Source organism: Pagrus major, chromosome 22 (genome assembly GCF_040436345.1).
Source record: "Pagrus major chromosome 22, Pma_NU_1.0".
Lineage (NCBI taxonomy): Eukaryota > Metazoa > Chordata > Actinopteri > Spariformes > Sparidae > Pagrus > Pagrus major.
This window is the reverse complement of record NC_133236.1, coordinates 9983745-10044692: the sequence shown is the minus strand read 5'-3', so window position 1 is coordinate 10044692 and position 60948 is coordinate 9983745. Positions and strand designations below refer to the sequence as shown.

Genomic DNA, 60948 nt, shown 5'->3' with positions numbered 1-60948 from the left:
TGATGTAATCAGTTTTGTTTGTAGTTGGCACCTATCTGCCAAACTGTTACAGACCTGGGATTTGTATTTACAGTGGTGTTGCACTCAGAAACTGTAGGGGGCGCCAAATCACACAAAATGCCAATTTCTACACAATGTTGCTCTATGTGTGCCTTGGCACACTCCCCAGCTCTCTAAAAACATCCCCTGGTGTGACTTAACTGCTAACACTATATCCTGCCGACTGGGCTGAAGCTCCCATAGGTGTTTAATTTGGTTGAGAAGGTATATCAGGCTTTGGATTTGCAGATATATTCATTGTTGGTTTCATGTGATGTATTCATAATATATAGAATATCCCCGGATGAGTTTCTTTTGAGAGTGAGTGAGAATCTTGAACATAAAATTATTCCAGGAATTTGCAGAACAGATAAAGGTGCAGCAACAGAAGACTTTTAGGCAGAGATGAGACAGAAGCTGTTGCATTAGCAGGCCCTAGATGGCTCAAGACCAAGTGCACTATGTGGAAAAGAAATTCCACTGTCTCCATCTTTGCTTAATCTGTTATCTTGTTTAAAGATATAGCAGGCACCTGTCAGCCTCAGGAGTGTCTCCAGTCCATCTTCTTCTTCTTGTATCCTTCTAAGAAATCAAATTGAGGTGACCGTGGAGGGACTGTGCAAACAATTCAGAACTTCTTGCCACGAGGTGACAGTGGTGAATACTTTAGATGGGGCGACTTACAATTTTCAGGCAGGAACAGCCACTTCTGATTCATTTGACTTGAGGAAATAGATGTTGACAGTTTGGTACTCTATCAGAGTCCCAAAAAGTATTTCCCCTACCCTCTACTATTCAAGGGACAACTTTAGCTTCATTGGTTAGTGTTGTAATAATTATAAAGATTATAAAGAAAATCATTATTATTCTCTTAATAATCTAAATAACCTGAAAGTTTGAGGATTCAGAAAGTAAATGAAAGTGTCAGAAGTCATATACTTATTCTCTCAGCAGGTTTCTAAAGGGGCAGTGCATGAAACCTTTAAAACATGAAAAAGACTATGAAAAGCTCTCATTGGGCCACCCTGTTAACCTGATGCACCAGACAATAGTTGTCAGGTGACTGGATGGACAATCTGTCTTTAACTGTTTACCAAGGGCCAACTTCAACCAATCAGATCAACAATAGGAAAGGGCTGCCATCAGTGGAGCCCACTGGTAAATCAAACTCTCTTCTCCCAACAAGCAGCAGAAATATGACAAGAAATTCTAATTAGATTTATCTTCAAAAGAAGCCGCTTAGGCTGCAGCTATGAGACAGAAGTTGTTTGGGAGTCGACCCCAGACATCCAGTCACTGTTGATGTCAGCGCCAGAATAACATACATAGAGACACAATCTGGATGTGTTTATTTTAAGATTAGTGCATTCCCAGACCCTAGATGGCTCAAGACCAAGTGCACTAACTGTGGAAAAGAAATGCCACTGTTTCCATCTTTGCTAAATCTGTTTATGTGTGTTTATCTAAAAAAAAATACAGCATGCACTTGTCGGCCTGGAAGACTTAATAGAAAGGAAAGTTATTGCACAAGTCTGGCACGAATTCACTGCTCAACATCTCATTCACATACATCTGAGTCTTGTTCACATCACAATTTTTTCGAGTCACCAGCCCATCTGATTTTTTCTGGGTCAGTGAAATGAAACCTAAGGGAACATGGAGGAAATATGCAAATACGTCAAAACCTCTTGCTTCGAAGTGTCGGTGCTGAATACTTAGTGAGGGTAACTTGCAGTCTTTTAGCAGGAAAATCCACATGAATCGCACCTGATTCCTTTGACTGGAGAAAATAAATGTGAAAAGAGAATGGTTCTCAAACCGAGAAATACAAATTATTTCACCCACACTTTAAGGGACCAGAATTAAGCACATCATTGGTTGATTGATGACATTTGGAATCATTTTAAAGATTTCTGCTGAACACAATAGTACATACAAAGTGTATATTGACCTGAAATGGATAAGTTCACCCAAAAATTTGACTGAAAAGACATTTTTTTACACCCTTGACACACGGTCAAGCTCATGCACCCTCGTCAGACCTGATGAGCACCAACAGTCCCCAGGTCCCCTACTGCCAGCAGTTGGTTAGCTTACCTTAGCAAAACTACACGCAGCTTTTGCAGCAGAAACGGCCAGCCTGGCTGGTAAGAAAATTCAATAATTAGTATGTTTAATCTGTACAAAAGCCAAAGTGTAAAAATGATAAATCTTTTACAGACTGGTTCTTGGTCATTTCAGTGAAGTCTCAACTGGGATTTCTCAAAATGTTTTGCTTTAAATTTTTTATACTGCCCCATGTTTGGGAGATTTCCGATGAATCTGTTTCGTCTCATTGCAGCAGCTCAGCCAACCGCTTGAGTTACCAAGAGGCTTTCAAATAAAAAATTTTAGAAAAAATACAACAAGCTATATTTAAATTTTAATGTATTTTTCCACTCAAAAGGCCACCTTATGTCAGCTCCTCTGGTATGTCAGAGCCAAGAATGTACAGAGCAGCTCTCCTGGGAGCTGCAGAGCGTCACTTAACATTCCCAGTGAAGAGCTGTGCTGTCAGGCAGTGTAACCTAACAACCACACACAGGGGAAACAAACAGAGCAGAGGGGTGACGCTGATGAACGCAGCGGGTCGGCACAGCTAGGAATTAGGATTAAACACATTTCCAAAATACAGTAGAGGCATCTGCAACCATAACTACTGCATCTGTAGATATGGACACTCAGGAAGTCTGTATGATGATTAATGAAGGCCAACAGGAAGTCCCTCAATAAAAAGATGTTTTGTTTGTTTAGGCTTCATTCCAACCTGCCCACTAGACTTTCATTTAATTATATTCTGTCTGCTAACTGATTAATCAACTAATAATTTCAGCCACCTGTTATTATTGTTGGATAGTTTCATTTGTAAGAAAACATCATATTTTAGGGGTGGCTGTAGCTCAAGAGGCAGAGCGGGTCGTCTAGTAATCGGAGGGTCACTGGTTCGAATCCCGGCTCCTCTCAGCTACAAGTCGAAGTGTCCTTGAGCAAGATACTGAACCCCAAATGGCGCCTTGCATGGCAGCCTCCGCCATCAGTGTATGAATGAATGTGTGTGTGAATGGGTGAATGTGGCAAGTATTGTAAAGCGCTTTGAGCTGTCAGTAGACTGGAAAAGCGCTATAGAAATGCAAGACCATTTGACCATTTACAAGCTATCTATGTGTTTCATGTGCAAAAAACGTATTGTTAGGGGCAACATCTGAGGTCTTAAATACACTTTTTATATTTATTATTAGTAGTAGTAGTATTCATAGAAGAAGTGGTGGTAGTAGTTGTAGTATCTGATAGGGTACAAGCCATACAGTTCTCTTAAACCAAAATAATAAACTGAGTGGATTCATTTTAAAAGTAAAACGAATCTTGATTAAAAATAAAGACAACACAAAAACACAAATATAACAAGAATATATATATAACAATATTACATATATGTATATAGGGGTATCATGTATCACGCAATAATTACATTAAAGGGAAATTACCTGTAGTTATACACATTTCTCATGGTTTTACTATCCTTCAGTCCATGTAATGAAATGTTTGATTTCTATTTTGAATTGAATGTGTGGTTTCTTTTTAGTCCATTTGCATTTGTGAATACAGTATTTTCAATAAATCGCAAAATGGTCAAGTGCAATATTAAAATCACAGAAGTTGCAATTTTTTGATGAATGCGTGAACAAACAGCATAATAATGAATCAATCTCACAACATCATGATTTTAATATTTTTTTCAGTTAAAAAAAGGGAAATTGTGACACAAAAATGATCATTCCCACTAGAGGGTAGAGCGATTATCATTATATTGGTGCCGATATTCAACATTTTTCCCATGATCAGTATCTGTGTTTTATTTATTATTATTATCATTATGATTATTATTATTATCATTATGATTATCATTATGATTACTATATATAACTTTAAATTAGGGATGCATGATATATATTGGAGCGATGAATTATCGGCCCGATAATGAAAAATTTACATTTTTGGTTATTTGCAGATAATGACATTATAGCCGATAAAGCCAAATTGCTTTAGTTGACTTAACGAGTGCAGCTTTTACACACAGTATGCGGCGGTATGCACCTTTAAAGTTGGTTAGCCAGCCGCCAATAAACACAAAATCCATATTGTGCATCCCTACTTGAAAGCCATACAGTTCTCTTTAACCAGACGTATAAACTGAAAGGAGTGTCTGATTCTTTTAAGCCCATTTGCATTTGTGAATACAGCATTCTCCAAATAAATCAGACAATTAATGTCTCTTATGATAGAAAATATAAGAACTCTTTTTCTAACCTAATACCTGAAGCTGTCATTGTCTCAGAGAGATGTTCTATATCCGACCAGAACAATTTAATACACAGGCACTCAACAAATAAATGACAGACACCCTTCATCAATATCAACCCAGTTGCACCACGGACTGTATGAGGACAACTGCATGATGTCATCGTGTGGGCGGGGTTATGTAAATGAAGGAGGAGAAGCAAAGGGCAGGATGCGAGCGTCGGTCTCGCCCCTCATCTCCATCACCGTCTCCATCCTGTGAGGTGTGTCTGCAGCCAGACAGACAGACAGACAGAGGTGTCCGACTGGAAACGACTCCATCAGCTCTTTGTTCACCCGGAACATGGCGTCAAAATGTCCAAAATGCGACAAGACGGTGTATTTCGGTGAGTGCATGTTCGATTTCTGTGTATCCGCCCAACGTCGAGGTTATTTGTCACAGAACAGAAAGCTTTGAAAGGACTCTCTTTAATCCTTTATATTACTACAGGCGATGCGTTTGTTTGAACCAAACTGGATTTATTATAAACCATGCAGCTACAGAGCTCATGGAGGAAATGAGATGACGCGCACCCATTGACAAAAAAAAGGTTTTCATTTTGTAAAATCATTATATAGCCTTTTTCTATCATTTTATAAATATAATCACATCTAACAACTTTTTAAATTCGGAAATGTTGAAGAATAACATGTTGAAATAACTCCTCTTCTTTCTGAAAATGAATATGTGGTATTAAAGGTGGGGCTCGTTAATATGGAGAGCTTTAATATGGTGATGACAGACCTGTGTTATATACTGAAGCATTCAAAATCACATGGAGAGAAGTTTAAGTATTTTCATCCGGCTGAGTCTAACTGATACCAACTGATTTCACTGGGTCAAAATTGGGGATGAACGATTAATCGAAATGTTATCAAAATCACAAAATGGTCAACTGTAATATAAGTTGCAATCTTCTGATAAATGTATAACGTGTGAAGTTTCGTAGTGCTGTTTTTCAATGAAAATAAAAATTGTGTATCTGTGGACCGATTTTCAGCCTCGCTGATTAATCTGGCCAATATTCACCTTTTTCCTGACGATCAATCAGTGTTGGGTGACGTTACTTTTAAAAGTAACTCATTACGTTACAAGATTACTGTCATTAAAAAGTAACTTGTTACATTACTGCGTTATCTACTGAGAAAAGTAACGAGTTAGAGTACTTTAGAGTTACCAAAAATTACAGTAAAAGCCCTCTGTGTCTAGTTGTGCATGTGGGTTATATTGTCCAGACAGCATGTAGCCAACTGTACATGTACCTTTTAATGTATTGACTCTACGGTCATGACTTTACCTTCTTTATGGCCCACAATCGGTCACTCTGCAGCCTAATAATAGGAATGACAGACGCAATATAACATTTACAGCTTTTTATTTAGCGAACAATCTGACAGTGAACTGAGCAGAGGCATACAGTACGAGGCACAGCTGTTTCAATGAAAACAATACAACAAACACTTCCACAAATTTAATGTCGTCCTCTCTGCCATCTCACTACATTGAATTAGCTGGCTACGCATGCACACTGACACAACTGTAGGTTTACCACCCGCTGGTTCGCAGCCACCTGCTGAGCAGCAGGAGAGAAACAGAAGCGGTGCGAATGCTTCAGGGGTTTTATTTTATTTTTGCAGCGACAAAAGGAAAGGAAAAGACAGCATTTTTTTCCAGGCTCAACAGATTACTTTTATGAAAAAGTAACTAAATAACGGTTTACTTAAATTGCAGAACTTACACATAACTCGTTACATCAAAAAAGTAATCAGAGTACTCTAAGAGATTACTTTGTAGCAAGTTACCCCCAGCAACGCTTTCAAGTCATTGAAATTCATTAAAAATGCACCACTTTGGCTGTGATGCAGCATCCTGTAGTCACTGTGATCTCACTCAATGTCCCGCCCACTAGGGCTGGTACTTGAGTAAACTGTAGTTAGTTACATTCCATCACCGGTCATTCTAAATTTAGACGATGGTTTTAATCTTTATCGCAAATGTTGACTGGTTCCAAATATTGGTTCAACTGCGATACGTCATCAGATATGTCATATTAATATCGATATGGAATCATATCACAATCTTAATCCTAATATGCCGAAAAACAAACAGCCCGAGTCAAAGTCTAATAAAGGAATTTCCTTTTTCACTCAGCCCGGACTGGGCTATAACTGCTTCACTATCTCATACTATGAGATTACAGGGAGCCATTAACAGTCCTGTGTGCTTGTGGTCATCAGCCCAAACTGTGTTATCTGATAGCACCCTGACATTTATGTCCACTTTTAAATTAAGGTTGAATGAGTTGAGGTGGGAGACATCAGTTTCTTTCCGCTGACTGTGAGCTGTGTTGTCGAATCATGAAGGGAAATGGTGACATCATCTTTCTGAGGAGTGAATTTAGGGATTGTCTGAATTGTCTCTTTTCATTTCGCAGCCTCGCCACATGGCATTGTAAATAATTTATTGATTGCACAAGCGTCGCACGGATTGATTTTCTTTTTGTTCTTTCCCCTTCGTTTCTCCGGGGAACAGCAGCAAAACCCCGCCCTGCAGGTTCAACCAAACATGCTGCTCTCTATGTGCTACTGGAAACTCTGCAGTAAATTCGATGCTCCAAAAAAATATGCATTTCACAAGAAATATGTTCCCCCTGGGAGTGTGAGTTGGTGTTTTGCAGCTGCACAGGGAACTGGTTGTAATGGAAACGTATTTTATCAACATAAAGCTCAGAAAATGGATCCGTTTGGTGATTTTGAGCTTCAAAGTTGTCAGTATTCATTTTCTTTTTTGTGGAGATATTTTATATTTTATATTATGTGTAGAATAATATATAAGTGTAGATCCATCATCTTATAATCAATACAAAGAAGTAGGAAAGGACACAACAATTACAAAAAACCAAAACAAACAAAAGATACAAATAATCTAAATTCTATAAAAAGTAATTGTTGATTGCTCAGTAATTCAAAGGTTATGACGTGACAAGCACACTAACACACTACTGTACACTTGTTACACACACACACGTGTCCTCAAGCGTCACCATAAAGTGCTCGCTGTGTGCCAAGGTGACTTACTGTCGCATATCACAGTGACAGGCTGACCAGTGAGTCTAAACAGGAAGTGTCATGTTGTATCAGGGCCTCGGTGTATCTGCTGGGATATTCTGGGAGGAGGACAAACAGATAAATGACCCTCCATCCGTCCTTCTGTCCTCCCTACAGCAGACTCTGCTACTGAAACTGTAGAAGAAGTGGACAGATACTTTAGGAACGGCACAAATTATTGGGGCGGTGGTCGATGAAGGTGGAGATTTTATACTGAAGAAGGGTAGTCTGAAGAGCAGGAGAGACGTTACATTTCCTTAAATCCTATTTAGATTTTATTTCAGCTTTCCTTCATGATGTATTTACTAGTTTCATAAAAGGTTACATTAGAAACATGACTTCTGTTTGACTTCTTAGCTAATAGCTAACATTAGCTAGTAGCATCAGACATTCCCAACTTTGATCTGTGGGTTGTTGACTAAGGAAACAGTCACTATACTTTAAAACTTTGCTCTAACAGTACATGATTAAAAGAATAGAATGATTTAAAAACTGTTGATTATATTTACGAGCCACAGCAGGGTTGGTATTGTTTTTACCTTGTGAGTCTTTGTGTGGTGTTATCATGGCTAATTGTGGAACTGGAGACACTTATTGTGTTATTGTAGGGCTGTGCATGTCATGTGTGTCACTGTACCATACACACCGGTTTGGTGTCATGACTGGTGTGATCCCATCGCAAGATATGATTTAAAAATATGTTTGTTGCATAGGGTAAAGCTTGGGCGAGTAGCTGTGATAGTGAGGCTTAGAAGAGAAGTTAGGGTCCGTGTGAGAGCGATGGAGGAACATACAGTAGCTTTAAAAAACGTTTCAACTCTCCTTCCAGTGGAAAGAATGTGCTTTAGGTTGATGAACTCCCAAGTGTCTCTCAAGTGCCTTCTATCACTTTAACAGCCGTCTGTATCAGGGAACAAACTGCTCTGCTATAATTCACAGTAGATTTTTACTTACAGTACGTCTTTGTGCTGAACACACTGACACTAGATCTTTACCTCCCATCAGTTAAGTTAAGTTGATTCCATTTGACATGGAGATAGCAATAGTGTTAAAACTGCAGCATGCAATAATGCAGAAACACCAGCTGGACTGTCTCTTCCTCTGAAGCTGTTGCTGTCCAAGCTGCCGGCTACGTGGTGCTGAATCCAAACATGATGGTCTATTTGTGCGTGAATAAATATTCTTGACGAAAAACTGATGAATTTCATCTGAAAGGAATGGGAGTCGCTCAGTGCAATTCTGCAGAGCTTTGTGTATCTTTGTCTCCTCCTTCCTGCATTTGTGCATAATTAAATGAGTCTCTATATGAAAAAGCTGTTTTTATATTCTATCTAGATCTTATCCATGGACCATTTCTGTTTTGAAACTCCTATGACCAATTTTCAGTTGTATTAATTGTATGAAATTTCATTTAATTATCTAAATTCCTCATTATCATCTGCTCACCAAGGACTGAGTACCTGGTTCACCCGTCTTAGCTGGATCTTTTAAAGGGGTCATTTCCCAAGAGATTCCCAACAGATTGATATAAATCCCTCATTTTCTGTCTCTTCTTCTTCTGCAGCGGAGAAGGTGTCGTCTTTAGGGAAAGACTGGCACAAGTTCTGTCTGAAATGTGAGCGCTGCAACAAGACGTTGAATCCTGGAGGCCACGCTGAGGTACAGTGCTTTAATGAAATCTAACAATAGAATCTGGTTAAAGTTAACAAAATATTTCCTGGTTTTTATGTAAAAATACAAAAGGATTGATTTTATCTTCCCTTAAAATAAACTTTTTGCAACTTTGACTGATCACAAAGGACAGAGAGGTGCAAGAAAGATGAGAGAAATAATCTCTAATGTGTGTGAAACTATTTGCAGTACCAGACCGCTTCAAATATGGTGTGAAAACCAAGCAAACCAAGCAAACTGAGATACAACTTTTTTGGCTTTTGAATAAAGAGAACAAACCTCAGCAGGAAGTGTTGGGGTTTCCTTGTGGTCAAACTTGAAGAATCACTTCCCTCACTTTCTAACCGCCCAGGAAGTGTGAATAAAGGTCAGTGCAATGACTGTACAAGTTTGACCGCCAAGTAAGAGTGTTTACTTCCTGTTGAGGTTACATTCTCTGCTGTTAAAAGCCAAAAAAGTCTTTTATATGCCTGGATTGGAGGATCTGTTCACGAGTGTAGAACAGTTTATTCATCTTTAGAGCAGTAAAAGCAGACCTGAAGACATTCTTTACCATCCAAATGTACTTTAATATGTACAACAGCAAGTCAATGGATTACCGTTCATTAGACCGATGTTTGTGGTGATTCTGACTGTTTTCGGTTCAGTAGTACTTTCAGTGTATTTGTGGTCCAAGCTGTTACTTTCAGTTCAGTACAAAACTAGCAGACACAAACACTGAACATAACAGAGTAATCAGACAGTCTTTTAATCGGCTTTAAATGAGCCCTGCAATGATCAATTGATCAGTTGCCAGCTGTTGAAGGTGCAGTATGTAAGATTTTAGTTTAAAAAAAACAATCAAAAATTAACTAAAATTATCACCGAAATGTGAAGAAATAACAGTTTTGATGTTATTACATCTATATATTGTGTTGCAGAGATATCTACTTAAGTTAGCATGCTAACCAGCTAGCTCAGGTCTGTCCTGGTCCTAAGCTCCCCATCCAGATGGCTAGCCGCACAGCTAACTGAGCTAACTAGCTAAGTGCAGCTACAGTGAGCAGCAGTTAGCAGTTATCTGGTGATATGCTGCCCCCTTTTTGTTTTGAGTATGACTTCAACATGCAGCCGATTCTTGCAAACTGCACCTTTACATTAACTGTTTTGATAGTCGATTAATCAGTCTGAGTAATTTTTTAAGAAAAAAGGTCAAAGATCTCTGATTCTAGCTCTTTAAATGTAAATACTCTCTGGTGTCTTAACTCTTCAATTACAGTAAACTGAATATCTTTGGGTTGTGTAAAAGTGAGGATAAGACTTTGATTATACTTCCAAATGGAAGCATACACAGCAGAAAACACCATCTAGTTCTGTTTAAACTACTTTCTGGTGTCCACTTGGAGACATATAGTATATCTATAGCTTGTTGTAGCATCACAAGAAATTGGCAGTACGCAAATCTCTGCGCAGAGCCTACGTGCACCTACTTCAGACAGGTTGCGTGCTAATGCTTTTAGCTCAGCAGCTATAGAGAAGATTTTGGCTTAGAAAAGGTTGTGAATAACGTCTTCTGGAGACTTGGATTATGCTTAACAAATATTATAAACAAATCTCCAGCTACTTCAGTTGTCTAGGAGAATGCTGCAAAGCTGTTTTGCTGGGAAGCTCCAGAAATGGTTTGTGGACTATAAAACGTCACCTGACTTTCCATTGGCGAGAAGATAATGATTACATTTAAATTTTTGGGTGAACTGTTCTTTCAACCATTCCAGGACATTTACATAAAGGACATGTCTGAATAACAAAGGGCTTTGTTATTTTACATGATGCCTGCAGTGTTGCATATTTTATGTGTACGGTCAAGTTAAGGACATTCTGAAGAGACACATTAGTCTCTATTTACTTCAAACAACTGATAGTTGACAACAAGAGCGTCAGAAAGAATAATCAAGTGAAACAAGGCTAAAGACTGATGCTCATATTTAGCTCTTTTGTCATACATTATAAATGGTGTGAACGGAGGAAATAACAGAGAGCTGACAAGTGTTATAAACTTCTGTGTCCTGGTTCATTTGTTATTTGGCATTATGTGAATCCAAACAGACTCAAAAGAAAAATGTGTTTAACTAAACTTTCCAAATGTGGTTCAGAACTGTGAGAATCTGACCTTCAGTTCTCTCATTTGAGGGATGGATGCCTCTGCTAACTTTCCCTCCCTCTTGTATTTTGCAGCACGATGGGAAGCCTTTTTGCCACAAGCCGTGCTACGCCGCCCTCTTCGGACCAAAAGGTGCCGTTTCTGTTTCCTGTTTAAAAAGAAACAGCTACATGTGGTCATTTCCTGGTTTGTAAATGAAACGTTCGCTCGTGTTTCAGGCGTGAACATCGGCGGAGCTGGCTCCTACGTGTACGACAATCCTGTCAACGAAGCCCCTGCTGCCGTTTCCGTGGAAACAGATGGAAAACCAGAGGAGAAAAAAGCCCCCGCACGGGGACCAGTGAAGGGTGAGAAATATGTGGAGCGAAAATAGAAAAACTCTCATAATGTTTCCAGAGAAATACACTGGGATTAGGATGTGGTTCAGTTTAGCTCACTGTTGTTTCAAAGATGATTAACATGGCGAAGATATGAAGAGAAAAAACAGATGACAAGAGGAGAAAATCACAGAGGAAGAAAATATATTAAACTGAGGTGAAGAGTGATCATATGAAGTTTCAGGAGAAAAACAGGGAGATAAAAATAGAAGCAGGAGACGGATCATAAGAGAGATTGTAGTTAAAGTGCCAGAATAATAATGTCTAGTTATTGAGGTTTGAAGCTGCAATCACTGCACAGCAATATTATATCATCAGGCCTGTACCCGACTCGTGATTTCATCAGACGAATTATATTTCAATACAAAGATTTGATTCTTTTTTTGATATGGACTGTCTGACAATGTGAAAATCTATTTGCATGAGTTTCAGTGATGATTTTACCCACACATTTGCATTCAAAAGCCTCATTATGTTGCTCCTGCATTGCTTTTGTACAAAGACACAGCGAGAGAAAAAAAAAGAAGTGCATTGATTCAACTGACAAAATGCCGGTCGACTCGGGTCTTCTGATGACTCACGACTCATATCATGGGCTTGTGGGGGCAGCCCTAATTATTATAATTATAAGGGTGTCACTTGTGTTGAAAAGTGGAGTGTAATTACATATAATTTTGAAGTACTTGTACTTTGCTACTAATACCTTTAGTTACTAGTTACTTTGCAGATTGTACGCTGCATCAGAGCCAAAGCAGCTCAGTTTTTGTTTAATTTATTTTATCAGCAATCGGATAAAAAATACTTTATTCCGATAATCAGATAAATGCTGAGTGACTATCAGATCCAATACATGCAATGTATCTAAATATATGTATCATTAATTTTTTACTTTTGATACTCAAGTAAATTTATTCACAGAAAATTAATTATGGTACCTTTAAGTAGACTTAATATCAGACTTTTACTCAAGTGCTATTTCTATGGATGACTTTCACTTTTACTAAAGTAATATTTTAGCACAATATCTTTACTTTTACTCAAGTATGACTTTTGGGTACTTTATACAACACTGTTAGATATTTTAAGGTGGGGGAAAAATTGCATAATGGCAACCCTAACCCAAAACTTCATTTCATCATCAACATTTCTTAGTGCTAACCATTTTCATTATTACTTATCTGACTAATCATAATTTAAAAAAGAGGTGGGGTTATGTCCTTGGCATCCAGTGTAATTGACACCCATGATATATCACAGTATTCTAACTCAGGTGACTTTTCAGCTGCAAGCTTCTCATCTTTCTCCGGAGGACCCAACATCTGCCCCAGGTGCAACAAGACAGTATATTTTGGTAAGCAGATTGATGTTTTCATATGTTTATGTGTACAACCCCAATTCCAAAATGTGAATGTGACAATTTTCTCATCCTTTTTGACATATAATCAAATGTTTGACCTCATCAGCTTCATTGTTTTTTGTAAATATACGTGAATGATTCTGTTTTAAATCTTGTTTTATACAGCGTCCCCACTTTTTGGCATCAGGGTTGCGCAATAATGAGTGTTGGAATGTTTCTAAGTGACTAAGGCGGCTGGTTGCCATGGTGACTGTCTCCACGGTGGTGTGTTTGTGTGTGTGTGCAGCTGAGAAGGTGTCGTCTCTCGGGAAGAACTGGCACCGGCCCTGTCTGCGCTGTGAGCGATGCAGTAAGACTCTGGCTCCAGGCAGCCACGCAGAGGTGAGATAGACAACCACACTCATAATGGAGACGGATGGTACGAGTTCACATCAGGAGGAATTACGAGGAAATCTTCTCTTTTTTTGTTGCAGCATGATGGACAGCCGTACTGCCACAAACCGTGCTACGCCGTGCTGTTCGGGCCCAAAGGTATGAAGTCAGATGCTCTTTGAGTGCAGTGGAGGGGAGCAGCAGGGTGGGCTGGTTCAAAAACAACCATGTCCCCAAACAACAAGTCCACAAAAGGTCATTTTGGAGCTTTAAGTATTTATCAGAGGCAGAGTCGGGTCGGTTGACTCAGACCTCAGTGGGCGAAGGCAAATAACCGCTGCTTCTGCACTCCATGTGTCAGATTGAAGCTCGGATAAAAAGGAAAGAGGAACATGAGAGAGGAGGGAACTTTTGTTATGACCTTAGCACTGTCACTGACACCATAAGTGAAAAAATATAATCCTATATAGTCTTTTTAAGGTCATTAGCCTTGGTGACCCGAGTTAACTTTACAATTTTGTATCTTTAATGGGCAATTTGTAAGATATGGACAGAATTTTAGTTTCAAACATTCAAAAAATGAGCTGACATTATCGACAGAATGTCTGAATGTTATGTCAAAGACGTCTATGTACTGTCACAGAGATACCAACTGAAGTTAGCATGCTAACCAGCTAGCACCCGCCCGCCCTGTGTCATAATACTGCTTTGTAAAGCAAGAAGGGACAGTCTGATAGCCTCCATAGTTTCAGCTTGAAGATGTGTGCAAGCGCCGACTTTCACAAGTTCTCATGCTAGCCTAACAACTGAACAGAAAGAAAGAAAAATATTCCAACGTCTGCTTTCCTTACCAAACATTCAAATTACGGCTGTCCATGTTAACGCGATAATAATGCCTGGACAACTCTCCACGCGACAAACTTCCAACATCGATAGCTAAATGGGTGGCTACAGCTTGCAGGCTGATTAACATTGCTTAGTCAACCTTTACAAGTATAAAGTTGGACACTACTTTGTGTTAGTATTACTGAGGAATGTTACATTCAGGTCAATATGCCCATCTGTTGTTGCTTGTTGGGTGTGAGTTTGCCATGTTATGATTCCAGCATATTTTTTTGAGCATGCAGTATCTTTGAGGTATCTGGAGAATATTCTGGACAGTGTTTGTCATTGTCTTTTATTGTTGCAATAATAATGAACATATATTTGCATAAAAAAAGCATATTTGTCCACTCCCATGTTGATAAGAGTATTAAAAACTTGAAAAATATCCCTTTAAGATACATTTAGAACAGATAAAAAGTGAGCGATTATCGATTGACAGCCCTAATTAAAATATAACCGTACATCTTCTGAATTCAAGTTTTTCTCTTTTCCTGAACTAAGACGAACTTAACTGCCTCGTCAACTCATCATAAAACACACTTCATTCAAACTCGACATAAATGAAATAAAACTTACCAACACAGTCTCGGTTTGTCTTTCCACAATCACCTCTGGTTTTAGAGTAAGATGTGAAGATGTTCTCCTCTGCTGCTTCGCGCCTCTCCTGTCCCCACCTTTTGAATCTTCTCGTCCTGGGAGTCATAGTCCTGATCGGAGCTGTGGGAATCGCCTCCATACTGTATCCCCTGTCATCAAACTGCTCTCAGTCAATCTTTGAGGCTGTGTTCAGTCTGCCAAACCCAGTTGGGCTGGGCCTCATTGCCTACATTAACTCCACCTGTGATCCGAGGTCTTGGTCCAGGCAAACACTAGGGCCTAGCTACAGCCAAGCATAGCTAGCAAAGAGCAGCAGTTGTCGGTTACTCTGGTGATTTGCTGCCCCATGTGTATTTGGAGCTACCTTCAAATTCTGGCCATATTTTACAAATTCCACCTTTAATTAGCTATAATAATGATTTAAATTTCCTGTTTTTAACTGCATAAAACCGTGGCTTTGCTAAAGAAGAACCAATGATGCCTCGAACTTCTGCTCGCAGTATGGTTGCTGCGGCAATTTTACAGTTTAAAATGTTTTGCATTATTAAATCTTACCTATCATGTTCACGTCATCAAATAATCTGTTTATTATTTATAATTAAATGCCTGTATCCATGATGAGGGGCTTGAACACTGTAATACACCTGACCGAGGAGCTGAAATTTGAAACATGGCAGACTATGATGTTTGATTTAAACTAATTTTTCAGAATTTGACCTTCTAGTTTCTCTCCACATCTGATTGGTCCTGTCAAACAACACTGTCAAGCTTTCATTGGGACCATAACTGGGAACTTGTTTCTCAAAAAACACATTGCTGATGAGTTTTATCAAATGTATGGAGGTCATGGCAAAAGTTTCAGAAGAAGCTTACAAAAGAGAATCAAAAAATACCTGCATGGTGTTAGTTTCCTGTTGAGATCTTGTTATTTGTGTGAACTGACCCTTTAAAGCTAACGGCTGTGGTCTGTGTCCCTCTCAGGCGTAAACACCGGAGGTGTCGGCAGCTACATCTACGACGACCCCGAGGCTGAGGCTCAGCCCTGAGCCTCCAGACAAAGTTCCACCTCCAGGACCCTCAATGTCTCTTTGATTTGCCTTCGACAGTCACGGTGACAAACGATATGTACTGCACTCGCTGGGACGGATTTTTAGGTGTTCATGTTGTATTTGTATATGGTTTATAGTATATCTATTTTTTGTACTGAAACAAACCTTTAACATGTCCTCCCACGTGAGCTACTGATTTGCCTTTAAGTTTCTTGGTTCTCTTTGCCAAATTATGATGTAGTAGATTAAAGCAACTGTGTTTTTTCACTCCTTATGAAGGTTTTACAGACTTTTGTGCACTAAGAAGATGTATGAAAAAAGAAAAGTACCCCAGTCCATTAATTTACTGTCAGTGTTTCTTGAATGGGTTCACCCCGGTTCTATAATATAGGGATGAGATGTAGACTGTACACACAGAGACGTGCATTTTACTGAATGTTTTGGAGGTGAGTTTGGGGTCAGTTGTGAACGGAAAATCACATTTTCTACAATAAAACTGTGTGATACCAAACCTGTGTTCAGTGTCTGTGGATATGTATTATCTGTGTCTCTTGTGACGTATTTGAACCTTTCATTTTACCTCCACTTGGTATCTTGCCATCACAGTCCGACTTTAGCTTACATCTAATTACGAATTATTAATGCGTGGCAACGTGTGAATGTGAGTTTACGTTCCAGGCTGAAACAAAAATGTTACAGGAAAGACAAAACTTCATTTGAATTACATTTCAGTTTAAGTATTTTAATTTGAAATCCTGCTGTATGTTCATTTCATTTCATTTTTTTAAGGAAAACATTTGTGGGAAGCTTCGTACCAACAGTGGTATGAGTAAGCCTACCTTTTTTTTCTCCATTCTTTCTTTATTACAAAAAGTGTCAAACAGTGTCCAGGTATGAGTATCACAGTTTAAGATAGATCGAACAAGTAATTGGTATTTTCTTTGCTTGGTAAATGATTTCTCAATTATCAGACATTAAGAAGCGCAACTAAAACCATCCAACATACAAAGGGATCAACGCATAAAAAATCTATAGTAGTTTCACCAGATTAATTAACCTCCAGTGACTCAAAACAGAACATTTCCTTAATTCACACACACATTATACTGTGTGCTATTTAACTGCTTATTATGGTAAGTGAGAGAGCATTAAACTGAGTTCATGTGCAGACTGAGGGCTGATGCAGTGGTCTGAAGGAAAGCTTGATTTCATTTGTTTCATTATTATAAGTAGTTGTATTACAGTTGAACTGTTTTTATTGTATTTATTCACGTTACAATTGTGCCCCAAGAGGTACAACCAAGTAAAAGGCAGAACGTCCCTGACAAGAGAGCAGTCGCACCGCCCCTTACTGGAAACACTTTCCCGGAAGAAGAAATGTATCAAGCTAAACAGAGTCCTACCGGAAGTTAAGATGGTTTGTCTACAAAATAATAGCGTGACAAAGATACAACAATGTCAACCAGTGATAGAGGTACTGCTGCTTTATGCATCCTCTACAATATTAACTTTATGCTTTTTACTCCACTACATTTATCTGATTAATATTATTACTTTGTAAATTCATATTTACATACAAAACATTTAAACACTTTATTGAGCGTGATGATTTTTAACAGATAACTTATTATTACCCCTCAGGACATGTCATCTGTTTTTTTTTCCTGGCAAGTTTGTAGTTTAAGCAACCTAGACTTTACTATAAAATAAAATTACAATTAAAATGATTCATTATAATTTTTTTTTAAACATCATAGGTGTTTTATGTGCTGATTCCAGTATTTTTAGAATCAATATTTTTAAATTTGACAGTTTTTCCTTGAATTTTACATGTGGTAGTGTGGAGAAGGTTTAACGAGTTAATTTCATTTGTTTTCTCGAGATCTCGAGTTATTATCTCGAAATAACAACTGCCGTTTTCCCAAGATCTCGAGATAACGAAACTTTGTTTTCCCGAGATATATATATTATCTGTAATAGCAAGGCATAATGCTATTTCAGCCTGTGTCAGGCCTTAAATAGTAATTAATAGAGGAGCAGGAGCATATCGATCACCGCGTCACATATCTTTTCAATCAAGGCCTGACACAGGCTGAAATAGCATTATGCCTTGCTATTACAGATAATATACACATTAGTGTGCGTAATCTAAAAAGACGGTTAGCAAGGCTTCAGCTATATCGGCGGCGCAATCGAAGTGAGCCTGATGTCGTCGTTAACTACATAGCTGACCAGCTACGAGGTCCCGGGCGTCTCCATAATCTCAGGCCTATCATATCACAGTCATTATCTCGAGATCTCGAATGAGTTATATCGTTATCTCGGGAAAACAAAGTTTCGTTATCTCGAGATCTCGAGATAACAAAACTTTGTTTCCTGCAATGATTTAATATACTACACTATCGTTTTGTTTTTTCAAGATCTCAAATGAATTATATCGTTATCTCGGGAAAACAAAGTTTCGTTATCTCGAGATCTCGGGAAAACGGCAGTTGTTATTTCGAGATAATAACTCGATGACTCGATATATATATACATATATGTATATATATATATATATATATATATATATATATATATACATATATGTATATATATATATACATATGTGTATATGTATATGTATATATATAGATATATATATATATATATATATATATATATATATATACATATATATATATATATATATATATATATATATACGGAAGGCCTAAAGGGCCATGCATTCATACATTTTATTTCCTCCGTTTTCCTGTGATAACGAGTTAATTTAATTTGTTTTCTCGAGATCTCGAGTTATTATCTCGAAATAACAACTGCCGTTTTCCTGAGATCTCGAGATAACGAAACTTTGTTTTCCCGATATATATGTATATATATACATATATATATTTAATAAAATATAAAAATGAAGTCTAATTTTCAAAACCTTCTCCACATTACCACATGTAAAATTCAAGGATAAACTGTCAAATTTAAAAATACTAATTCTAAAAATACTGGAATCAGCACATAAAACACCTATGAAAATTATAATGAATCATTTTAATTGTAATTTTATTTTATATATATATATACTTACATATATACAGTATATACATATATATACACACACATCCAAGTACTTTTATTAATAAGAAGGTATTTTAACATCGTGGTAGACATACTTTCCTTAAGTTAGTGATGAATACTTCTTCTATGACTAAGAGCACACAGATAGATACTGAAAAGTGGCACCAGTGATGTTAACTGTACCCCGGTCAGCTAACATCAGCCACTATTATCGGCCGATACCGGCCTATCAAAGATTATCAGTATGTTGTCTGATATGTGCTGGTATAAAAAAATGTGTTTTACAAAATATAATGCAGAAAAAAGACACTGGGGGTCATTTATAATTATTAAATCCCCAGTGAAGTTTACTGTGACAGTGCACTGATGTCATTTTGGACAATGAATAATTCTAAACTTTATTTATATAGCACCTTTTAAAAACAGAGTTTACAAAGTGTTTTGCCAATCAAACAAAAGCAGGAAACTCAAGGAGACAACATTATAGAATGAACACTCAACAGTCAAACACAAGAAAGCCGGGTCTAAAGTGAGTTGAAACAAGAAGGAGGAACAGAAAATGTTAGAACACAAAAAGTCAATATGAGTCATTACAAGAAAAAGGCATGAAAGAATAAAATCAATATAGGACGATAAGAAGATGAGATCACATCAGTGGAATTAAGAATAGATTTTAAAAAATGTGGGCAGTAAAATGAATAATGGACAATATATAGATTAAAGATAACAAATAAAAGCAGTAAAGGATGGTAAGATTGGGTTTTAAGAAGTGATTTAAAAGAAGTTACTGATTCTGCGAGCCATTTCTCCTCAGGTTGTTATATTAAGGTTGTTGTTCAACTATTAAATATCCTCTATTATGTACGTATCTATGTCCAATATGTTTGATAACCACATTTGAGGGATCATGCAATAATGTGTATTTATAAAATGAGATAAGATAATCCTTTATTAGTCCCACAACGGGGAAATTTGCATCATTAGAGCAGCAAAGGGGATAGCAAAAATAGAGAGCATCAATTAGAACAGTAATAATAATCATAATAATAATAATAATAATAATAATAATAATAATAATAATAATAAAGAAACAATTATTTACAACATTGTACATTGATTATGTATATGTTCTTTGTATTAAAGAATAACAGTCAATACATAATTATTGGGATTTTTTTTTTAAATCCCTAATGTCTGTATCAGCATTGAACAATCCAGTATGGGTTGGGCTCCACTTTAAACATGCAGTGAGTCTAAAAATCAAAAATGAAAAATAAGAATTATTCTTGCTTGCAAAATGACTTTCCTACCAAGGTAGGAGACAAACCCCTTGTCCTTATTGCTTCACAACACAAACGTGAATTATCTAGATCTGTTCATTCCCCTGTTTTTAATATGGATTTCGCACTGACCCCACAGTAAACAGTGTCCTGTGCATGAGCAGGGATGCTGATGTGCTGCATCTTCCGCAGTCCGTAATGCGTCGCTGCACGTATCTTATTTTGAAATACATCACCGGAAATAATTATCTTTATTCTGGCTTATTTAGCATTTGTGCTACTTCTGCTTTAACAAGCTCACTGGCATCGACGCCATCTCGCTGAAAGGGACGTCCATCTATCTTTTAGCAGCAGAAATAATTCAAATCCCTCAAGTTTACTCTCAGGAACCTTTGAGACGACAATTCAACGTTATATTCGTTAAGTAATATTTTCTGCGTGAGAGCGACTTGGATAAAAGACGTTTTATCCACTCGCGAAGAAGGAGCGCATTTAGCTAACTGCTAGCTTGTGACGTTGTTAGCTAAAGCAACTTCGCTGCGGAGGAATTTCACAGTTTGTTTATGTTTTCGCCAGTTCAGAGAAATGTTGGACGGATCTCCGGCTCACAGCGATGAAGCCAACATCGGCAACGTCGAAAACAACAACCCGATATCGCTGATTTCGAGCAGCGATGGGGTGAACAAGACGAGGCAGGCGCTGCTGAAGAAAGGAGGCAGGAAGCTGCGGTCGACGGCGCCGCTGCATCACCAGAAACCCCCGAGAAGCAGCCCCAACATCCGCCTGGCCGACCACAACAACAACAACACTCTGACAGCTGCGTCTGCTAACAAACCCTCGGCTCAGCCCGGTACCGAGCTCCCAGCCGGTACACAGACTGTACTGACCCTCCATCATCTCAAACAGGGAGCCAAGAAAGAGGTAACTTCCTGCTTTTATCTGCTGATCTGTTAAGTGAATAGCCACAGAAAGCGGCTGGTTAAACCTGATATGACGTCCGGTTTTTGTTTTTGACGAGTTGAATCGCCTAAATTATCGCCAGAAATAAGTTATAATTCCAGAATATGTCTTAAATACAGAGATCTATTAAAGGGACATTATGTAGTTTTGGAGGAAATATTTAAACTCAGAATTTTAATGTTAATGAGGTAATAATACAAACTCAGAAATATTTATCTTTTCATAAGTGAATAAACAAGCTGTTCTCAGAGGAAAATAAGGTCCCACAACACTGTTTGAAGCTAGATAGGTGGCAGGGTCCGCCACATGTGAACAAAGTAAAACAGAATAAAACTGTGATGTTCTTTAAGGTCAGTTTGTTTAGTTTTTAGTTTGTTTAGACATTAAAAATCAGTCAATGAAGATCTTTCTCTTCTAATTAAAATGTCTTCCCCAAACTACACAAGTGTAATTCTTTAAGAAAAAGTGACACAGTTTCACCTCTCAGATATGGAGCTGCAATGACTAATCACTTAGTTGTCAACTGTTCAACTAGTAGTACATTAAGCAGCTTGTGAGATGTGTTATTGTTTAGTGTGAATATTTCCTGGTTTATTTACTCCTCTATGACAGAAAGCTGATTACCTCTGGGTTGTAGACATTTGAGTACATCATCTTGGGCTTTGGGAAACATTGATCAACTTTTTTCACTATTTTCTGTCATTTTATAGACCAAACATTTTTTCTGTAAATTCAGAAAATAATCAGCGGTGTGAAATAAGTTAGTTGCAGGCCCATTTACATTAGTATTACCATATTTTTTTTAAAGCTATGTAGTTATGAAGTCTCATCAAAAGATACAAAATGTTCATGTTTCTTGAAACAAAGTGGATTTAAATGGCCTGTACTGCCTGAGGCAATTTGAAATGACGCAGTTACTAATCCTTGTTTTGAAGAATCGAAAGTAGAGTTGTGGTGAAGGAGCCCGTCTTGCTCTTTCTGCTGACAGGTTGCACTCTGCTGACAGGCGTGTCTGTATAAAAGGACAGGAAGCTGATGTAAACCGTGCAGGGTTCACAGCAATCAAAACATGTTTTATGATGTTGTAATTGTATTCAACTTTATTACATAATTATTGATTTTTGTCTTTTCTAGCCTTGTTTATGTAACAATTTTTGTGAGACATGCACTGACAACCCTGCTGCAGAACATGTGTGACAATAACAAAAAGACTTTGGAATTCAGTGTGAAAATATATTAATTATGAACCACGTGAAGGAAATTTTTAAGTGATATCTATATCATTAGCGTTCTGTGCTAACTGATTGGAGCAGGGCAGAAAACAATGCATTTTTAAGTTAACTGTAGAATAATGGCATCATTTTTTAAGAAGCTTATTGAACTGTTGATATTAATGACTAAAAGATACAAAAAAAAAACATATCCTTCCTGAATCAAGGCTGTTTAATTTGAATTTCCATTTCATTTAAAAATAATGAGTTTTGTGGGTGGTGTTATAGTTAGTTGCCTGTCTTTTTGTTTGTTTTTGATGCAAAATTCCTAACTCACCAACTAGTATCTGCATTCAACTAAACCTCATAACTTGATCAGTGGATTTAGTTTACTCAGTTGTCATGGAGCAGGTTGTCCGCAGGTCCTTAAAAGGACCTAAATTCAATTTTATAAATATTAGGTTTTATTTAAATAGTCTTTGATTTGAATTTGTGGTGACTTAATTGCCACAAACATTTTATCTAATTTCATTTATTCATTATTTAACTTCTTTTTGTTGTTGTATGTTACAAACCTTTAAACCTACTGAACCTAATAGTGTCCGTTTACGTTAAACTTACACTCACCTGTTGGCAAATTGGCAAAGTAACTATATTCATACATAAAACCTACCCCTGAACCGGACCTCATACCACCACATACCTGCAATGTTAAAGAATCCGTCCTGTATTTGGTTAAAAATTATCTTGAAAAGAATTTAAGTGACACCATCTCCATGACAACTGAGCAAACTCCACCCACTGATGAAGGTCATGAGATTAAGTTGAGTACTCTGACTAAAGCGAGTTGACCTTGAGTCAAACATAAATTTCCAAGGCCAAGAATGTTGTTGATTTGTCCAGTAATAGACCAAATATAACTATCATTTAGTTGTATTTTGTAACCAACTCGGCCTCTTCCACCCCACACTCCCTCACACATATGGGATGCTTGAAAGTAAAATAACATTAAAACACTACAGCGACATTGAAGTAAATATGTAAGAAGAAATGTTGAATATGTAGGTAAAAAAAAAAAAAGCCCCCGATTTCCATTATGAAAGCAGTAGTCTTTTCGAGATGGCTGAATTAATCAGGGTTTGTTTCTGTTTCTTAGCTGCTGAAATCCAAAGGTGGAAGATTGGAGCGAGGGACAATGCAGGCAGGGGGCCAACCTGCCCGCAACCTGCCCAGACATGATCCAGTCACCCAGAACGGGATCACACGGAGCCACAAACCTAAGCAGAGCCAAACCCCCGGTGCTTCTCCCTCCACAAAGAAGAAAGACAACAGCAGCCCCACTAGGCCCACCTCGATCCGAGAGCAGAAAAGACCCCTCCACGCCTCCAACAACATGAAGATCGTGAACACACTGTCTGCTGAAGCCATGCCCGAATACCTCAAAGATGGCGACAAGGCTTACGCCGGAGCTAAGTTCAGTGAGCCGCCCTCACCCAGTGTCTTACCCAAACCACCCAGTCACTGGGTTGGAGAAGACGAGCCTCATCAGGGCAACCAAAGCCGAGAGCAAATGACTGTTCACTTAAAGTCGCTGCTGAAGGTTCAGGATAAATCCTGACCGCATCATGAAGCTGACCTATCAGATATCTGATTCACAATGAATGCCAACAATTGGATAATTTAAATTAAGTCTTAAAATGGCCTTTAACACACTGCAATACAATTTAGGGAGTTTTTATTAACTGTAGTACAATTTCCCATGATTCAACATGCTGCCTGCGTTTGTGAGCATTTTGGAGACGTCGTGTTGTTGCTGGAGATCTGACCGACGTGCTGTGTATTAGATATTTCCTGCCTTCCTGTTGGCAGAAGAAAGATGAAATACAACTACTGTGATTGAATTTGTGAGCAGACTAATGTGAGGAGTTTGAGGTCGTTTCCAGCAGCAGCACGATCAGCGTCTCATGTTTACATTATGTAAAGTGACGACGGCACTTTCTTAGTGAACGGGCAGCCTCGTGTTGAGTGACTTTTTAAAGAGCTTGTGTAAATGTACATAATATATTGTGAACATATATTTGTGTATATTTTTCTTTGTTATTTTAACTGAGATTCTAGTTTTGTTACTGAAGTTTTTCCAAGAAAAAACAAAGAAAAAAAAAAAGTCCCCTGCGAACTGAGGCACTTTGTGACAGCTCCTTCAGTGTGAGACGCAGTGGACGAAAGAAAGACTTTTCTTACTGATTTGCACTGAAAAGCAAAAATGGGGAAGGGCAGGAAATCTAATTTTGTTCCAAACCTTGACCGGCCACTTTGATGAATTCACCAGCCAGCTCAGAGCACAGGAGAGGACTTCCAGATCCTGGCTGGTTACCTTTCAAAATGGCTCAGGTAGCGGACAAATCAAAAAGCCACGGTCAGAATTTACCAGCTGGTGGCATAAGTCCTAACCCTTCCCTGAACACGGGTCCAGCCGGTGGAATGCCAAATGCTGTGAGGCTGCTGAAGCCTCAGCGAACTGAAGAGAAGATGACAGTGTGAAAAGTCTTATAACCAGCTGCTGCAGAAAGCCAGTATCCAGCATCCAGGCTGAGTGCTTTTTCTTTTTTAACTCTATTGCACTGACTAAGAGTACGTTCACAATAAGCCAGGTACATTGATAATGATGTTTTTCTCGCCTTCTGTCCACACTGAGCCGGCGTTCTTCACACTAAAAAACAAACATTTCCAGAGAGTTTCAGTGTAAACAGGGAAAACTGGAATTGTTGTATGCCTGGCCAGCCATGGTTGGGAAATGTGTGGCAGTAAAGTTAGGAAGATTTCTACGGCCTCATTTAGACCAAATCAGGTGAGGCGGCGATTAACCACAGGGTTGTGCATATGTAATTCCATGGCCCGTTTGCTACTTTCATGCCGGTTTGTCAGAATCGATAAACAACCAGGGTGCAAAGCATATTGTCGCTGTGGGTGCACCCATGAATGACCTGTCGTACTGTGGGTCATGTCTCGCCAAAGTAGGACTCGTAGTTTAGCATGTCAGTCCTGGTGGTTGTCCACGAAATAGACCTGATTTTTTTCATCATGATCCATGCATATTTCCCTGAGAAATTAACGAAAATGTCGAGAAACATCCTATCACGTCCTGTCCCTTTTTTCTGGATCCACACCAAAAGTAGTGGGGTCTATTCTGGGCTGAGACCCATCCTCTGTCCAAGTTTCATGGAAATGCATTTATTTTTTGTGTAACCCTGCTGACAAATCTACCTACAAACAGACACAGGAAAAAATAACCTCCCTGGTGGAGGTAATAGCCAGGATGCGAGGCCTATCATGTATTTTGAACTGGTGCACACGACCAAACTCAGTGACTAAATGTAAAAGATAAACACTCTTTGTGTTTTTAGTCATTCATGCTGCTAGTCTGATCGCCAGGTTCCGTGATTGGCCATCGCCCCATGACTTCAGATTATCTTTCTTCAAAGTTGATTTTGTTTCAACCTTTTTGCTTCAGCCCGCTGTATTTTTTGTTTTTTGTTTTTTTGGGACATCCTGAGTTCCATACTGCCGTAGCTTAAACATGCCACCCTCATTCTACTGAATGGGAGGACTGGTGTTTTGTTGTCTGATTTGGTTTGATTGAGGCCTACATTTTTCTGTAAGCAGTCATTTTAAAGTTCAGTGTAGGCGATCACACACACAGCTGCTGTAATTTACCTGTTTCTGTCAGAAGAGGTCACGATTAGAGTTGTCGATCAAGTAATTAGTAGAGCTCGACCGATATATTGGCCTATCATAGTTATATCGGCATCGGCGTATATGTTGTCCGATACGTGCCGATATGAAAGCTTTTCTTCTTCTTTTTTACACAACATAATGCAGAAAAAGATTCAGTACATACATATCTTTGTGACAAGATTATTTTAAAAAAGTGTGTATTTCTGTATATATTTCAAGAATAGAACAATGTTGGCTGATTTATCGATAGCAGAGAGTTTTTTTTACTCCCTAATATCAGCCTCAAAAGTCCACTATCGGTCAAGCTCTAGTAATAAGTCGATTTCCAGGATGATAATCTGCAACTATTTTCATGAGTCCAAGCAAAAAATGCCAAACATTTGCTGGTTCTAGCTTTTAAAGTGTGAGGATTTGCTGCTTTTGTCCTTTTTACATCATTGTAAACACAACATGTTTGGATTTTGGACTGTTTGTAGGACAAAACGAGGCGTTTCAACTCAACCAGAGCGCATTAAGATGTCTATTTATGAGCTGTGATCCAGTTAATATTATAGGCTGAGTCTATTGTCTGGCAGTAGAAACAGATAAAGCACATGCAGTCAGTAAATGTCAGTGAAACATCTGTATATAAACAATATAGGTGATCACAAGAGCGCAGGAAGGGACAGAAAAGAGGTTTAAAGACTTGGATGTGTTGGCAGTTTCTTTTGCTAAATAAAAACAGTACAAAGATGAAGAGATTAAGCTGTTTTCATCCAGATGTTTCAGTGTGGACAGAGATTTTTACCAAAACGGGAAAACATTTGTGGTTTTACACATAAACTGTGTTTTAAAAGTTGTACAGCTTCATGTGGACGTAGTCTTACTTTCTGTATTCTGTGTTTTTTTAAAGGGGACTTATTTCCACACATAACTTTCACATACCTCTTCTTGACCTTTTCATTTCTACTTTTAAAGCACGTTGATGTATACCAAGAGTGCAGTTTGTGTTGAAATTTGGCAAAGATGATCTTGTGATGACAGTATGTACCACGTGTTTATGTTTTTTTTATTTGAATAGTTTCTATGGATGCAAGCAGCTGCTGGATCTTGCTTCCTGACCTCTGTGACGTCACGTTAATGGAAAATTGTATTACTGTAACAAAAACTGCCCATTTTATTGCAGTGTTTTAAAATGATTTCATTCCTGTTATGAGAATATGTTTAATGACACATGTCCATGCCACAATTTGGGAAAAAAATGTTTATTTTATGAAGAATTTCATATCTAAATTAAAAAAATATTAAACTATTGGTTACCCCTATTATGTGTTGTTTCTGTTTTTATTACATGCAATGACTTTGCCCCGTTATAGACAAAAAACAAAAGATGTAGCTGTAAAACATCTTGAAAAGTGTAGTTTAGTTAATTAAAGGGAATGTGAATGAATAAAACGACTGTTCTTTATAAAACTACTCCTCTGATTACATAAATGCAAAAATAGTTTTCTGTCACTAAATTTGCATTTTGGTGTCTCACTATAGAGCTACTGTCATGTAGTCTGTGACTGGGAACTCTCTGAAAACACATTAGCACCTCCTTGACCTCCACCACAGCTTCCTCTTCTGCTGCTGTATTTTTGCAAAGTCACACCACATCATTTTATGAGTCTTACACCTTCGTAAGAACTTCCTTAGAATAACTGATGGCTATGTAAGCCCTGAGGGGCAAGAGGGAATTTTCTCTTTTTTTCTGGTGATCCATTTTTTTAAGTCTGATCTAAATTGTTTTCTCTCCTGTGCATATGACTTGCAATCTTGGGGGGGGGGAATGATACACCAGGACCAAGTCCCTCAATTTTTTGAACATAAAAAAAAAAAATTACTGAAAAGAATAATTTTTTACTCTGTTTCACACATGAAAATGTTTTTCACGTTTTCACAGACAGCAAAAAAAATTAAGAATTTTTTTTCCCCACCAGATCGCAAGTCATAAACACAGGAGAGAAAATAATTAAGATTAGACTCAGAAAAAATCTAACTTGCCCTTCAGGGCTTCTGTAGGTGGTTGTAAGTTCTGAAGAAGACTGCCAGTCGAATGACACAACATTGCATTTGGCAATCGCCTTGGGTCGATGATGTCATACACCACATTAAAATACCAATTATTAAATTTCTTTAGAAGTTGCACGTTAGGCCTCATTTCCACATAGGTGTACTCAATGAGATCAAAGCCTCAGGTAACATGACCTGCATCAGGTAATGTATCAGGTAAGATCAACCATGTGGTAAATAGTCTGTGACTGGGAACTCGTCTGAAACTCGACACTCAACCACAGCTTCCTCCTCTGCTGCTGTATTTTTGCAAAATCAAACCACTTCATTTTATGGGTCTTACAACGTCACAATAACTTCCAAAGAAGGCATATGGCTGTAAGTTCTTAAGAAGATTGCGGACCAAATGACACAACACTGCATTAGGCAACAGAACATCTCTCTACCCGTCCAATCATTGTCAGAAGCGTTCATGGTAAATGCATTTCGAATTAAAAGTAAGCTCTTTTAGCATCTGGTGCACCCCATGTACAAACACTGTGTCCTCACAGCAGCCTGGATTCAATTCCAACCTGTGGCCCTTTGCTGTATGTATGTCATCACGTCTCTCTCCCCGTTACCTGTTGCCATTAAAGGCCCTATACAACCTCAAAACATCTGTAGTATTCCTGACTGCCAATAAAAAGGCGTCCCTGTGCATCAGCTCGGGAAACATGGACACCCATGATCTTTTAAACTGACGTGTGTGATTAATGGCACTATTCAAGTGAGATCAAAGAATCATTCACTCCGTTCACTACGATACACAGTTTTTCACGGGGGCTTGTGTGCTTTGATTACCCGTTGATGTTGGGTTTTAGTGTGTTTCTCCATACATCTCCCATAGACTTCAATACAGCTGTCAGCACAGTCTGGCCCCAAAGCAAGAATTGATGACGTACTGACCCTTCTTTTTTAGTTTTCTTGGGCAAAATGAGGAAGTGGCGCACCTCTTATCACAGGAAGTCGATTCTTTATCACTTCATTTAAGACACATCAGCTCAGAGACTCTGACAGCTGATATCTGAGAAGAGACAGTGCGCCATGGTTACATTCAGATGGGTTCAATTGTTTCTGATCCTGCTGCCTCATTTCACAGGTAAGGATTCGTTGAACTTACACAGAATAGATACCAGAAACATTACAAAACAAACTTCTGTTGGATCCAGAATCATCCTCACACTAAATCTTGATGTGAAAGCTACTTCCTCTTACTTTTGTCTCATTGTTTTAACAGCAGCGACGGTACAATTGTCCGAACTTGATGTCAAAATTGGAAACGATGCCACGATGCTTTGTGGAAATGTGATGGGCAATCAGGGCAAATGTGACGGTATCTTGTGGCTCTTCAGTCCTCACTTTATTACCCATGAATATAAGTTGCTCAGTAGTGGGCGGAATATCAGTGACCCTGAGGATAAATCGTACAGACTGAGTGTTACGGTGGACTGTTCTCTGGTCATAAAGAAGGTCACATTTGACGATGCTGGTTACTACACCTGTGCACAACTCAATTCAGGACATCATCCAGAATCTATGGTTCAACTGATTGTTTTCACTCGTGAGTATTTACATCATAATGTTTTCTCTTCAAACTGAAGCAATACCATATTTGTGATTACAGCGATAAAGTTAATTTTACTAGGGTAAGAATATGCAGCACTGTCTCAGTAAAACTCTGTTTATGTACAACTAATTTGCAACAACTTAAAGGAAAAACATAATGCTGACCGAAGTAAAAAGCAGTGACCACAGCATTATTCAACATTTTTATGGTCATGTTTTGGCGCTGGAAGCACTAAGTGGTAGATTGTGTTCTGTTTAATACAGAAAATGTCAGCAGTACCTTGAGACAAGTCCAAGCCAATAGGCAGAATAAATGTTAGCAGAGTACGTTTCTGCAAAACCACAGATAAATTAAACTGAATGTTTCTTCATGTTGCAACTTAAATGTGCAGCTCAGATTCAATTTTCCACTTTTTTCGTGTCACAGTGGTGTGTTTATGTCTGTTTAGGTTTGGTTAGGGTTAGGAAAACATCGTGGTTTGGTTTTCTGTCGATTTAACTTCCTGTTTTGTCGGCACTCAGTCGTTTTGTACTGAACGGTCTGTTGAGTTGTGTTCATCTGTTCGACTGTGCACACTGAAAACTGAATATGTCTTAAAAGGAGGAACCATCAAGTCGGTGCCTGGAACTGATGCTCCATCAAATATACAAGGTAGTGACTCAACATCCTATATATCCATTTCTACAAAATCCCTCTCTCTCTCTCTTCAAAGACATTATTATTTCTCAAGTTGTTTCTTTCGAAGGTTAACACAAGGTATCTCATCACCATTTGTTTTGTTTTATTATTTCATGTCGCATTCAACAAAACTCAAACGGAGACATGGCAGGGAGAAACGGGATAGCGACGGTACAAGGTAGTCTCTCTCTCTTTCTGACCGCTGAATTCTCAGTAAAGACACTTTGTTTCTCTGTTTTCTGGTTTGTTGTTGTTTCAACAGTAAATGGTTGAATGTTTTGAAATGCTCGACACAGTGGCTGTTGACAAATCAGCATTTTGAAATGTTCCTCACATTCATATGGACTGGATGACGGAAGCAACCCACGGTCACGTAGCCCTGCGTTAAAACTATCAATGAATGTTTTAACACTTTTAAAGATCAGATGTGATTCTCTTCTCTTTTCACAAAATGATTTGGAACAGAACAGGAAGCTGCAGCTTAAATGCTGTTTCTAACATGAGAAACAACTTTGACTTTTTATTTTACTTGAATTAGATTTTAACACCACTAACCACTAACATGTTTCTTTAATTTTTAACAAGTATCCAATTTATCTCAAATGCAATCTTGCCTGACATTTCCATCCCCGGAGCCACGTCACTAACATGAGTAAACACATGTGTTGTGCTCCTGATGTTTGATGATAACTTTGTTCTCTGACATGATGTTTCTGCTCCACAGCTCGTACAGATTGTTCTGTTGTCGACTACATCATGTTGGTTCTGCGTGTGGCCGAACTCGTCCTAATTACTGTGATTACTGTTCTTCTCATCAGAGCTCGAGGTGAGAAAATTCACACCAACATTTGTTTGGACTGATGAACACAAACTGTCAGTTTAGAGCTGAACTGTTACTCTGTGCTTTATTTTCCAGGGAACCAGAGACCGCCTGATGACAACACTGTGAGCATTTTCATTATTATCATCATTATAGTTTATATTTTTCTTTTGATGTTTCATTATTTCTCACCATTTGCTTTCAATGCAGTTTAGTCTCAGGCAGTCTCCAGAGTGGATATCCTGTTTTCAGTTTAGTTTTTGTCTTTTAAAGGTCCAATCTGACACTTTGGGATTGTAGGACGGGTCGGCCGCAATCCCAAAGCGTCACTTTTTGACAAGATGGGAATGATGAGATGGAAAACTAAAATCTTTTAGTTTTAAAGGTTTTTTAGTTTTAGTTTTCTTTTTTTATTTATTATATCAGGGATAGGAATTAAGAAGTTCAAAATAGGTATTTTGTTATGATACAATATCATTTCAGTTGGTAGTGGTCCCATTGTTTGAGACTTGCTGTCTTTCTTTGTTTTGGGCTGATTTTCCAAAATCCCTCATGACTAATTGCAGGGGATTCAGATCACCTGTGCACAGGTGGGGAGACTGACTCCTGATTGAGGAGTGGAAGCAGCTTGGGGCATTTCCCTCCCAGCCAATCATGGTACGATGACACCCTTTTTGTGAAGGCTTAAAAGAGGTGGTGAATGACACACAGATGGCTCTCACCGTCATTCTGAATCTGTCACTGACCCATCATTCCCCTTAGATTGTCAGCCAGAAACTCTGGTCTGTTTAGGCCCTGTTGGGTTTTCTTCTTATACACCTTCAGATTGACATTTTATTTCCCTGTGGCTTGTAGGAGGCATTTGTTTGTTATACCCAGAAGAGGCATTTGTTCATTATACCCGGAAGAGGCATCTGTTCATTATACCCGGAAGAGGCATCTGTTCATTATACCCGGAAGAGGCATTTGTTCATTATACCCGGAAGAGGCATTTATTTATTAATTTATTGTCCAAGTAGTGGATATTGGGCATTCCCCTAGATTTACATGTTTTTTGTTTATACCTTTATGTAGGTTGGGCTGGCCTGTAAGCAATTTGCTGCCAGTACCGCCACAAGTTATTAGTTACTTTTAGCATTTAGCTGAGTTTTGTGAACTGTGAAGGTCTCACCATTTGTAAGAAGCGGAACAGTGAGGTGTTCAGGTCCAGCTGACAGTCAGGTAAAGATCAGATCTGACAGTAACTGTAGCTAGGAGGAAAATGTGGCCAGGATTTTAACACATTTGATGAAGTTTTTAACATTTTGTGTGTTTCACAGGTGCATCCTGATGGAGACACAGTGGACTATGAAAATGTTGGAGGACCTTCTGCTTCTGTCAGTATCAACGCCAACATCAACTAACACAGAAATCCACTGCTTCTGACAGAAGTCCACTGCTGTTAAACATTTCTTCACACCATCATTTTATGTTGAAAAAATAAAATCATCTTTTGGAGGTTTTAGAAAAAACTTGATGTGTTAAACAGATTCTCACTTGTAGCCATTTCACTAACAAGACCACGCCACAGTTTAACGTTTAAGGTAGTTTATTGAATTGGTAGAAGATTAGGAAAGGATAAGAAGGGGTTAGGGGTTGTTGGGCGAGGGAAAAGGGGTCAAGGTTGGTGGATGAAGGAAAAAGGGGGGAGGGGTTTGAGTAGGTTTGCCGATTGGCCCGACCGTCTGGGAACCAGGGAGGTCAAGACTCAGAATGGGGGTACGTCTCGATGGGCGCACGTCTTAGTTGGCGTGGCTTCATCATCCCCCCATGGTTCCTGTGCTGGAATGGCCTGGGTGTCTGGTCTGGAGGATCTTCTTGCCATGGGATGGCGATGTCAAAGGCTGGGCTGCCAGCGATCCTGTGAGAGAGGATAGTGAAAAGGAGAGGGTCTGGGGGGGAGGGTTATCAGAACTTGAGACGAACGGGAGAACACTGGTTAGGCATGCTTCTATGAGTTTGCAGGTGATTGAATCAGGTTGACGTAGATGGTTGTGTTAATGAAACAAAGGTGGTTAGGTTGATGAGACTCAGGCAATTGGTTGAGATGCAGGCGGTTGGATTGGCTGGGCCTGGGTGGCAGATCAGCGAGAAGGGGCGGCGTGGTCCAGTTCCTGAACCTCAGTTATAATAACTCCATATAGTCTTTGATTTGATCTCATTTAAAGAAGCTTGATGTACATTGAAGAGCGTTCAGTCTTGTCCTGCATCACTTTTGAAGTCTTTCTATTCTGCACGATTCAACCCTGATGCTTCAAACACGGTAGTTTTTTTATTTTTTATATTATACATTAGATTTAAACATTGAATATAATAAATCATATGTTGATGCTTTTAATTTGGTTGTTTCATTTAGATTTTTAGTTTTGATTTGTCAGCTGTATGTTTCATCCTGTTAAGCCTTTTGGGACCATGCTGCAGGCTGATTCTGCACTTTAAATAAAGTTGATTGATTGATTGATTGATTGATTGATGTGTCTACATTTCAGCAGAGTCGACTCAAATCTCTTTGGAGGCTTCAGGGTCAATCTAATTCTCTTTGGATTTTCTTGCTCAGGGTCTGACATTTCTCTAAAGATAAACACCTCTTTGTCATCTACTCATTGAAAATAGTCTTTTCAGAGAAGGAACAAAAAAGGGAAATAACATGTCTTAACTCATCACACAGACAGACAGTAGCCTTCTGTTTAACAGTCAGCTGAATAAGGAACTAGCGGCTCATTAACCACTGACACACCAGCACGTCATCATGGGAAAGATTTATACCAGATGTGGTTTCAACGTGATGATTTTCTGTATCTTGGTTGTTTTTGTGTTTGATTTTCTGCATGTTTTTGTTTATCAAGTCTTTAAGACAAACAATTTCACTCTCACTGACAGAAATGTAAAATTAGGCAACAAGAGGGAAGTGACGCCAATATTTTACACAACAAAAGAAAACGTTAAATCTGATGAAACATTAGTTCATTAGACCGACTGAAAGAGAGCAGAATGTCTGGTTTCAGATGGATTTCACTGTGTCTGATGCTGATTCATTTTCCAGGTGAGATAATCATTAACGATGTGTTGGTTGTTATTTACAGAAGCCCTGAGGGGTGAGTTAGAAAATAAATTCTGATAATCCGTTTCTAGTCAGGTCGAATCTGCATTGTTTTCTTACCTGTTTATGACTTAAGAACAAGTAAAAAAAAAAAAAAGGTCTCATCAGGTGAAAAAGATCTGTGAAAATTTACTGTGTATTTATATACACCGACTGTCAGAATGCATCAGCATTTACAACAAAGAAAATACGATTAGCATTAAATAGCAAATGAATGTAATCTTGATCGGAAGGCCGTTACTAAGTTCAATTACAGTAACATGTCCCTGTGAGGGAGGTGAGAAAAAATTATGATCTGTTTTGTAAGTATCTGCTTTCTCACCTGTATTTATGTCTTCAAAACAGCTGAAATCAGGGTTTTACCAGAAAAACCTTTTTAAATTCCTTACCTTTTTTGTTTAATCTGTAAAACAGGCAGAAACAAAAGTTTTGCCAGGTGAAAAAATAAATTGCCAGAATCAAAAGTAAATTTTTGACAGAATATTTTTTTTGTTCTTAAAAAGGACCAAAATTCTTCTTTCTTTCTTCACAGTGAGCTTTAATTTCACTGTCACAACTATACTTTAAAGGATAATAAAATCAGCAATTAATAACTTTATTTTGGTGAGAGGAAGTCATGATTTACAGTCACTTCTGGCTTTCAGACAATATTTACATCAAATTTAATTTGCATTAAATTCACCTCAGAGCACCACCCTTCAAAAGGGGAAACAGATAACCAGTTGATTCATTTAGTCTTGATCTAAAGGTTGCTGCTAAATTCTTGATGTCCTTTTTGTAATCTGATTACGTAATCCCAATTTCATGTAATCTGTTACCCAACCCTGGCTTCTGTAAGAAGCTCTGGTTTAGCAGTCCCTCCGGGAAGCTCTGATGTTTTGATTCCCAGTCCCAGCCTGAATTCAGCACGACCCTGAAATATTTGACCGATGATCGTGATGATGCGGTGTCTGGAAAAAATTGCCAGGTTGTGCAGGATTCACTGGGATTGGAAACTGCAAGAATTCAGCAAGCAGAAGCAGGCAGATTCACAACAAAAAGCGAGTTTTAGTGAAAGCTGAAAACCAGTCAAGATCCAAAATCTGAAATGAGATAATGGGAAAGGTGAGGTAACAAAAAACTGGCAATAAAGTGAATCCAGACACCTTAACCGTACAACAAAAACATTGAACAAACCGTAAATCCAAGGGGAACAAATGCAGAACAAGGAGAGCACAAGAGGAACAGACACAAGAATGTACGATGAAGGCAAGATGACAACTGAACAGACAAACCAACAAAGAAGGTGGGAAAAACACAGGCTCAGATATGAACTAAACTGATGAGGGGATGAGGTGCAGGTGGAGAGACACTGGAAACCAGGCACTGCTAACAAGACTGATGTTAGACAGATGTGGGGAATCAGTCAGTGTGGGGAGGAGTAAAGTAACATAGGTGAGAAGGAAGTAGAAACTAACAACAACACACAAGAGGATAAAACTACAAAATAAAACAGGAAGTCAACAAACCAAAAAACCCAAACGATGACAAATTCCCCAGACTCCCATATAAAATCACTCAATTTTGTGAGTTGTCGAGTTAGTAGAAATTTTAGAAACTTTGTACAGCACTGTTTCTGACAAATTCTTAATTATGTGGTCCTTCTTGTAAATTCGGCATATGTTATAGCCTCTTTTTAGAGGATGCTGCAGCCCGCTCCGCAGCCCTAGCTCCTGCATCCATGGCATATAACATGTAAAATGACTAAAGAAACCATTAACCAACTAATTTATTTATTTCATAAATGCAAGTTTGATCTTAATGTCTGTGAATAGTGACTTTAATGAACTCTTGGAAACTAAGGATGAGACATTACATGCAAAAAGTTTATATTTAAAATGATCCTCAAACTGACTTTAATACTAATTTTTTTATTTCTCTTTATTCTTTATATTTCTCTCTCGTCTCCTCAGCAGCAGACACCAAACGGTCTGTCCTCTCCTTCACTGCCGGAGCTGGAGATGACGTCACTTTGTCTTGTGAAAATGTGATAAAAAATCAGAATGACTGTGTCAGCACAAGATGGGTCTTCAGTGAGCAAATATACAGACCAAAAGTAATGCTGGTTAAAGATGGACAGGTTGTTAAAAATACCAAATCAGACAGACTGAGTGTTACAAAAAACTGTTCTCTGGTTATAAAGAAGGTCACAGTCGAGGATGTTGGTCTTTACAGCTGTATACAGCTGAAATCAGAACAAAAACAAGCTTCGTATTTTGAGGTTTATCTGTCTGTTGTCTCCAGTGAGTATTTACATCATAATGTTTTCAGATCAAACTGTGAAACATTACAATAATTATGATCACAGTGATGAAGTTAATTTTACTCTTGTTGTCTTTCTCTCACAATATCTCCATCTTCACCAGTGACTGAACTTCGGGACGATGATAATGTGACATTAATCTGCTCTGTGTGGACATATGAACGATGTACACACACAGTGAAGTGGCTGTTTATGCGTTCTGTCATGGAAATCGGTGTGACGACATCGCAGTCTCTCTGCTTTACCTCTCTGACCTATCCAACTTCTTCTTTCATGTATACATTAAACAATGGGTTTTTTCAATGTGAAGTGACTGATGGTAACAAAGAGCTGCTGGTGTTTCCCTTCAGACTTCAGTCAGCAGGTGAGAATATGTTGAGCTTCAAACTGATGTGAATAATTAGAGGAAATATTTGTATTTTATGGATTTGAAAATTTCATGTCACAGCAGAAGTTTTGTACTGAACAGTTTGATGAGTTGTGTTCATCTGTTCAGGTGAGGAGACAACAACAACAACAATAACAACAACAACAACATCAGCAATAACAACAACAACATCGAAACCACCAACAACAACTGATGATGCTTCAACAGAACTACGAGGTAGTGGCTCAACATTGTTGTTTGTTTGTATAATCTCTCTCTCACATTAATAACTTTGTTCTCTGACATGATGTTTCTGCTCCACAGCTCGTACAGATTGTTCTGTTGTCGACTACATCATGTTGGTTCTGCGTGTGGCTGAACTCGTCCTAATTACTGTGATTACTGTTCTTCTCATCAGAGCTCGAGGTGAGAAAATTCACACCAACATTTGTCTGGACTGATGAACACAAACTGTCAGTTTAGAGCTGAAATGTTGCTCTGTGCTTTATTTTCCAGGGAACCAGAGACCGCCTGATGACAACACTGTGAGCATTTTTATTATTGTTATAGTTTTGTAATTGTCTGTGCTTTTTATTTTATTTATTAATTTTTTTTAAAATTCAGTTCAGTTTAGTTTCAGTTAATTTCAAGAGTCAGTTTCCTTGTTTCAGTTTAGTTTTGATAATTTAAAAATGTTTAGTTTTTGTTTCTTTTAGTTGTTGTTTCTTTGTTTCTTTGTTTTTGTTTTGTTTTGTCAGGGGCAATATTTAAGAAGTTTAGAATTGGTATTACAATATAACCACAACATTTTGGGAAGACAACCGACGCACAGTCATGTCAATAAACATAAGCACCAATGCCTCCTCATGTCTGCTGTGTAGACAAATTTGACCAAAGACATGAACTGAAGACATTACCTGCAGATGTTTATTCCACCTAAGTCAGTTTTGTAAAAACACAATAATCCTTAAGTCAGAAGTTTTAATCTGTTTAAGATGACTAAAATATTTTTCACACCATGTTCTAGTTTTAAATTTTGTTTTAGTTTATAACCTTGGCGGTACCATGCAGGACTGTTAACATTTGTCAGAACAGTGAGGCGTTTAGGTCCAGCGGTCATTCACACCAACATTTGTTCGGACTGATGAACACAGACTGTCAGTTCAGAGCTGAGACGTTACTTTGTGCTTTATTTTCCAGGGAAAATTTTATTTAAATTATTATTATTATTATTATTATTATTATTATTATTATTATTATTATTATTATCATTATTATTATTATTATTATTATTATCATTATTATTATTATTATCATTATTATTATTATTATTATTATTATTATTATTATCATTATTATTATTATTATCATTATTATTATTATTATTATTATCATTATTATTATTATTATCATTATTATTTTTGTTGTTTTTTTGTCGTTATTGTTGTTGATGTTGTTATAGTTTTATAGTTTTATATTTAATTCGTTATTACTTTTTGCTTTCAGCGCAGTTTAGTTTCCGTTCAGATCAGACAGTAACTGTAGCTCAGAGGAAAATGTGGCAATTTGGGGAATTTTAACAAATCTGATTAACTTTTAAACATTTGAACTCAGGTGTGTTGTTGTTTTTCACAGGTGCATCATGATGGAGGCAGACATGATGGCACAGTGAACTATGAAAACATTGGAGGACCGTCTGCTTCTGTCAGAATCAACACCAACACCAACTAACCAGAGAATTGACTCCGCTGCATGAATCTTTTCTTATGAAGGTTTTAGATCAGGTCTTTGTTTATGTATTGATGTGGAGAAATGTGTTGCGTTATAGCCAGCTATTCAAGTCTTGATTTTATATATCTTCGCAAAAGACTGAAGACTGTCCTCAATGTAATACAAATGTAATGTAAATATAATTTAAGAAGCTTGTTGCACAAGTAGAGCATTTTATCTTTTCCGGCAAAAAATTTTTTGCTTTATGCAGTCACAAAACACAACCTCTAAAAACTGTCCCAGGATGGCATGCACTTCACAGATTTTTCTGAATGCTAAGCATTATTGCTTTTATCACTCTGTGTGCAGAGGAAATTATTTTGGTTTCAGTATCGTATCGTATCGTATCGTAATTATATCTGATAACATGATGTGCTGAAAAAAGTGTTAAATGCTCACTTATAAATGTGTTATAATAAGATGTCTCTCTTCAGTTTCCTCTCTCATATAAATAAATAAAAATTTGGGTTGATTTTTCTTTTCTTCCTTTTTTTAAATACTTTATTTAAGATTCAGACAGATGAACTGAAATTGATTGCATGTATATGACTTTAATCAGTGCTACGGAAGCAAACGATGGCCATAATGATGTGTATCTTGTGAGATCTTGTGTTTACTATGGAAATTTCAGTACTGCAAAATTTATAGCACTATTTATTTTATGTAATGTGGAAAGAGACAACTCTTCAACTCTCCCCCCTCTCAGTGTTTCCCTGTGGTATTACTGCTGGCGCCCATGTCACAAACAGTGTTGGGTAAAGTTACTTATAAAAGTAACTCATTACGTTACAAGATTACTGCCATTAAAAAGTAACTTGTTACGTAACTGTCTCATCAACTGAGTCTGTGACTTGTTGTGCATGTGGGTTATATAGTCCACACGGTGTGTAGCCAGTTGTACATGTACCTTTGAATGGATTAACTCTACGGTCATGTTGTAGCCTTCTTTATGGTCCTCAATCGGTAACTCCACAGCCTAATAATAGGAATGACAGACGCAATATAACATTTACAGCTCTTTACTTTGCTAACAATCTGACAGTGAACTGGGCAGAGGCATACAGTATTAGGCACAGCTGTTTCTATGAAAACAATACAACACGGGCTCTTAAAGTCGAGTATATGATGTTTAAACATGCAACCAATGAACCCATAAACTATGGGTGCTTAAACTGTAAGAGCGCAAATATGATAAAAGTGAATGGGCTTTTTTTCCCCCTTTTTTCTTCAAAACACATTCCTACACACAAACTATAAGTTCATTTATGCTTTTCAAACACACAGACTCACCCAGCCAATGTTCTGTTCTCTCTAGTTTACTTTACTCTAAAGTAGTGATTATAACGCAGGAGAAGAATTTTTCAAAACGTTTGTCTGACAGGCGGTTCTTCATGGGGGTAAGGACAAGACTTCCAAGGCTAAAAAGCCTCTCCACGGGTGCACTGGAAGACTGCAACAGGCAATTTTGTCCAGTAACAGATTGCTTTTATAAAAAACTAACTAAATAATGGATTACTTGAATTGCAGAACTAATGCGTTACGTTACTCTTTACAACAAAAAAGTAATTTGAATATTCTAACGGATTATGTTTTAACAAGTCAACACTGGTCGAAAACACAGCGTTAGCAACATGGCTACTGCTAGAAGCCTGGCCACCGTCCAAAAGCAGCAACCTAACCTCCCAATTTCACCTAGAAACCCTGATCTCAGTGCTGTGAAAAGGCAGAATGAAAAATTGGATAAGTAGGCAGGTTTTGTTGCTTACTGATCCAACAGAATTCCGGTTTTAGACCGTCTCAAGTCCCGGTGGTAAGAGGAAACATATCAACGGGGGAACAGACTTTGACACAACCGGTGCTCTCCATCCAGTGAATGCCTGTCTGTTCACTCTTGTTTTACCTCGGTTTCTATCACTCTCCCTCTTCACCTTCTCTGCCTCATCCATCAGCAGGGTTGTTTAGAGTTTCCACAGTTATTCCAGTTGTTCCACCGTTACCTGAGGATAGCAACCAGGGAACACAATGCCTCTTCCTGTTTTGGTTGCAGCGACCTTCAATTATTTTTGCTGAAAAAAGTAAGGCAGGCGGAAGAGCACAGTGAAAGACATAGATGATGTCACTTTTCTACAACTGTCACATTATGCAATCAATTTATATTTCATAACGATAACCAACCAACCAACATTTTTTAATTTCCTAATGAGATTCAAATTGTAATGGTCATTATTTGCTTCCACCCATTTCTGCCAAACTTATAATTTGTTGTTCAGGTGTCCTTCGAACTAACAGACACAAAACTCCAAAACCTATAATATCATTGTTGTGCTTCTTGACTTGAGTGCAGCTTTCCATGGGCCACAGCAGCTTCTAAGCCGCTTGAGGAAGCATGTTGTTATGAAGGGACTTTCATGGTTTTATTCATTTTTAACAATAGAGCTCATCGTGAAACATTTTTTTCAATATTCAACATAAGTTTTGATTTATTTACACAAGAGAATATACTAAATAAAAGTCAGGCTACAGAACAGGAAACAGGCTACAGAACAGGAAACAAAAACAGGTTGTTCGACTGAACATGTGATACGCCTGTATTAATTCTGAATAGCTGCGTCTGTCATGATATCTCTAGCCAAACTACATTCACCAAAATGCTAATTTATGTTATCAGATGGGAATCATGAAACAGAGAGGCTGAATTTTATGAAAAAAAAAGTGTTTTTATCTTTTTTTATATTCACTGGCACTTTGGTATCTAATTGTGATAAAGGCCTTAACTTATGTAAGTCGAGCAGCACAGGAGTTGAGCTCAGGCTGCATCAGCAGGTCGCAGAGAACTCTTAAAAGGAGCAGTCTAAGGGCTCTGTCACTGACAGACGTGATGGCAAAAACATTTCACAAGTAATTTTGTTTTCAGCAAGAAATAATGCAAAAATAAAGGAGGGTGGGTTCACTAATTTAATTTTTTACCCCAAAATTGGCGTTGTAAAAGATATGACATTTTATTGCAGTGAGGATTTAACATTTATTATCAGCAGATCACATTATCACATAGTATCAAAACAACCTGGTTACTCCATAAAGAACTAAAGCTCCCTCACACCTTCTTTTTGCAAAGCTAACGAACAATCACATTGGACAATAAACTTCTTAAAAGGAGAAAAAAACAAGAATATTTGGATACAAGTCAGAATCGGTTCAACAAAACATCGCCATCATTTTCACATCAGTACAGTCACCAAGACCTGATCTAAAACCTCCAATAAAATTAGATTAACCTTTTTTTATGTACATTAATGCTGTGAAGAAATGTTTAAAAGCAGCGGAGTCAATTCTCTGGTTAGTTGGTTTTGGTGTTGATTCTGACAGAAGCAGAAGGTCCTCCAACGTTTTCATAGTTCACCGTGCTGTCATCATGATGCACCTGTGAAAAACAACAACACACTGAGTTCAGAGAGAACAAATGACTGCTGATGCTTTAAAATTGAATAGTTCACAGCAGATCCTGAAAGCACCATCAGTTACTGCCTGATTGAACTAAATTTAAAACTAGAACATTGCATGGAAAAACAACAACATTTTAGTCAACTTAAACGTGATTAAAACTTCTGACTTAAGCGTTATTGTGTTTTTACAAAACTGACTAAGGTGGAATAAAAATCTGCAGGAAATGTCTTCAGTTTTTGTCTTTGGTCAAATTTGTCTACACAGCAGACATGAGGAGGCATTGGTGCTTATGTTTGTTGACATGACTGTGCGTCAGCTGTCTTCCCAAAATGTTGTGGTTATATTGTAATACCAATTCTAAACTTCTTAAATGTTGCCCAAACAAAAACAAAACAAAACAAAAAGAAACGAAAACTAAACATTTTTAAATGATGAAAACTAAACTGAAACAAGGAAACTGACTCTGGAAATCAACTGAAACTAAACTGAATTGAAAAAAAAAATAAATAAAAAACACAGACAAATACAAAACTATAACAACAACAATAATAAAAATGCTCACAGTGCTGTCATCAGGCGGTCTCTGGTTCCCTGGAAAATAAAGCACAGAGTAACAGTTCAGCTCTAAACTGACAGTTTGTGTTCATCAGTCCAAACAAATGTTGGTGTGAATTTTCTCACCTCGAGTTCTGATGAGAAGAACAGTAATCACAGTAATTAGGACGAGTTCAGCCACACGCAGAACCAACATGATGTAGTCAACAACAGAACAATCTGTACGAGCTGTGGAGCAGAAACATCATGTCAGAGAACAAAGTCATCATCAAACATCAGGAGCACAACACATGTGTTTAGTCATGTCAGTGACGTGGCTCTGGGGATGGAAATGTCAGGCGGTCAGTCCACCACTTCGGTCGAGACTGAAATATCTCAACAAATATTTGATCCACAGTAGTTTGTGTGGGAGTGGTGGATGATGGGAAAATAAAAACATTGATACCTCCTTTGTAAATTTACATTTTTACTAAAATCTGCACCAATGTATAAATGTGTATGAACTACTCTTGGAATTGTTTCATGCTGGAAACACGACTAATCTTCTCACTCACCTTCTTGTGTTGTTGTTGATGACGTTGTTGGTTCTGCTGTTAATGTCGATCTCATTGTTGCATCTTCACCTGACAAATTAAAAGACAAAAACCAACACAGCCCCGTCACCAGGATATAATGTTAGCAGTTAAGGTTTCTGCAAACCAAAGATACTTCCAAGGTTGACATGTGCAAAATGTATCATATCACGTTCACATTATATGCTAATTAGTTACCTTTCACATCCTACAAGGCTGCTGACTGCAGTTACTTCTCTGTGTAATATTAAGGACACCCAAACTAAACTGAACTGAATTTTTTAAAAAATTAATAAATAAAATAAAAAGCACAGACAATTACAAAACTATAACAATAATAAAAATGCTCACAGTGTTGTCATCAGGCGGTCTCTGGTTCCCTGGAAAATAAAGCACAGAGCAACATTTCAGCTCTAAACTGACAGTTTGTGTTCATCAGTCCAAACAAATGTTGGTGTGAATTTTCTCACCTCGAGCTCTGATGAGAAGAACAGTAATCACAGTAATTAGGACGAGTTCAGCCACACGCAGAACCAACATGATGTAGTCAACAACAGAACAATCTGTACGAGCTGTGGAGCAGAAACATCATGTCAGAGAACAAAGTTATCATCAAACATCAGGAGCACAACACATGTGTTTAGTCATGTCAGTGACGTGGCTCTGGGGATGGAAATGTCAGGCGGTCGGTCCACCACTTCGGTCGAGACTGAAATATCTCAACAAATAATTGATCCACAGTAGTTTGTGTGGGAGTGGTGGATGATGGGAAAATAAAAACATTGATACCTCCTTTGTAAATTTACATTTTTACTAAAATCTGCACCAATGTATAAATGTGTAGGAACTACTCTTGGAATTGTTTCATGCTGGAAACACGACTAATCTTCTCACTCACCTTCTTGTGTTGTTGTTGATGACGTTGTTGGTTCTGCTGTTGATGTCGATCTCATTGTTGCATCTTCACCTGACAAATTAAAAGACAAAAACCAACACAGCCCCGTCACCAGGATATAATGTTAGCAGTTAAGGTTCCTGCAAACCAAAGATACTTCCAAGGTTGACATGTGCAAAATGTATCATATCACGTTCACATTATATGCTAATTAGTTACCTTTCACATCCTACAAGGCTGCTGACTGCAGTTACTTCTCTGTGTAATATTAAGGACACCCAAACTAAACTGAACTGAATTTTTTAAAAAATTAATAAATAAAATAAAAAGCACAGACAATTACAAAACTATAACAATAATAAAAATGCTCACAGTGTTGTCATCAGGCGGTCTCTGGTTCCCTGGAAAATAAAGCACAGAGCAACATTTCAGCTCTAAACTGACAGTTTGTGTTCATCAGTCCAAACAAATGTTGGTGTGAATTTTCTCACCTCGAGCTCTGATGAGAAGAACAGTAATCACAGTAGGACGAGTTCAGCCACACGCAGAACCAACATGATGTAGTCGACAACAGAACAATCTGTACGAGCTGTGGAGCAGAAACATCATGTCAGAGAACAAAGTTATGAATGTGCATTTAAATTATTTTGGATACATTTTTGTGCCGTGAAAATCTAATTCAAGTAAAATCGTACGAATAAATGTTGCCTCTCATTCTGGCTGCAGCTTCCTGTTCTGTTCCAAATCATTTAACAGAAAGAGAAGAGAATTACATGTGACTTTCAGAAGTGTTTAAATATTCATTTGATAGTTTGTTTTATGTGGGTTGATAAAGTTCTTCAGCCTTTGTTCTCTTCTCAAAATGTTTGTTTGCTTCTGTCATTGGGTCTGTACGAACTTGAGGAACATTTTAAAAGTAATGATTTGTCAGCAGCCACTGTGTCAAGCAGTTCAAAACATTCAACCATTTACTGATGAACAACACAAACAGACACAAAGTTCTTCTTGCACGACTTTACTAAAAAAGAGAAGGAAAGTGAGGGAGAGAGGAAGAGAGATTATAGAAATAGCCAAAAAAAAAAGTTGAGTCACCTCCTTGTTGTTCTGTTGAAGCATCAGTGATTGTGGATGCTGTTGTGATGGTTCCTGCTTTTATGCTGCTTTCAGTTGTTCTGGTTAGTTTAGTTGCAGCTGGTGTTGTGACCTCACCTGGACACATGAGCAAAACTCAACAAACCGTTCAGTACAAAACTCACGTTGTGATGTTATATTAAAACTTCAAACTCACAAAATAAAACAAATATTTGAAGGTCATTTTTCACATTGAAGCTAAACACATGAACAGTTTGGACAAATTCTCACCATCTCCCGCTAAATGTGTGTCATCAACTGCATCAGGATGTACTCTGTCAGCTACACAACAAGAGTAGAATTAACTTCAAATGAACTCATTGTAATGTTTCAGTAATTTGTTCAAACAAGACAGTTTGAAATGAAAACATAATGTTGTAAATACTCACGGATAAAAACGTTCAGATCGACCACAGAGTCTCGGCCTTGTCTTCTTCCTGATTTGAACTGTCTGCAGAAGTAGTAACCAATGTCATCGAATGTGACGCTCATTATAACCAGTGAACAGTCCCCTCCAATAAGCCGTTTATGTGATCTATCTCTGAAGTTGTCATAAATCTTCCCCGCTCTAACCAGCTCTACTGCTGCTAGGCTCCCTGGACCAATGAAGAGCCAGTGGATATTTTCACATCGGTCCTGAGATTTGCTCACATTTTCACAAGGCAAAATGGCGTCTCTTCCATGTATGATACGAAGGGGATGGCATTGTCCAGTCACTGCTGTAGAAAAGATGAGAGAAAATAAAGATGACATATGAAGATGGCTTTAACATTGTGTTTTAGTGTAATGTTTCTGGTATTAGTCTGTGTATGTTATATTAATCCTTACCTGGAATGTGAATTAGCAGGATCAGAAATAAAGACATTTGAATCCGTCTGAATACAACCATCATGCTCGAGTCCTTTTACTGTCTCTTCTCAGGTATCAGCTGTCAGAGTCTCTGAGCTGATGCGCCTTAAATGAAGTAGAGACTCTACTTCCTGTTCTATGAGGTGTGGTCACTTCCTCATAGTGACAAACTTCTTTTTGTGTCTTTAATAAGTAGCTTAATTTATGTTAGGGGGATACTCAGGCCAGGGCCACTGACAGGCCCAGGTCTTGTTCCAAAAGGGCCCTCCAACCTTTAAAATCATCTGATTCTGTGGCCTTTTGACATCATCTTTTCCTGGGCACAAGCAAGACTGTCAGCACCCCTGGCTCAGGCTACATAATCTCTAGCCAAAGATTTTACCTCTTACATTTTATTTATTAAATTAACACTCATCCTCATCGATTTACACCAGATTAAACAGTAGATTACTAATCCATCATCATTAAGGATTATCAGCAGTTTTAGCAGGAACCAACACTCAAGAGGTCAGTGATCAGATATCACAACGGCCTGTAAACGATCCTGTGGAGATGAACAGAGGAGAAAAGTAGGGAGGATTGTGGTCATGTTTTATTTAATTGGCACAGACAAGGAGGATCTTCATTTCCCAGGGGCAAGTGGCCTGGGAATCGAAGAACCGAGGGCAGGATCACGGTGGGGGGAAGCAGATCTGGAGGGCAACCAAGAGGCACGACAGATGGGTGGAACCACTTGAGAAATTGAGCAGGAAGATGACCAGACATGTAGAGCAGCTCAAGGAGGACAACCAGACGGTTTAATTGATTGGCAGAACCACTTCAGAGGTCAGGCAGAAGGCCAACCAGACAGTCAGGTAGCAGGTAAAGGCAGGACCCTTTTTCAGACTCAGGAACTGTGCCGATGTCAGCTGACTTGGGAACAGGCTCAGGATCAGACAAGGCAGGAATAGCAGAGTTGTCAATCGACTCGGGAGCAGACAAGATAAACTGCACCTGCAGCACTTCTGATCAACAGAAAAGAATTGAAAAAATCATTTAAGTCATGTATCAAGTTTATTTTCTCTCTTTTATATACCTGATTTGTCAAAAGTAAACAAAAGATAAGGTAAAAAAACAGTTTGAGTAAGGAGGCTGTGAGGGTGTGTCAGCAGCTGCTGAGCTGTTTGTTCATTATTGAAGGTTGGTTAGTGTTGAAAGACGTGCAGGATGTTTGGTAATCGATAAAAAGTTACAACAGCAGCAGAGGTGTGGAAGTTTGTTCTTGTTGTTGTGAAGAAAAGTGTCGACAATGTCGGATGATGCTGGATGATAAAGAGATGTTAATCTTTAAAGAAATGTCAGATCCTGAGCAAGAAAAGAGAGAGAATTTAATTTGCCCTGAAACCTCCAAAAGTGTTTGTGTCTGAAAAAAAACCCACCACCGACAAATACAATCTATAAGTGAGAAAGTTATATATAAAATGTATATATTATATCCTATATTTGAATATAATATAGAATAGAGTCTAAAATAAAACAACCATGTTTGATTGAAAAACAAGGTGGCAGGGTCCGCCACATATAAACAAAGTAAAACAGTATGAAATTGTGTTGTTCTTTAAGGTCAGTTTGTTTATTCAGTTTATTCAGTCATAAAAACAAATATAGTTTGTTTAGGCTTAGAAAAAAATCATTCAATGAAGATCTTTCTCTTCTCATTAAAATGTCTTCCCCAAAACTACAGAGTGCACCTTTAAAAAACAAAAATGCCACTGCATCTGCATGGGTGTCTTTGCAGAAGTATAAATGCTCACGTCAGCATGCTCACAATGACATCACTAGGTATGATGCTCACTGTGCTCACTGTCATACACAATGTTTACACCAAAAATAGCACATATATGTAGGTTTTCAAATCCACTAAAAACATACCATTGACACCGAGCTTTTGCCTTACAGTGTTCATTTTTCTCATGTCACGTTACTTTTTAAATATCTTTTACTTCAGTTTCTCAATACATGCCTACTGCAGGGTGTTTTGACCCCTCAATAAATGCAGATTGTTCCCTTTCCTATTGAAGACAAAAGCTAGGTGTCAGTGGATGTTTTGTCCAATGAGTTCCAATCAGTTTTGTGACAATGCCTTTCATCCTGAGAAGAACATGAGTGTCTGGACCACATTTTAATGGGAATTCATCCAGTAGCGGTGACGATTGTACAGTAATAAAGTCTGGAACAAAGTGATGGATCACCCAAGAGCCATAAAAATACATTTGTATAAGTGATTTGATCCACAATACCTTTAAAAGTATATATGTCTTTAAAAGTCTTTTTGTTTTTTGTTTGTTCAACAGACAGTAACTTTATCTGTCGAGTCAAAATTTAAAATCAAGATCACACTTACTTGGATAAAAATTCTCTTGACTCGTTGACATTTGAATAACATAAGACCTAACTCTCAAATACAAAATAAATTAGTCTTCTTTTTGGAGAAGGAACAAAAAGGGAAATTGCATGTCTAAAGTCATTGCACAGACAGACATTCAACAGAATAAGGAACTAACGGCTCATTAACCACTGACACACCAGCACGTCATCATGGTATGAATATTAAAATTTATGCCAGATGTGATTTCAACATGATGATTTTCTGTATCTTGGTTGTTTTTATGTTTGATTTCTGCATGTTTGTCTTTGTGTGTTTTTGTTTATCAAGTCTTTAAATCAAATATTTTCTCTCTCACTGACAGAAATGTAAAATTAGGCAACCAGGAGGAAGTGGCGCCAACATTTTACACAACGAAGGAAAACGTTCAATCTGATGAAACATTAGTTCATTAGACCGACTGAAAGAGAGCAGAATGTCTGGTTTCAGATGGATTTCACTGTGTCTGATGCTGAGTCATTTACCAGGTGAAATAATCATTAAAGACATATTGTTTGTTATTTACAGAAGCCCTGAGAGGCAAGTGATGATCCCTTTCTCATCAAGTCGAATCTGTATTGTTTTATTTTTTTATCTGTGGAAATAGGTTAAAAGATGTTTTGGCAGGATAAAAAATACACTTTTTGTCAGGATCATTCATTCAAGTGTTTGTTTTGATTTTGAATGTGTTCTTAATTCTGAGGTAGACACTTTTTTTCACCTCTTTTTACATTTAATAAAAAGTAACTTAGAATATGAAACTGAGCAAACCTTTTTCATGCTGGAACTCCTGGCAAAACATTGTTTGTTTGTTGTTTGTTTGTTTGTTTGTTTGTTTGTTCATTTTTTTGTTAGACCTGTGCATAAGTCATAAACACAGGGGAGAAAACAAGAAATTGGTTAGAAAATTGATCATCATAATTTTTTTTTGTCCCACTCGCCTCTCACATCTTCAGACAGACGGCATTCATTCAATTTTCATTTTCAGCTCGATGATGTGATCTTGTAAGCATTTTGTTTGTATTACTTATCTTAACCTTAAGTTTTCTCCACTGCAAACACAACTGCGTTTTCATTAAAATGACTTTTCTCTCTCTCTCTCTCTCTCTCTCTCTCTCATTTCCTGCGCAGTGATAACTGGACAATATATCCGCTTTATTGTCAGGACAGGAGATGAGGTCACCTTGCCTTGTGGAAATGTGATACAGGAGCAGGATAAATGTAACCGCACTACCTGGAGCGTCCGTCATTTTAACGGCGCATCAGTAGAGCTCATTAGTTTTGGGCAGATTGGTGAAACAGCCAAAGCTAAATCAGACAGACTGAGTGTCACAGAGAACTGTTCTCTGGTTATAAAGAACGTGACATTCGAAGATGGTGATCTCTACACCTGCAAACAGGAATCAGGAAAACATGAAGAGACTCATGTTCATCTGTTTGTCATTATCAGTGAGTATTTACATCACAATGTTGGTTGCACATTACAATATTAATAATGATTACAGTGATGAAGTTTTATTTGGCTGTTATTGTCTTTAATGATATCTCCGTCGTCACCAGTGACTGAACATCAGGAGGCTGATAAAGTGACATTAAACTGCTCTGTGCCGACTCCTGGATGGTGTGACCAGACACTGAAGTGGCTGTATGAGGATACGTATGTGGATAAATACAACAAAGACATGAAGATTTCGCGGTCTGGGTGCTCAGTGACTGTGACATTTCCTTCCTCTTTTCTAAAGCATCATCAGTTGTTCAAATGTGAAGTGACTGATATTTACAGCACAGCAAAGGAGCAGTTTCTCTTCAGCCGTCAGTCCTCAGGTGAGATCACGATGAGCTGTTTGTAATCACCTCATCCCGATGTAACAACTACATTTGATGATGTGATGGATCTTAACTTTTGAGGTTCTTGAGTTTTAGAAATCAGGTATTTTCTCATTTTACAGTTTGTTGGTCAGCTAAATCGCCCAAATAAAACATTAGCTAAGTATAATTCTGCAAAACCATGGATAAGTTTCTTTATGTTGCAACTTAACATCTGTCTATGTTGAATTTAATATTTCTCTCTTGTCACAATGCTTTGTTTATGCTTTGGTTGGGTTGAGGCACAAAGAACACTTTGTTAAATTTAGGAAAGCATCACTGATTGGCTTAAAATGCCTGTTTTGGTCAACGATCATGGACGGAGATGGTTTGAATTCCCGTGAAAAACAGCTGCCAGGATGTGTTAGCAGTGAATATTTCTGCAAACAACACATACGTCCAAGGTTGTCATGTGTACCAAATGTGGCATATCACCTTCACATTATATGATTATCAGAGAGCAGCAGGAGATGGAGGGGAGAGTGGTGGCGTTATTACAGCCAACGAGGCTGACAAACAGGTGACCAGAGTTTGACTCACACCACTGGATCATTTTGGAGTCATTCCCAGCTGTTTTTGTGGCATCAACGTCGGCTTTTGTTTGAGGCACCATGGAGACATTTTCATTAATTTTTGTGGCATCAAAATCGGCTATTTTACACAGGAAGCTGGACCATCTCCTTCCTTGAACGTGGCGACCAAAACAGGCATTTAAGCCAAACCATGATGTTTTCCTAACCCTAACCAAGTGGTTTTTGTGCTTAAACCAAACCAGAGCAAAAACACAGCATTGTGAAAGTTCAACCTAAACAAACAGAAAGTTGCAGCATAAAGAAACAATGAGTTTTAACTTTTCAGTGGTTTTGCCGAAACGTACTTGGCTTACATTTATTTTGGGGATTGGGTGTCCTTAATATTACACAGAGAAGTAACTGCAGTCAGCAGCCTTGTAGGATGTGAAAGGTAACTAATTAGCATATAATGTGAATGTGATATGATACATTTTTGCACATGTCAACCTTGGAAGTATCTTTGGTTTGCAGGAACCTTAACTGCTAACATTATATCCTGGTGACGGGGCTGTGTTGGTTTTTGTCTTTTAATTTGTCAGGTGAAGATGCAACAATGAGATCGACATCAACAGCAGAACCAACAACAACGTCATCAACAACAACACAAGAAGGTGAGTGAAAAGATTAGTCGTGTTTCCAGCATGAAACAATTCCAAGAGTAGTTCATACACATTTATACATTGGTGCAGATTTTAGTAAAAATGTAAATTTACAAAGGAGGTATCAATGTTTTTATTTTCCCATCATCCACCACTCCCACACAAACTACTGTGGATCAATTATTTGTTGAGATATTTCAGTCTCGACCGAAGTGGTGGACTGACCGCCTGACATTTCCATCCCCAGAGCCACGTCACTGACATGACTAAACACATGTGTTGTGCTCCTGATGTTTGATGATAACTTTGTTCTCTGACATGATGTTTCTGCTCCACAGCTCGTACAGATTGTTCTGTTGTCAACTACATCATGTTGGTTCTGCGTGTGGCTGAACTCGTCCTGATTACTGTGATTACTGTTCTTCTCATCAGAGCTCGAGGTGAGAAACTTCACACCAACATTTGTTTGGACTGATGAACACAAACTGTCAGTTTAGAGCTGAAATGTTACTCTGTGCTTTATTTTCCAGGGAACCAGAGACCAGTGAGGCGTTCACGTGCAGCAGCCAACCAGGTAAATATATATATATAAACAAATAACAGTGAGTGATGGTGCATTCAGGTGTTGTCAGATTATTTATTTCTTGTGTTAAATGTGGGTCAATGATGTGAAAGTTGTCAGTTAAAGTGTGTCAGAGTGACAGTTTGTTTGTGTTGTGTTTCACAGGTGGATCATGATGAAGATGAAGATGATGGTTTGGTGAAATATGAAAACTGTGGAGACACTTCTGCCTCTGTCAGACTCCACAGAAGAGTTCAGAGCTGATTTGAAGATTTCCTGCTTGTTGTTGAAGCTGCAGCAGCTTGAGCTCAGTTTCATGTCTCTGTGTGCAGAAGAACTCATCTTAACTCACTTTCATTTAGCATTGTTGTTCACATATTTGTGTGTGTGTTTGAATGTGTTTTCAGCCTTAATGGAGTCAGTAACAGTCTTCTCTTTATTATATCTGTTAACAATATCATCTGCAAATAAAGACATCTTCACCACTTCACTCTACACTGTGTTTTGTGACTCCTTCATGTACTAACAGTGTCATAATGGAAAGTGAATATTCTCTACTATGAATGTCTTGACTCTACTAGTAGTAAACCTTCCCTCTGGTGGCTTGAACAGCTCTGTTCTCTCTGGACACTAAAATATGTCTTAATACAGATAGAAATGCAGCCAAAGTGAGCTGAGAATGTCCAGAAATCTAATAACTCAGGCTACTTTCAGAAGGTTTGGATGCACATGACCACCTACTCTGACCTAAAATGATGTAAATACATTTCACACATCTTAAATGTCCAACTAGTCGTGTCTGCAGTGAGCATACAGCATGAAAAACCTCCAGACCACAGGTGAAGTATTGTAACTGTCCAGTTGAACAGCACATATTGTGGAGGCTTGATGCTGCTGTTGTACCCACATTCTCATCAAAACACTTCCCCTTCACTTCTCTGAGAGAAACAAGTGCAGAGAAAGAAGGAGGAACCAACAGGCCTCAGACCACTAACATATGTGTGAAACACGTCAGTGTCACAAATACCACAGGTGAAGTATTGTAACTGTCCAGTTGAACAGCACATATAGTGGAGGCGTGACAGTTAAAGACAGTTCAGTCAGGACGCTCATCAGTGTTTAAACCGTTTGTTGTAACTAGTCTCAGTGAGTCCAAACCTTCCAGGAGTTCAAGTGGTTTTCAACAGAATTTGATAAGCGCCTCTTTGTCTTCTGTCCTAATAAAGTGTGTTCCTGTGTGTTTCTCATGTTTCTCATGGTGTGCCAGGAGATGCAAGAATCTGTGACTATTGTGACCTGAATGAGGTGGAGAATGAAAATCTTTTTTTTTTTTATTTTATACTGTCCTTTATATCATGATTTACTAATATTATTATGTGTGCTTCTTTTGATTTGATTTGGGTATTGTGTCTTGTGTTCAGGGGGCTGTATTTACGTATCTGTTCTTTTTACCCCCTGGAATGTTTTTATTTGGGGGCGGTCTATTGAGTTGGATGATGCCTCTGTTGTGATGTTGATGTATTGTGCTGCTAGATGATGGAGGGCTGACATGCTGAAATGTTTGATTTGTTGTAAGTTAGTGAGTCAGGTAAATGACACAAAACTAAAATATTGATTCATGTTTATCTGCTCATCATTAGAGACTCAAACCTGCAGAGCTCTGCTGCTGTTGTACCCACATTCTCTTCAAAACACTTCCCTTTAGGTTCTCTGAGAAATATAAGTTCAAGGAAAGAAGGATGAACCAACAGACCTCAGACCACTAACACATCATCTTCACACTGTCAACTTCTTCCTCTTCTCCTTCTTCTTCTTCTCTGGAGATGAAACATTTCACTGTTAATTTCTGTGAAAGTGGAAGTTTTGACAGAGTTTTTGGCTGTTAATCATCTACAAGATATTCAGATGGATAAAAACATAAAACAGACTAAAATTAAGAATGAGGAAGTGACATCATATGAACCACAGGAAGTAGGTGGAGCCTCTCCTCGACTAAAGCACGACTTTAGAAACTCAGATGATCATAAGAACAGAGACAGAAGAAGGAGAGAGACAGAGAATCATGATGGTCGAGTTCAAATGGATTCAAATGTCTTTATTTCTCACAGCGATGCTTCAGTTCACAGGTAAGAAGACGTATATCACATATAGAAATGGAAGGTGCATTGAAGTTTCTTTATTGGGTACATTGGATTCAACTAAGACAAGAAAATCTATTAATATTTGTCTTTAACATTTTGTAATGCTGTTAATGTTATTATTATTCTATTGAACAGATATTGTTTATTGTTTGTGATATAGTTATGCCATTTGACCTCTGCCGGAACTGCGTGTTAGTGACAGATTTCCTGTGTTGTGGTCAGGGAGTTCTGGTTTTGAGTACGGTGTTGCTGAAGATCGCTCGCCTGCTTCGGTGTGGACTAAAAGTCTGTCTGCATCGGAGCTAGAGCGTTTCATGGTATCTGGTACCTACCTATGTGTTCAGCAACTCTTCAGTAAAAGTCTGTAAAGTGAGATAATCACGTTCATCGCGCACGTACACTTATATCCCGTTAGCCGAAGCTAACAATATTGAGTTTTCTGAACTTTTGGAATCAAGGATAAAAAAATAATCATCACACGAACAATGAACATAAACATTTTCTCATTTCACCAGTTTTTCTTATATTTATCTCTCATCTTCAACAGCAGTAACTGGACTTAATCACACCTCCATCACTGCCAGAGTTGGAGATGAAGTCACTCTGCCTTGTGACAATGTGATCAAACATCAGGACAAATGTGACAGTACTTCCTGGCTTGCCAGTCGTTCTGTCGGGGTAACAGCGAAACAGCTGGTTATTCTTGGACGGATCAGTAAAAGTGAGATTCCCAAATCTAAATCAGACAGACTGATGGTGACAGAGAGCTGTTCTCTGGTTATTAAAAATGTCACAGTGGAGGATGTTGGTCGTTACAGCTGCAGACAGTTCAACAAATCAGGAAAACAACAAGGTGAAGATGCTCTGGTTCATCTGTCTGTTGTTAACGGTGAGTATTTAAATCTTAATGTTTTTACATCAAACTGTTTTGTTAGGACAAAATACTAAACATTACAAAACTAATGATGACAGTGATGAAGTTAATTTTATTCTTGTTGTCTTTCTGTTTCATCTTCACCAGTGAAGAAACACCAGGTGGATGATAGAGACATCTTGATCTGCTATGTGGTGACATATCGTGGATGTGGACACACAGTGAAGTGGCTGTATGATGATAATATGGATGGAGTGGAGACAGAACAGCATACCTGTGCTGCCAGGGTGACATTTAAAACTCCTCATCTTAATCAGAAGTCAAACTATTACAAGTTACCTGAGTGTGAAGTGACAGATGATCAGAGTGGACAAACGCTGCTGTGGAATGATAACTCAGGTACATTTGGTCTGATTTCATGAATCATAATTTTAAGATGAATTAATAATTAATTCTCAGTGAGTCTCTTTGGATGGTAAACACCAGGTATCATATTATCATTTGTGATGTGTTATCATTTCATGTCCTATTCAACAATGAAGGAAGCAAGACATCATCTGCAGAGGACGACACTCGACCACAACTAGGTACACAATTCAATTAAATTCAATTCAAAGGGGCTTTACTGGCATGAAAGTTTTACAACAATGTTGCCAAAGCATCAAAACACAACTTGTCCAATCATTTGGACAGAACATAACAAATAACAACACAAACACCACAACACTAAGATTGATTTACATTAATTATATATACAGTATATACACAGTGTGCGTGCGTGTGCCTGCGTGTGTGTGTGTGTGTGTGTGTGTGTGTGTGTGTGTGTGTGTGTGTGTGTGTGTGTGTGTGTGTGTGTGTGTGTGTCGGTCATTCACTGTCCGTCAGGTTGTGGCATGTTGACACATATTGGGCAGCGAGGTATACCCTGTCTCCTTCTCCCAGGAGTATTTTTAATTTTGATATGTCGTTTAGCTCTTTGAACTCTGAGATTACCGAATTAAACTTATTAGAATCAGAATCAGAATCAGAATCAGAATCAGCTTTATTGGCCAAGTATGTGAAGCACATACAAGGAATTTGACTTCGTTTTTTTCTTAGCACCCGATGTACATAGACGTAAACATGAACATAAACATAACGTAACAAACATTCAACTAGAAGGAACAAGAACAACAAAGAACAGTAAGTTAGAAAGTGTTCAGAGGTCCGGTCTATTATAAATATATATTTAAGTATATGTATATTATATTATTTACAGTGAGGATTTATGTACATATAAAGTGCAATGTAGTCTGTAAATGTAGAGACTGAGTGGATGATATTGGAGTCAGGGGGGTTACTGACACTGGGTGACTGATCTTGTGTTCATCAGTGTGATGGCCTGGGGGAAGAAACTGTTCTTGTGTCTGGTTGTTTTGGCGTACAATGTTCTGTAGCGCCTGCCGGAGGGGAGAAGTTCAAACAGATTGTGTCCAGGGTGATGGGTCTGCAGAGATGTTTCCTGCCCGTTTCCTGACTCTGGATGAGTATAGGGCCTGGATGGTGGGCAGTTTAGCACCAATGATTTTTTCTGCAGTCCTGATTGTCCGTATCAGTCTTTTCCTGTCCTGTTTGGTGGCTGATCCAAACCAGACGATGATGGAGGTGCAGAGAACAGACTGGACTATTGCCGTGTAGAACTGGATCATCAGCTCCTGGGGAAGGTTGAACTTCCTGAGTTGACGCAGGAAGTACATCCTTAAAATAAATGTTCCTCGTTTCATTGAATGTTTTACATTGTAGGAGAAAGTGCATCTCTGTCTCAACCTCACCTGTCGAGCAGTGACCACATATTCTGTTTTCTATTGGTTGCCATGATTGTTTGTGTCTTCCTGTTTGGATTGTCAGGTTGTGGTCACTGAGCCTGTACTTGGTGAGGATCTGTCTCTGCTTTCTATCTCTGACAGTAGAGAGATATTCTGCTAATTCATAATCTCTTTTTAGGGCTAGATAACATTCTGATTTACTTTGGCTTTTAGTTTCTTCTTTCCAATGTTCCAGGGAGGTTTCTTTACATTGTGTTATAATTTGCTTTACTCTGATTGGTGTTTGGAGAGCAGTGTTGTTGTGAGGCTGGTCAGACTGTCTGAGAGGGGGCAGTTAGCCTCAGTACCAGCTGACATAGGGGACTCTTTTCTGGGCTCAGCTCTTGAGTTTGGAGGGCTTTGGAGTGGAGGGTGTCTCGGGGGCTGGATTTCAGGTGGTTAAAAAAGTTGAGCGTTCTCTTATGAATGTTAATTATCAGTGGGTATCTGCCTATTTCTGCTCTACATGCATGTGTTGGTGTGTTTCTGTGTACATGTAAAATGTGTCTGCAGAATTCTACATGTAAAGACTCTGTTGGATGTTTGTCCCAACGGGTATAGCTCTGATGACTGAGTGGACCCCATAGCTGTTGCTGTAGTCCTTGTCCAGTAGGAGACAGTAGAAGAAGGTCATCAGCATAAAACAGAGAATTCACCTCTCTATCTAGGAGGGAGAGGCCAGGAGCAGCACATTGATCTATCTCAACAGCAAGTTCATTTATATACACATTAAATAAAGTCGGACTTAAATTGCAGCCCTGGCGTACACCTCTTCTCTGGGTGAAGAATTCAGTTTGTTTGTCTCCAATTTTAACAGCACACATATTTTCCAAATACATTGATTTAACCAGATCATACATTTTGCCCCCTATACCACAGTGTAGAAGCCTGCAATAGAGCCTCTCTCTCTGTCTCTCCCTCTCTGTCTCTCTCTCTTCCTGAATGTTTGGAAATGCTCAACACAGTGGTTGTAAACAAATATTATTTTGAAATAATTGCATTCATACACAACCAATTACAAAAGCAAACAAATATTTTGTAACTTAGCCATTCAGCCATATAGTCACGAGTTAAAACTATCAAACGATTATTTAAACACTTCTGAAAGTCACTTGTAATCTTCTTCTCTTTTAGGGAAATGATTTTGGAACTAAACAGGAAGCTGCAGCCAGAATGTTGTTTCTAACATGAGAAGCAACTTTTATTTCTATGAATCACTTGAATTGGATTTTCACAGATCAAAAACATTTTCTTAAGTGTCCAAATTATTTCAAATGCTCATTAATGAGACGACAAGTCTGCAGCTGTTATCTTAGTGTCAGCGACCGCCTGACATTTCCATCCCCAGAGCCACGTCACTGACATGACTAAACACGTGTTGTGCTCCTGATGTTTGATGATGACTTTGTTCTCTGACATGATGTTTCTGCTCCACAGCTCGTACAGATTGTTCTGCTGTCGACTACATCATGTTGGTTCTGCGTGTGGCTGAACTCGTCCTAATTACTGTGATTACTGTTCTTCTCATCAGAGCTCGAGGTGAGAAAATTCACACCAACATTTGTTTGGACTGATGAACACAAACTGTCAGTTTAGAGCTGAAATGTTACTCTGTGCTTTATTTTCCAGGGAACCAGAGACCAGTGAAGCGTTCAGGTGCAGCAGCCAGTCAGGTAAAGATCAGATCAGACAGGAGCTCGTGGTGCGTTCAGGTTCAGCTGACTCAGTATATAAACATCAGTTGGGAGGAACATTTGGAGCACTTTTGGGATAATATGTACACACACACACACATATATATATATAAATATATATACAAGTAACAGTAAGTGATGGTGCGTTCAGGTGTTGTCAGATTATTTCTTATTTCTTGTGTTAAATGTAGGTCAATGATGTGAAAGTTGTCAGTTAAAGTGTGTCAGAGTGACAGTTTGTTTGTGCTGTGTTTCACAGGGGGATCATGATGAAGATGAAGATGATGGTGTGGTGAAATATGAAAACTGTGGAGACACTTCTGCCTCTGTCAGACTCCACAGAAGAGTTCAGAGCTGATTTGAAGATTTCCTGCTTGTTGTTGAAGCTGCAGCAGCTTGAGCTCAGTTTCATGTCTCTGTGTGCAGAAGAACTCATTTTAACTCACTTTCATTTAGCATTGTTGTTCACATATTTGTGTGTGTGTTTGAATGTGTTTTCAGCCTTAACGGAGTCAGTAACAGTCTTCTCTTTATTATATCTGTTAACAATATCATCTGCAAATAAAGACATCTTCACCACTTCACTCTACACTGTGTTTTGTGACTCCTTCATGTACTAACAGTGTCATAATGGAAAGTGAATATTCTCTACTATGAATGTCTTGACTCTACTAGTAGTAAACCTTCCCTCTGGTGGCTTGAACAGCTCTGTTCTCTCTGGACACTAAAATATGTCTTAATACAGATAGAAATGCAGCCAAAGTGAGCTGAGAATGTCCAGAAATCTAATAACTCAGGCTACTTTCAGAAGGTTTGGATGCACATGACCACCTACTCTGACCTAAAATGATTTAATACATTTCACACATCTTAAATGTCCAACTAGTCGTGTCTGCAGTGAGCATACAGCATGAAAAACCTCCAGACCACAGGTGAAGTATTGTAACTGTCCAGTTGAACAGCACATATTGTGGAGGCTTGATGCTCTACATCGTGACACTTAAAGACAGTTCAGTCAGGACGCTCATCAGTGTTTGAAGCGTTTATTGTAACTAGTCTCAGTGAGTCCAAACCTTCCAGGAGTTCAAGTGGTTTTCAACAGAATTTGATAAGCGCCTCTTTGTCTTCTGTCCTAATAAAGTGTGGACTGTGTGTTCCTGTGTGTTTCTCATGTTTCTCATGGTGTGCCAGGAGATGCAAGAATCTGTGAATATTGTGACCTGAATGAGGTGGAGAATGAAATTCATTTTTATTTTATTCTATTCTGTCCTTTGTATCATGATTTACTAATATTATTATAATATTGTTTAAAAAAGTGCATGTTTGAGATTTAGATTTGATAGTAAATCAGTAGTACTGAGGATGGAGCTATAGTTGAATAACTCTTTGATAATGTTTTTCATTCTCTGAATATGTCTCCAAAACATGGGATAGTGAACAGTAACATACAATAGATAAATTCCTCTCTTTTGGACTGAAGACGTTTGATTTATGAACTGGATTGAATATACAGAGTCTGGCACTAATGGATGCAGATGTAGATTTTTACTTTTTATGATTTATTCATTAATTTTAGTTTTGTGTGCTTCTTTTGATTTGATTTGGGTATTGTGTCTTGTGTTCAGGGGGTTGTATTTACATATCTGTTCTTTTTACCCCCTGGAATGTTTTTATTTGGGGGCGGTCTATTGAGTTGGATGATGCCTCTGTTGTGATGTTGATGTATTGTGCTGCTAGATGATGGAGGGCTAACATGCTGAAATGTTTGATTTGTTGTAAGTTAGTGCGTCTGAATAATTCCATGAGGGATGGTCAGGTATATGACTAGACATGAAAATAAAATATTGATTTATGTTTATCTGCTCATCATTAGAGACTCAAACCTGCAGAGCTCTGCTGCTGTTGTACCCACATTCTCATCAAAGCTCTTCCCGTTTGGTTCTTGGAGAAATTTAAGTTCAAAGAAAGAAGGATGAACCAACAGACCTCAGACCACT

The 60948-nt window shown here is 38.2% G+C and overlaps 2 protein-coding genes and 1 long non-coding RNA gene across 3 annotated transcripts; all 3 read left to right on the top strand.

The window, feature by feature from the left end:
• Positions 1-4720: 4720 nt before the first annotated feature.
• On the top strand, positions 4721-16061 carry crip2l (cysteine-rich protein 2-like). The gene is made up of 8 exons (XM_073493086.1): positions 4721-4763; positions 9089-9183; positions 11410-11467; positions 11554-11682; positions 12995-13063; positions 13356-13450; positions 13543-13600; positions 15905-16061. Exons 1-8 carry the CDS (start codon positions 4721-4723, stop codon positions 15967-15969), a joined length of 612 nt encoding a protein of 203 aa, XP_073349187.1. The 3' UTR covers positions 15970-16061.
• Positions 16062-20606: 4545 nt separating this feature from the next.
• LOC141018158 (uncharacterized) lies at positions 20607-27537 on the top strand. Its single transcript, XM_073493058.1, has 2 exons — positions 20607-21248; positions 23655-27537. The coding sequence occupies exons 1-2, from the start codon at positions 20913-20915 to the stop codon at positions 24114-24116; spliced, it is 798 nt and encodes a 265-aa protein (XP_073349159.1). The 5' UTR covers positions 20607-20912; the 3' UTR covers positions 24117-27537.
• A 31170-nt stretch (positions 27538-58707) lies between these two features.
• LOC141017598 (uncharacterized) lies at positions 58708-59420 on the top strand. The gene is made up of 3 exons (XR_012180660.1): positions 58708-58796; positions 58887-58930; positions 59211-59420. It is a non-coding gene; the product is annotated as an uncharacterized lncRNA (long non-coding RNA).
• Positions 59421-60948: the final 1528 nt, after the last annotated feature.

Bases quoted from the DNA above. Each gene is read 5' to 3' on its own strand.
- LOC141018158 (XM_073493058.1), top strand. From the start codon at position 20,913: ATGTTGGACGGATCTCCGGCTCACAGCGATGAAGCCAACATCGGCAAC. The intron at 21,249-23,654 runs GTAACTTCCTGC...TCTGTTTCTTAG, and splicing joins AACAGGGAGCCAAGAAAGAG to CTGCTGAAATCCAAAGGTGG.
- crip2l (XM_073493086.1), top strand. From the start codon at position 4,721: ATGGCGTCAAAATGTCCAAAATGCGACAAGACGGTGTATTTCG. The intron at 4,764-9,088 runs GTGAGTGCATGT...CTTCTTCTGCAG, and splicing joins CGACAAGACGGTGTATTTCG to CGGAGAAGGTGTCGTCTTTA. The intron at 13,601-15,904 runs GTATGAAGTCAG...TGTCCCTCTCAG, and splicing joins CGTGCTGTTCGGGCCCAAAG to GCGTAAACACCGGAGGTGTC.